We start from the raw sequence: 72089 nt of genomic DNA, 5'->3' as shown, positions 1-72089 counted from the left end.
TTAAGATCAGGAAGAAGACAAGGATGTCCATTTTCACCACTTTTATTCAACATAGTACTGGACATCCTAGCTATAGCAATAGTAATAGAAAAAGAAATAAAAGCCATCAAATTGAAAAGGGAAGAAATAAAACTGTCATTATTCATAGATGTCATGATACTATCTATAGAGTACCTTAAAGATTCCACCAAAACTACTAGAACTAATAAATGAATTCAGTAAAATAGTAGGACATACAATTAATATTCAGAAATCAGTATACATCAATAACAAACAAACTACCAGAAAGAGAAGAAAAAATTCTATCTTCACTTTCATCAAAAAGAATGAATTGCCTAGGAATAAATTTAACCAAGGAGTTAAAAGACCTGTACTTAAAAAACTATAAGACATTGAAGAAAGAAATTGAAGATACAAATAAATGGAAGTATATACTGTGCTCATTGATAGGAAGAATTAATAGAATTAAAATGTACATACTACTAAAAACAATCTATAGATTCAATGCAATCCCTATCAAGATTCAAATTAAATTTTTTACAGAACTAGAACAAATGGTCCTAAAATTTATATGAAACCATAAAAGACCCCAAATAGTCAAAGCAATCTTGAGAAAGAAGAACAAAGTTGGAGTTATCACACTACCTGATATGAAACTATATTTCAAAGCTATATAATTGTAACGGCATGGCACTGGAATAAAACAGACATAAGATGCTCAATATTCCTAATTATTAGGGAAATACAAATTAAAACCACAATGAGATACCACTTCACACCTGTCAGAATGGCTGTTATCGATAAACCAACAAATAACAAGTGTTGACAAAGATGTGGAGAAAAGGGAACCCTGGTGCACTGTTGGTGGGAATGCAGACTGGTGCAGCCACTGTGGAAAAGTGTATGAAGTTTCTTCCAAAAATTAAAAATAGAACTCAAATACAACCTAGCAATTCCACTTCTGGATGTTTATCCCAAAATTCAAAAACAGTAATTCAAAAAGATACACGCACCCCTATGTTCATTGCAGCATTGTTTACGATAGCCAAGATATGACAGGAACATGTGTCCATTGATAGATGAATGGATAAAGAAGAAGTGGTACATATACATAATGGAATATTATTCAGCCACATAAAAGAATAAAATCTTGCCATTTGCAACATGGAGGGACCTAAAGGGTATTATGCTAAATGAAATAAGTCAGACAGATGGATGCCATAGGATTTCACTTATATGTAGAAACTGAAAAGCAAAAGAAAATTAAAACAAAAACAGACTCATAGCTAAGGAGAACAAATTGCTGGTTGCCAGATGTGAGGGAGTTTGGTGGGGAGGTGGATGAAAAAGGTAAAGAGATTAGGAAGTATAAATTATCCCCCCAAAAGCCATGGGGATGTAAAGCACAACTTAGGGAACACAGCCAATAATATTGTAATAATTATCTATGGTGTCAGAAGGGGTGACTTATTGGGGTGATCACTTTGTAAGTTATACAAATGTCTAGTCACTATGTCGTACATTTGCTACTAACAATTGTATATGAATTGTAATCAAAAAATAAAATTTAAAGCAATAGGAAGGTATAGAACTGCTGGAAGGTTAGGGAATCTTTCTCTCTTGCTAACATAACTTCTGACACTTTTGGTCTTAAAGAGGGGTGGACTTGGTTCCAGTTTTGACTGTTATTGGGAGGAGAGAAGAGTCGCCTTGAGAGAATGCAGTAGACACCAGAGATTGGGGCAAGATGTGTCCTGTAGTAATCTAAGCCTCCTCTGAGAGTCCCCTCACATATTGGTCCCCTGGCCAAAATACTGGTCATAATGGTTGGGAATGGTGCTCTGTTTCCTATTTGAATTTCTGAGTACAGGGACATCTTACAGAAACAGACACTGGGGTCCCACTCCTGATTTAGTTGCTCTGGAGTTACACTGAGGAATCAATATTCTTTTAATTGTTCATGCTATTATTGTTGTCCCCACTTTTTCCCCCTTTGCTCATCTCCACCCAGCCCCTACTCTCAGGCAATCCCCATACTGTTGTCCACACCCATGGGTCATGTGGACATGTTCTTTGGCTAACTCCTTCACCATCCATTTGTATTTTGTTCACTAGTTCCATGTATAAGTGATATTATAGGGTATTTACCTTTCACTGACTGGCTTATTTCACTTAGGATAATAGTCTCCAGGTCCATCCATGCTGTCACAAAAGGTACCCTATTTTACAGCTGAGTAGTAGCTTATTTTACAGCTGAGTAATATTCCGTTGTGTAAATGTCCCACAGCTCTTTTTTATCCACTCATCTATTGAGGGACACTTGGGATGTTTTCAAATCTTGGGGTACTGCAAATAATACTATGAACACAGGGGTGCATATTATTTTGAATTGGTATTTTGGGATTCTTAGGATATATTCCCAGAAGTGAAATCACTGGGTCAAAAGGCAGTTTTGTTTTTAGTTTTTAAGAAACCCCATACTGTTTTCCTAGTGGCTGTACCCGTCTTCATTCCTACTAGTGCTGCACTAGGGTTCCCTTTTCTTCCACATCTTCACCAGCACTTGTTCATTGATTTATTGATGGTAACCATTCTGAAAGGTGTGAGATGGTATCTCATTGTGGTTTTAATTTACATCTCTCTGATGACTAGTGATGTTAAGCATTTCTTATGTGTGCAGACCATCTGTATGTCTTCTTTGGAGAAGTATCTATTTAGGTCCTTTGCCCATTTTTTAAAAATTTTATTTTAATTGTTGTTCAAGTACAGTTTTCTTTTACTCCCAGCCCACCCACCCATCCCTCCCCACCTCCCTCTCATTTCCACCCCCCTTAGTTTTTGTCCATGTGTGTGTCCTTTATATTTGTTCCTGTAAATTGGATTGTCTTCCTGGTGTTGAGTTGTGTAAGTTCTTTATATATTTTGGAAATTAAACCCATGTCCAATGTATCATTGGCATATATATTCTCCCATAAAGTGGGTTCCTTTTTCATTTTGATGGTTTCTTTAGCTGTGCAGAAGCTTTTAAATTTGATGTAGTCCCATTTGTTTTTTTCTTTGTTTCCTTTGTCCTAGAAGATATATCAGCAAAAACATGGCTATACAAGATATCTGATATTTTACTGCCTATGTTTTCTTCTAGGATTTTTATGGTTTTTCTACTTACATTTAAGTCTTTTATCCATTTTGAGTTTATTCTCGTGTGTGGTGTAAGTTGGTGATCTAGAAAACAATATTCTTAACTTGTTCCCACATAATTCTGATGTACAGCCAGGTTTGGGAACTACCGCCTTAATCACATTTTTTGTTTTTACATCTGAGGAAACTGAGGCCAGGATGTTTAATGACTTTGCCCAAGTACCACAAAGCTCTTCTGTAGCATAGTTGCGGGTAGAAGGGGACCCTCTTGAACCAGCAGAGTGAAATTCTCAGATACACATGCCTCTTCCCTTTTAACGAACACCCAGCAGAGTATATACTATGTAGGGACAAATGGGACTAAAAGGAACCATCTAAATTTGCAATGGCTTCGTCTCAGATAAGCATGCCTCTCTGTAAAACCTGAGGATGACAGTCCATGTGAGTGCTGGGTTATGATTCAGTGGACCTTGACGTCTGTGCCCTGAGTACCAGCTGGCCTCCACGTGCTTCATGTTCACTTTCTAGGCCCCCTTCCAGTTTTTCCAGAACTGCTGACCCAACCCGTGAAGGCAGATGGTAAGAACTTTTCTGGATAGAGCAGCACTTTTCTGTTTTGTTTTTTTTTTTTAAATCCACACAACCCTGAGAATCAAATGGCTCCTTTTGTTTTCAAAGAAAATTCATATGGAATATGCACTTTTGACGTTAAAATATAAAGTAAAATATACACAGGCTAGCCCTGGCTGGTGGGTTGAGTGCTGGCCTGAGAACTGCAGGATCGCTGGTTCAATTCCCAGCAGGGCACATGCCTGGATTGCAGGCCAGGTCCCGACTTGGGAGCATGCAAGAAGCAGCCGATCAATGTTTCTCTCCCTCTTTCTCCCCCCCTTGCTCTCTATCTAAACAATAAATAAAATCTTTTTAAAAATGTGCATGGTCTACACAGTTGCCAACTGCAATCATCCATTCATCTGGGCCTTCCTTCTGTCTACTGCTGTGTGTTTCACAGGCAGAATGATGGTTCAGCACGTCCAGCTGCAGCCCCTCATTGCAACTGTTTCTGTGGGCACTGGCCCAGAAAAGCCCCAGATGCTGGCACAAGTTTTCTGCCCAGTCACCAGTCCCTTCTCCCTCCAGTCCTTCTCTCAGCTGCCAGAGCATCTTCCTGGACAGCCAATCAGGCCAGTCCTCCTCATAAAAATTTCTGTGGGCTCCAGTTTCCCCTAGTGTGAAACCCACCCCTGTTCCTTCCAACCCTGACCCTCCTGCCTGGAAATGCAGCTGGTCCACCCAGAGCCTTGCCCCACCCACAGCCCTGCCCCAGCAGCTTGGGGCATTTGTGACTCTGTGTCTTTGTATTTTTAATTGCTCTACTCTGAAAAACCTACCTTTTGTGCAAAAAAGACTGGCCTGTCTGGCACAGAAAATATAATGTACAAGATGCTCTTTTCACCCCTGGATTCTGCTCCCAGATCCCCAGCACCTTGTGTCAGGAGTGACTTGATGCTATCAATATTTATCTCTCTCCAACCAGACTGCCATCTATCTGGTAACTGTAGGTTGTGTTGATATCTTCATACCTAGCAAGGCCCTGACTCAAAGAGGTATTAGAGTAGTCAGTGGTTCTGTAACCAGGCAGCATGGGGTCTGGCTGCTTGTCGCCTTTCATGTACCTACTATGAAGATTTGTGAGGAAGAAAACTGGTTTTGTTTTTAACAGGAAATCTGATTTGAGAGGGCTGGAAACATTCTGAGCCAACTTCATTTGCAAAGCACCAAAGACCAGCCACCGTCAGGAAGGTTAAAGTCCGAAACCAAACCCAGAAGTTCCCCATTATGCTTATCTGTCCTTTTGGAGTGTAAGTCAGCTGCACAGATGTCTCCATCCTCTCTGGGGTGCACACTTGTGGGTTTCAGAGTAGCGGTGTTCTCGCAGCAGCTCCGTCTCCCAGAGTCTGGGTTGTGCTGCCAGATCACTCCAGACGACCTCGTAAGGGAAGCTCCGTTTGGGAGGAACTTCCCAGCTCATGCCTCTGTGTCCTGCGTTCAGTGCACTCTCTGTGCGCTGCTCTCTGGGTGAGAGAGTGGAAGCAGTCCAGGACTCGTGTGCCATGCTTACTGGGTCGTGGAGTCTTAGAGGCTAGAGGCTGGGGTCTGGCAAGGCGCGCATCCCAGCATGGGACCCTGCCTCCATGAACCACCGTGTGGGGCCTCAGACCCAAGTGCTTCCAGTATCTGCCAGTCCCACCGGAATGTTAGCAGTGACGACGGGAACCGCCCTTGTAGGGATCCCACAGGGGGGAACCGGAGGAACACACGGGTGGCGGGAGGTCCTGGCCCCCTGGACATGCTGGAACCATCACTGACAGGCCCTTGTGCTGGCATCTACCAGGAAGGTTGGGGGCAGGCACTTCAGCTTCCTGTCTAGGGAAGGAGCTTGGGGCCTACAAGGCCTGTCTGGAGGTGAGGGCTGGGAACAGTCTCTGAGGCCTCTGTGTGGGAGAGGGGCACAGGGCCAGTTGCCCCACCATGCTTCTGAAGCCCAATGGTCAGAGCCTCCTCCTCCAGAGCTCGTTGCACTCCAGGCTGGCCCTGGAGTGCTCAGAGAGGGGCCCCTGGAACGTTTCCAGGGTACTTGGTCCCCGAGGCTCCAGGAACTCCAGCCCCCTTTGGCTGGGAAGGAGGGGAGAGTCCAAGAGAGCATGTTTCCCATGCTTTCCTTTTAAAGACTCTCCTGGAATCCCTGGCATGGCCCACCTGCAACACCCTGGTTGCCAGGGCAACATAGGCTGATTCAGCAGCCACAGTGCAACTGGGGCTCATGAGCTTTCCTTGCAGGTTCCCAATTCCTCCCCCATTTCTGAGGTTGAGGCTGGAGAGGGTGTTCCCCCACCCCCATTATAGTTCTGTTAAAGATTATGTAGTATTTCATTGCCTGCGTAACCAAGGGTTTCTTTATCCCTTCCCCGCTGATGGACTTTGCATTCATCATCTTGGGCTGCCATGACAAAGTATCACAGATGGTGGGACTTAAACAACAGAAATGCTTCTACATTACATGAACTAAAGGGGGGAGTGTGGGTGGGAGAGGGTGTACAGGGTGGAGGGGAATGAAGGGAGGTAATGGGACAACTGTAATAGCATAATCAATAAAAATATATTTAAAAAAAGCAACAAAAACCAGAAATGTGTTGCCTCATAGTAATGGAAGCTAGAAGTCTGAGATAGTAAAGTATCCCCTGGGCTGGTTTCTTCTGAGGCCTCTCTGCTTGGCTTATTGTTGGCTGTCTTTTCCCTGTGTCTTCACATGGTCTTCCCTCTGCACCTGTTTGTGTCCTGATCTCTTCTTATGAGGTCACCAGTCGTACTGGATCAGGGCCCACCCCAGTGATTTTACTTCAACCTAATTACCTCTTTAAAGACTTGGTTTCCAAATACAGTCACATTCTGAGGAACAAGGGGGTTAAGACTTCAACATGAGCATTTGGAGAGGACAACTCAGCCCATAACAGACCGTTAGATGGTTCTGTTTCTGTGACAATAAATTATGCTGCAGCGAATGTCCTTTTGTATTTCTCCGTGTGCACACGGGACAGTAGGGTAGACACAGGGAAGCAGAACTGCAGGATTCTGTGTAGAGACATGGGCTTCAGCTTACCCAGGCGATGCTGTTCTCTCTGAGGTTATAGGGATGGTCCCCTGGCCCTGCAATGTACAGGTATGTATATTTACAAAAGCCCAGTCCTTTCTATGGATTATTATTTTATTTTTGTTTAACTTTGCAGTGTGGGCACATCCCCATGTTGTTACATCTTCCATCCCTTTTTTACCTGCTTCAGCGAGCACACCAAGGAATGAAAACCAGGGAGGCCATAAGGGGAGCTGGTTTGAACATGGTCTAGTACTTTATTCAATTTTTTAAAGGTAGATAAATTGCTAGGTTTAGCTTTTTAAATTATTGCTAGTAAGAAATGACTTTGACATATCTCACAAATCCATCAGAACATGGAGGCTGACTCCTGCTCCTCTGAGCCATTAACTTGCTGCCTGCTAAGTGACTTTCTTTAGCCTCTCAGGGTGTATTTGTATAGGAAATATGGGCCTTTAAAGCAAGACAGCTCTTTTGGTCTGTAATGTTGAATGAGCTGAAAACCTACCAAGCAGCTTCTCTTTATAACAGAATGAGTTCACTGCCTTCTCAGGCTTGCCAGACCTGAATTACCATTAATGAAGATTATTTAACCCAATGTCAATAAAAAAGATTAGGAGAAAGAATCTCAGTAGAGAATACTAATAAAGTACCTAAACATTAATGCTTTCTGGGACCTTTAAAAATCTGCCATTGAATTCTGGTCAAGACAGAGGCACAGGTAGGCACACTTTGCCTCCTCGCACAACCATAAGGATTACAATTAACCTCAAAACCAAAAGCACCCAGAACTGCCAGAAGATCAAACTGTGTGGAAGTCTGACAACCAAGGATTTAAACAAGGCATAGACAGGTAGGAGGGGAGACGGGGAGCTGGGGTGGAGATGTAGTGTAGCAGCAGCGAGGCAGTGGTGGTGAGGCTACAGTGACAGTGGCTGCCAGAACAAGTGGTCCCACATTTACATGTCATGGATAAAAATTGGGGGGGATACCTTGGGAGCCATCATTCCCAGCCCCAGGCCAGACTGTGCAGCCCAGGGTTGCAGTGCTGGAAAAATAAAACCTCACAACTTCTGTCTGTAAAAACCAGTGGGAGTTGGGGCAGTAGAAGAAACTGCTGGTCTCTCAGGAGAGTCCATTTAAAGGGTCTGCACAGTCCTAGAATGTAAACAGGCCTACCTACTCTGGGAACCACCACTCAGGCAGCAGCTAGAGGGGCGCCAGTTGCATATGGCTAGAGGGTGAAGTGACTGGAAATGGGGCAAGGGTCAAGCAAGCCTTCATCAGCCAAGCAGCAGCACAGTCCCCTGTCTTCACCCTTCCCCATATAGAGAGCCACAAAGCAGTGAAGCAGTTTGACCTGCCCTGGCAAATACCTAAGTCTCTGCCCCATACAACTTAACAGGTGTGCCAAGACAGGGAGTCAAAGCAGCTCAACCTAATACACAGGAACAAACACAGGGAGGCTGCCAAATCAAAGAGACAAAGAAACATGGCCCAGATGAAAGAACAGAACAAAACCCCAGAAAAAGAACTAAATGAAACAGAGATAGCCAACCTATCAGATGCAGAGTTCAAAACACTGGTGATAAGGATACTCAGAGAATTCACCGAGTATAGCAAAAGCATAAGAGAAGAAATGAAGGCTACGCTAAGTAAAATAAAGAAAAATCCACAGGGAACCAACAGGGAAGGGAAGGAAGCTGGGGTTCAAGTCAATGATTTGGAACATAAGGAAGAAATAAATATCAACTAGAACAGAATGAAGAAACAAGAATTCAAAAAAAAAAAATGAGCAGAGAATAAGAACACTCTAGACATCTCCAAACATGCCAACATGTGGATCATAGGGGTGTCAGAAGGAGAAGAGGAAGAGGTAGAAATTGAAAACTTATTTGAAAAAATAATGAAAGAAAACTTCCCTAATTTGGTGAAGTAAATAGACACACAACTCCAGGAAGCACAGAGAATCCCAAACAAGTTGGATCCAAAGGGGACCACACCAAGACACACCATAATAAAATGTCAAAGGTTAAGATAAAGAATCTTCAAAGTAGCAAGAGAAGAGCAGAGAATGACCTACAAAGGATTTCCCACAAGACTATTAGCTGATTTCTCACAAGAAACCTTGCAGGCAAGAAGTATTCAAAGTGATGAAAAGCAAGGACCTACAACCTAGATTACTCTGCCCAGCAAAGCTATCATTTAGAATGGGAGGGCAGATAAAGTGTTTCCCAGACAAGATAAAGCTAAAGGAGTTCATCATCATCACCAAGCCCTTATTACATGAAATGTTAAAGGGACTTATCTAAGAAAAAGTAGGTCAAAACAATGAACATTAAAGGGACAACAAACTCACGACTATCAACAACTGAACATAAAAACAAAAACAAACCAAGCAAATAACCAGAACAGAATAATAGAAATGGAGATCGCATGGAGAGTGATCAGCTGAAAGGGGGCTGGGGAGAATGGGGAAAAGGTAGCAGAATTAAGAAACATAATCTTTAGGTACAAAATAGACAGGGGGAGGTTAATAATAATATAGGAAATACAGAAGTCAAAGAACGTATATGCACGACCCATGCACATGAATAAAGGCAGGGGGATTGCTGGAGGAAATGGGGGTGCCGGATGGAGGAGGGCAAAGGGGGGGAAATTGGGACAACTGTAAACAGCATAATCAATAAAATATACTTAAAATAAAATCTTTTAAAACATCTGTCATTCACTAGCATATGTTGCATTAGTAGAACTCGTGAACAAAGTATTTAAATTAAAATAAATTTAAGTTTTGATCAATATTAAATAAAGCTGAAGTTGAAATGTCAAACCTGGCCAACATTATTCTGGTGTTTGAAAAACTTGCAAAAATTTGAAATAATCATTTGCAAACTGGATTCTAATTATACATAAAAAACAAAAACAAACAAAACAATAAGCACAGGAGAGTTCTGAAGAGAATTATGTATGTTATGTATGTACACATAGTAAACGCATGTATAACAAACTCACTACAGCCATTTGGACTTCAGTCCTGGTGAGAGAAAAGTGTGAGAAACATTTCGAGAAGAAAGCACAATTTAAACTCCAATGTGCTACCTTTTTAAATGTTGAATCGCTGTTTCTATGACTGGAACAGTGAGGGCAGTCGAATTACAAGAAAGTGCTGAGGGGAGCTTTGCAACTGAGCAGGTTTTAGTGCAAGGTCTCTAGCCTTGTCTTTGTTTTTGCTGAGTTGCGTGGGAACCCCTTGCCTCTGTGACTTCTTGGTTAATGTTTCCCACCATTAGAGCATTAAGTCTCATGACTTATTTAAAGTCTACGTTTTGCAGTATCTCTTGAAGTAGATTTAAAAGAAAATAAAGAATCAGTCATAAGACAGTAGAAGTGACCTTTTTTAATTATAAGTGATAAATCATGTATCACAGTCCAGAGTTCTAAAATTTGCCATTTGAATGTGGTTTTCTGAATTGGTGTAAGGTAGTGACATCTTGTGGACACTTCAGGTAACTGCAGGTAACTCGTATTGCATTACAAAGACAACCATTCATTCATTTGTTCTTCTAACCCTCCTTTCTCCCTCCATCCGTCCGTCCCTCCCTCCGTCCCTCCCTCCGTCCCTCCCTCCATCCCTCCCTTCGTCCCTCCCTTCCTCCCTCTCTCCCTTCCTTCCCACTCTGAATACCTTGCATTTGCCACTTTAATCTCTCTGGTGTTCCTTTTAAATAGTAAACGATGGTCTGTTGGAATAAAGGTAGATTTTGGTGACTGTGTTACTTTTGGGTCAAATACTGCCCTGTCATCTCCCCACCTCTGAAAAACTAAAATAGGTGGGAATGTATGGATGTAAAGGAACATAGATTTGGAGACAAAAAAGCTTTAATGCTTATTTCTGTTTCTTACTTGCTGTGTGACTGTGGACAAAGTGAACCAACTGTCTGAGTACAATTTTCCTCTCAGGTAGAACAATAGCAATACATACTGGTCAGAATTATAGAGGTTAAAAAGAAGTTAAACCATAATTGAGCTATTAAGCTGATAGATTTCTGAAATGATAGTATAGTAGAAACAATTATGTCATTGTGATATGAGGCCATATAAACTCTTTAGTTATCAATTCTGTCATCTGTAAAATGTATGTATTATACAAGCTGACTAGCAAGGTTGCTTCTCATTTTAACATTTTATGTTTGATATTTTCCTTCACACTCTTATGAACCTCTTTATATCTAGCAGTGAGCTCTCAGCCAGCGATTGTGCCAGTGTAAGCTCACTATGTTTTGGCTTACAACTGTGAGCAACTATTTTGTTTCCTGGGTAATGAGTTCTGAGTGATTACTTTCTAAAAGAAAGTGCAGACAGGCATTTTATATGTTATCTTTTTCACTGGCAGTTCAATGTCATGACTGGGGTAGTTAGGCAAGTTCCGAATTTAGGAAGAAAAAGGTAAACATTTTGGCAAATATTTAAAGCTCCCCCGTGTGTCCGACAGGCACAGTGAATACTGTTTACACACGCAAGTCATCCTCCCTCTTCTGGCCCAGGATGCACAGGGTGAGTCACACAAGTAAGTTAATCTTTCCTTCTAGGTCTCCCTTCTCAGTTCATTCACTTCTCCACAAAATAATGCACTCCGATAAAACTCACAAGCTGAGTTAATGTCTCACTGTCATAGGAAAAAAATATTAAAGAGCAACATGTCTTTTAGATAAATTTATTCTTCCCTTCTTACTTTCTTGTGATTAGTTTTCTAAACATTACAATAGTTTCAGCCTGTCATGAAAAGAGGTGGCATTCTGTTTTATCCCACATTTTATTTGTAATTCACAGTTCATTAATCTCATTCCCAGTTTTTCCTCTGCTTCTCAAAGGAAAAGGCAAAGTTAGTGGAGCCAGACATTGCTGTCCACTTTCAGGGTCGAGTCCAGAGGCCTGAAGAAGCTGAGTGGCGCTCCTTTGGACACACACTGAGTGAGCGATGGCTTCGGTCCTGGAACCCTGGGCTGCCCCCTGCAGCTCAGGTCTGGTATGTCCAAACTGTGTAACCATTTCAAGAGATACATCTAAAACTCTTATTGCTATTAGTTTATTGCTCTAAAACTCTTATTGCTATTGCTTGAATAAATTGTAGTTAGAATTTGGTTTTAAAGCCTTGTTAATCCCTGAATGAGGGATGACCCATTTAGAAAGACTGAAAGGTCAACAGATGGTTTGGGTTGTGTCTTCCAAGAAGCAGACCCTGAGCTTGGGATTTAATTTTAAGTAACAGCGTTTTTTGGGGGGAAAGTGATGCCAAGAAGAATTTAGAGTGGGGGTAATGGGACAGGGAGGTGATGGAAACTAAAACAAGGTATATTAATTAGTAGACTACCTCAGTGGGCAATGGGGGCTCAGTCTGCTGAGGATCCCTGGGAGACAGGTTACAGTGCAACCCAGAGTTGTCCCACCTGAAAGAAGAGGAGCTGGACCAACTCTAATTTGTCTTTGAGACAACTCCGCAGCACCACTGTGTCCTGCAAGCAGGTCCCAGGCAGAGTGATGGTGAGAAGCTGCTGCATGCCCCAGAAGGGTGAGAGCTGAGGTGTGCAGGAAGGCACTGACCGTGTTCCCTTCACAGATACTCCTGCTCCTCTATGTCTATGATGATGGTGAGTCACCTGTCTAGCATAAGCAATATGCTGAGGAGGAGACACAAAATAAATGGAAAGACCTTGCAAATAGATTTAAATATAGGGAAAATTTTACCCTTTGCAACCGTATGGAGGGACCTGGAGAACATTATGCTAAGTGAAATAAGACAGTCAGAGAAAGACAAATACCATATGAGTTCACTCATATGTGGAATCTAGTGAACAAACTGAACTAACAAACAAAACAGAGACAGACTCAGGTGGAGAAAGATGACAGCTAGTGGCAGTGGGGAGGTTAGGGGGTGGAGGGATTGAGCAAAAAAGAAAAAGGACTCATGGATACAGATAACAGTGTGGTGGTTGCTGGGGGAAGGGAGAAACAAGGGGACTAAATGGAAAATATAATAAAGATTATGTACTAGAAAACAAAGACAGAGTCTATACCAATGAGAGTAGGCTAATCGAAAATACATGCACACCTGAAACAATACACTGTAAGACAGCTTATTGTCAAGAGTTAAAATGAGTAAGAGCTCAGAGGAGCAACAATTGGAAAGCCTTGCTAAGGAAGAACTCCAAGGGCTGACAGGAGTCAGGGAGGGAGAGTGAGGACTGAAGGTGGGATTGAATGAAAATATAGGGAAGTGTGCACACCTTTTTCATCTGTCTTCTAGAAAATGGGAAGTCGAAAGTACCTCCCCCTTTATATCAAATTAATATATGCATATAACTTAAAAGACGTAGTTTAAAGGCTCATGATGAATATAAATAGAAGTAGATCTAGTACTGTTTTTAAAGTAAGTGATAAAATATAGGCTTATGTATACAGAGCTACATAGATACTACTATGGCTAATAAACAGATTGGTGAGGTACAGTTAAAGCCCTGTTTAAATTTTATAGCCTTAAATGTATGTATTCATGTAGAACAAAACTTGAAAATAAACAAGCTAAGCATTCATCTCAAGAATTTAGACTAAGAAAAGATAAATTAAATTTTCTCAAAACAGAAAGAAGGACTTAGTAAAGGTAAGAGAAAAGAATTGATGAAGTAGAACGCAATAAAGAAAGAAGATCAGTAAAGCTAAAATTGGTTCTTGGAAGGGACTAATACAATTCAAGAACTCCAGGATATGCTGATTAAAGGTAAATAGGTAGAAAACACAAATAACTAATACCAGGAATAGTAAGGAGACATCACTATGGAGCCTGCTGCAAACATTAAAAGATTATAAATATATTATAAGCCTCTGTAAACAGTGTTTGGTAAGTTATATGAAATTAATACATTTGTTAAAGCTGTCAGAGGTGACTGACCAAAACTGACATAAGAAGAAATAGAAAAATTAGAATAGTATTATAAATATTAAGTAAATTGGATCTATAATTGTGTTATGACCTTCCCATAAAGTAAACTTCAGGCTCAGAAGTCTCACTGATGAATCCTCCCAAACATTTAAGAGAAAATTAATGCTAAACTTTTACAACAATTTCAGAGAATAGGAAAAACAACCAAAAATAAAAAATAAAAAGATACCCTTAATGCTTAAAGAAATTTAATGCTATAACATAATAAACATTATAAGGAAAACTACAGTTAAATCTACTCAAAAACCTAAACAAAATATTAACTAAATGAATTGAGCAATATGTATAGAGATAACAAATGTTGCTTAGATTGCTTTATTTGGGGAATGCCAACTTGGTATAGTATTCAAAAGCCAATCAGTATAATTAACATGCTTACAAAATAAAGAAAAATAATGATGATTTTAACAGATGTATTCAAACCAATTGGAAACATTTATTTTTTTCTTCATTATTTTAAAATGTCTTGGCAATACCACACAAATTCAAAGGATCATAAGATATGATCAACAAATTTGACATCAAGAACAAATGAAAAATTTTCTAGGAATATACAACCTTGCAAGACTAAATCATGAAAAAATAGAAATTCTGAGCAGACTGGTGACTACTAAGGAGATTGAACTAGTAATCAGAAACCTCCCAACAATGAAAGTCCAGGAGTATATACTTTCACTGGTGAATTCTACCAAACATTTAAAGAAAAATTAATACCAATATTTCAAAAACTATTAAAAATACAACCAAAAACAGAAGAGGAGGAAACACTTCCAAATGCATTTATAAGGGCAACATTGTCCTGATACCAAAACCAGAAAAGGAAGCTATAAGAAAAGAAAATTAGAGGCTAATATTCCTTATGAGCATAAATGCAAAGATCCTCAACAAAATTTTAGCAAGCGAAATTCAACAATAAATTAAAGTGATGATATACTATGATCAAGTGAAATTCATTCTAGGGAGGCAAGTATACAACATCTGCAAAACAACACACCACATTAAAAAAAAATAAAATCAGCCCTGGCTGGCATATCTCAGTGGATTGAGCGCGGGCTGTAAACCAAAGCATCAAAGGTTTGATTCCCAGTCAGGGCACGTGCCTGGGTTGCAGGCCATGGCCCCCAGCAACCACACATTGATGTTTCTCTCTTTCTCTCTCTCTTTCTCCCTCCCTTCCCTCTCTAAAAATAAATAAAACTAAAAAAGATTTTATTAAGAAAAATAAAATCATGTCATATCAAATTCAGAAAAAGCATTTGACAAAATTCAACATCCATTTATGATAAAAACTCTCAGTATAGTGGAAATAGAGGGAACATACCTTAATATAATAAAGGCCATATGTAACAAACCCACAGATAACATCATACTCAATGGTGAAAATTTAAAGGATTTTCCTTAAGATCAGAAACAAGACAGGGATTTCCACTTTCACCACTTTATTCAACATAGTATTGGAAGTTGTAGCCATAGCAATCAGACAAGGAAAAAAAAGGCATTTGAGTTAGAAAAGAAGAAAAACTGTCATTATTTGTGGGTAACCTGATACTATTGAGATCTCTAAAGATTACAGCAAAAACTATTAGAAATAATAAATTCAGTTATGTAGCAGCATACAAAATATTCAGAAATCAGTTGCAGTTTATACAGTTCATCAATAACAACCTATCAGAAAGAGAAATTAAGAAAATGATCCCATTTTCAATTACATCAAAAAGAATAAAAGACCTAGGAGTTAACCTAACCAAGGATGTAAAAGACCTGTACATGGAAAACTATAAGACACTGAAGAAATAAGTTGAAGAAGAGACAAATAAATGGAGGCATATACCACATTCCTGGATAGGAAGAATTAACATCATTAAAATGTCCATACTACCCAAAGCAATCTATAGATTTAATGCAATTCCTATCAAGATTCCAATGATGTATTTCACAGAACTAGAATTAATATTTCAAAATTTATATGGAACCACTAAAGGCCCTGCATAGCAACAGTGGTCCTGAGAAAGAAGAACAAAGTTGGAGAAATCACATGACCTGATATCAAACATTACTACAAGGATACAATAATCAAAACAGCCTGGTACTGGCATAAAAACAGACACATAGATCAATGGAAGAGAATAGAGAGCACAGAAATAAACCTATGCCTACATGGTCATTTAATCTATGTATAAAAATTGTCATAAAGATAGTCAACATCACTAATCATCAGAGAAATGCACATGAAAACCACAATGAAAATATCACCTTATACCTATCAGAATGGTCATCATCAGTAAGTCAACAAACAAATGTTGGCAAGGATGTGGAGAAAAGAGAAACCTTATATGTTGTTGGTAGGATTTCAAATTGGTGCAGCCTTATGGAAAACAGTATGGAGGTTTCCTAACAAAAATAGAACTACCTAATGACCCAGCAATCCTACTTCTGGGTATATATCTGAAGACATTCAAAACACTAATATGGAAAGGTGTATGTGTCCTTATTTCACTGCAGCTTTATCTACAATAACCATGTATGGAAGCAACCTAAGTGCCCATCAATAGATGAATGGATAAAGAAGTGGTACACATATGCAATGAAATATTATTTGGCTATAAAAAAGAACGAACTCTTACCATTTGTGAGAACATGGGTGGACTTAGAGGGTATTATGCTAAGTGAAATAAGTCAGACAGAGAAAGACAAATGCCATATGATTTCACTTATAGGTAGAATCTAAAAAACAAAGTAGATAAACTCATAGGTACAGAGAACAGAAGTAATGGTTGTCAGATGGGAGGGGTGTATGGGACTGGGTGAAAAAATGAGGGGATTAAATACAAATGGACAGTTACAGAGTAGTCACAGGGATGTAAAGTACAGCATAGGGAATATAATCAATAACGTAATAACTCTGTATTGTGTCAGATAGGTGCTGGATTTATTGGAAGATCATTTTATAAGTTATATAAATGTCCAACCACTATGTTGTACACATAAAACTAATGTAATTTTGAATGTCAACTATAATGGAATAAAAAATAAAACTAAAATAATATTAATAAGTTTGGGAATCTAACACATAGCTTGGGGACTATAGCTAATAATACTGTATCATATGCTTGAATGTTGCTAAGACAGCAGATCTTAAATGTTCTCATTGCAGAAAAAGAAATGTAACTATGTGACTCGATGGAGGTATTAACTAATACTGTGGTGGTAATCATTTTGTAATTTATAAATGAATCAAATCAACAATTTGACACAAACTTATATAATGTTACATGTCAATTATAATACATCTTAATAAAGTTGAGCAAAAGAGTAGGACCATTTTCCAAATAAAATAATAAAAAAAAGTATATCTCCATAAAAAATGTCTTGTAAAAAAAAATCTCACAGGAGATAGTTGCTTGGCCAGCAAGGGTGTGGTGAGCTGAATAATTGCCACCTTCCCCGCCATATCCCCCAAAAGTTGTTCATATTCTAACCCCCAGAAAGGTAAATGTGTTACTTGGCAAAGGGAGATTACGGTTGTAAATGGAATTAAGGTTGCTGATCAATTGACCTTCGATAGGGAGATTATCCAGATCTGGGTAAACCTAATGTAATCACAAATGATTGCCATATATAGAGAGGGCCACTGGCTATTGTTGGCTTTAAGGACAGAAGGGGCCAAGTGCTAACTGAAACCATCTGGACAGTATGTGTGACTGAATTCAGTTAAGGCCTCTGTATAAACTTTTAAGATTCTGTGGTACAGACACTATGGAAAACAGTATGGAGGTTTCTCAAAAAATTAAAATGAAACTGCCTTATGACTCAGTGATTCCACTTCTGGGAATATATCCAAAGAAATACAAAACACTAATTTGAAAAAACATTTGTGCCCATATGTTCATTGCAATGTTATTACAGTAGTCAAGATCTGGAAACAGTCCAAGTGCCCATCAGTAGGTGAGTGGATAAAAAAACTGTGGTATGTTTACCCGTGGACTATTACTCAGCCATAAAAAAGAATGCCATCTTACTATTTGTGATACCATGGATGGACCTACAGTGAAATCCGTCAGAGAAGGACAAACACCAGGTGCTTTCACTTATATGTGGAATCTAAAGAACAACATAAACAGCCAGACAAAACAGAAACAGACTCATAGGTACAGAGAACAGACTGATGGTTGCCATAGGGGTGGGGGTTGGGGGATTGGCTGTAAAAGGTTAAGGGATTGAGAAGTACAGATTGGCAGTTACAAAGTGGTCACAGTGAAGTAAGTATAGCTAGGAAATATAATCAATAATATTGTAATAACTATGTGTGGTGCCAGGTGGGCAGAAAACATTTCAGGGAACACTTTGTACAGTATATGACTGTCTAACCACTATGCAGTACACCTGAAACTGATACAAAATGATATTGCATGTAAACTATAATAGAAGAAGATATTAAAAATTAAAAAATGAGATTCTGGCATGTGGGCACAGAGATAAACTATTGTGGCCACTCAAGATGAACCTCATATGTAAGTTCCCTTGCTTATTGAACCTGCCATATACCGTATATGGCCTCTTCCTTCAGTCTCTCCTTGCTTTCTGTGTATCAGGGCCAGTTTCAGATTTCTCCCAGGAAGCTGCTAAGGTTATGAATGAACACTGTCTTGGAACACTGCAGGCACCTCATAACTAATCCCCCTGCTTCCTTGCACCCTTGCACCTTGTCCTGCCCTACTCCATTCTCAAAACTGCTGGAGCGATGCCACCTAAACATAAGCTGGATCATGTTCTACCTCAAGTGGCTTTCCTTTCCCAACAGCTGCTGTATTCCAGCAAACAGAAAGGAGCCCAGGGCATAGTGGTTTGTTAGTGCATCTGTGAATGAAGTAGACCTCCAAAGCAAGTATCACCAAAATGGAGAAAGTAAAAAAATCACCAGAGTCATATGATTAAGAAATAGTTACTCATAACCTTTTAATAAATATTCTTCCAGATAATACTCTAGGCATATATAGATATGTGACAAGCTAATATTTTAGAATCATTATTGTTCATTTTCCTTTTTATTTTATGAGTTCATGAACTTGGTCCGGGTTGGCCCTAGATATTTCCCTGCATTGGGAGAATAAAGGATTTTATCTATCTATCTATCTATCTATCTATTTTTGTCGAGGGAATAAAGGATTTGAAAAAAGTTTAGACTAGGCTTAACAGACTTTTATAGAGCATACCATCCAAAAGCAACAGAATACACATTTTCAAGTGCATATGGAACATTGTCCAGGATAAATCATAAGACAATAAAATAAGTTTTAGTAAATTTAAGAAAGATTGAAAGCATATCAAGTATCTTTGTTGACCACAGTGGTATGACACTAAAAATAAATTACAGGAAGAAAATGGGAAAATTTGAAAATATGTGGAAATTAAACCACATCATCTTGAACAACCAATGGGTCAAAGAAGGAATCAAAAAGAAAATCAAAAGATATTGAGACAAGTGAAAATGGAAATAGAACATGCCAAAACTCATGGGATGCAGCAAAAGCCGTTCTAAGAGAAAGTTTGTAGTGATAAATACTTACATCAAGAAACAAGAAACACCTCAAATAAATAATATAACTTGACACCTCAAAGAACTAAAAAGAGTATAGCAAACTAAGCCCAAGCTAGTAGAAGGAAGGTAATAAAGATCGTAATGGGAATAAAAGAAATAAAGACTAAGAAGACAATAGAAAAGATCAATAAAACTAAAAGCTGGGTTTTTGAAAAGGCAAAAAAAAAAAAAGCTGAACTCTTAGCCAGATTTACCAAGAGAGGACTCAACTATATTAAGTCAGAAAGGAAAGGAGAAGCATTACAAATAATACTGCAGAAACACAAAGGCTCATACGAGGTTTCTATGAATAGTTACATGTCAACAAATTGGACAACCTAGAAAAAATGGGTAAATTCCTAGAAACATACAACCTATCTATTGAATCATGAAAATATAGAAAATTTTTCTATAGAAAAAATAGAAAACAGATCAATTAATAGTTAGGATATTAAATAAACTATCAAAAACCTAACGAACAAAAAGTTCAGGACCAGATGGCCTCACTGGTGAATTCTACCAACATTTAAAGGAAAATTAATACCAATTCTTCTTAAACTCTTCCAAAAAATAGAAGAGTAAGGAGTACTTCCAAACTCATTTTTATAAGGCCAGTATTAGCTTGATACCAAAACCAGACAAAGACACTACAAGAAAATTACAGGACAACATTCTTGATGAACACATGCAAAAATCCTCAACAAAACTTTACAAAACTTAATTCAACAATACATTAAAGGAATCATATACTAATACGAAGTTGCATTTATTCCAAGGATACAAGGATGGTTTAACATCCGCAAATTCATCAATATGCCATATCATATTAACAAAATGAAAGATAACACAGTCATCTCAATAGACGCAAAAAGAATTGATAAACTTTAACAGTCATTCATGATTAAAAAACCCTCTGAACAAACTGGGTATATATAGATCATACCTAAAAATAATAAAGGCCATATATTGAATAACAAGACTATGGTTAACATTATAACACTGAAAATCTGAAAACTTTTTCTCTTATATCAGGAACAAGAATAAAATGCCCACTCTCACTACTTTTATTCAACAGAATATTGGAAGTCCTAGACAGAGCAATTAAGGAAGATGTAAAATGCATCTAAATGAGAAAAGAAGAAGTAAAATTGTCACCATTTTCAGATGACACATTATACATTGAAAACCCTAAAATCTCCACTAAAAAATGTTAGAACTAATCAATAAATTCAGTAAAGTTGCATGGTACAAAATCAATATACGAAAATCAGTTGTGTTACTATATACTAATAATACATTATCAGAAAGAGAAATTAAGAAAACAATCCCATTTACAATTTCATCAAAAGGATAAAGTATTTACAAATAAATTTTACCAATAGGATAAAAGACTTACACACTGAAAACTGTAAGACATTAGTGAAAGAAATTGAAGACACAAAAAATGGAAATATATTCTGTGCTCCTCATGCATTAGAAGATTTAATAATGATAAATGTCTGTGCAATACAAAATGATCTGCAGATTAAGTGCAATCACTATAAAAAATTCAATGGTGTTTTTCACAGAATAAGAACAAATAATCCTAAAGTTTGTATGGAGCCACAAGAGACCCAAAAATAGTCAAAGAAATCTTGAGTGAGAGCAAAGCTGTAGGCATCACACTTCCTGATTTCAAACTATATTTCAAAGTTATAGTAATTAAAACAGTATGGTATGGGCATAAACAGATACAGAGATAGAATAGAGAGCCCACAAATAAACCCAGATATATATAGTCAACTGGTTTACAAAAAAGGATCCAAGAATATCCAATGAGGAGAGGATAAACTCTTCAAAAATGGTATTGGGAAACCTGGATAGCCATACACAAAAAATATAACTGGACCACTATCTTACACCATACGTAAAACTCAATTCAAAATTCACTTAAGGACTGAATGTAAGACCTGACACCATGAAACTCCTAGAAGAAAACATGGGGGTAAGATTCTTGACATTGGTCTTGTCAATGATTTTTTAAAAAAAATTTGACACCAATAGCAACAGCAACTAAAGTAGAATAAACAAGTGGGACTACATCAAACTAAAAAGCTTCTGTACAGAAAACTACAGAATGAAAAGACAAACTATGGAATGGGAGAAAATATTTTTAAATCATATATCTGACAAGAGATTAATATCTAAAGTATATAAAGAACTCATAACAACTCAATAGAAAAACAAACAATCCAATTAAAAATGAGCAGAGGATCTGAACAGATATTTCTCCAAAAAAGACATATAAATGGCCAACAGGTTTATGAAAAGGTGCTCAACCTCATTCATCATTAGGGAAATGCAAAACCATGATGAGATATCACCTCATACCTGTTAGAATAGCTGTTATAAAAAAGACAAGAAATAATCAGGGCTGGTGACTGTGGAGAAAAAGGAACCATTGTACACTTTTGGTGGAAATAAAAATTGGTTCAGCCACTGTGGAAAGCAATATGCAGGCTCTTTAAAAAACTAAAAATAGAGCTACCACATGATTTAGCAATTTCAAATCTAGGTATTTATCCAAAGGAAATGAAATCAGTGTCTCGAAAAGATATCTGCACCTGCATATTTATTTTAGCTTATAATACTTATAATAGCTAAGACATGGAAACAATGTAAGTATCCATCAGTGGATGAATGGATAAAGAAAATGTGATATATGTGAATTTTGCCATGCATAATGTGCACTTTTTTGCCCAAATTTTTGAGGGGAAAAATAAGGATATGCATTATACATGGGTAGTACTAATTGTGTATTTATATACCATAAAATGAAAGATATTTTTCCTGAAAGTTTGGGCCAAAAATGTGGGTGTGCATTATACATGGGAGTGCATTATACACACCAAAATATAGTACATACATACACAAAAATATAGAGTGGGGTTGCATCAGAAAACTTCAGTACATTTACACAATGGAATACTATGCAGTAGAAAGAAAGAAGGAGCTCCTACCCTTCACAACAGCATGGATAGAACTGGAGAGCATTATGCTAAGTGAAATAAGCCAGGTGGTGAAAGACAAATACCATATGATCTCACCTATAAGTGGTACCTAATCAACAAAACAAATGAGCAAAATAGAGCCAGAGACTTGGAAATAAAGAACAAACTGACAGTGAACAGAGGGGAGGGGGAGGGATAGGGGAAAGAGGAAAGAAGGGGAAGGGGGAAACCAAGGAACATGAACAGGGGACTCATACACATGGACAATGAGGGGGGATTGACTGTGAGTGGAGGGGAGAGGGGACAGGGGAGAGTATGGTAAAAAGGCAGGACAACTGTAACTGAACAACAATAAAAAAATACAAAGTGCAGCAAAGGTAGGTTTATAGTTGTTCATATGGAAAATTCAATAATTAATAAATAATAATATAAGAATAAACTCTATCTCACATACTCTCAACTGTGGGATACTCAGTGGGATATTATCTAGCCACAAAAAGAAGGAAATCCTACCATTTGTGGCAACATGGATGGACCTTCAGAGCGTTATGCTCAGTGAAATAAATTCAGACAAAGACAAGCTGTAGATGGCCTCACTTACGTGTGCAATTGAAAATAATGCGAGCTCACACAGAGAACAGATTGGTGGACATCAGGGGCAGTGTGTGGTGAGGCTGATGAAATAGTTCACCTATTTCATCAAAGTGAAACTTTCAGTTATAAAAGAAATAAGTCATGGGATATAATGTATCACACGGAGACTAGAGTTAAAATATTGTATTGTAAATTTGAAAGTTGCTAAGAAAGTAGATCATGAAAGTTCTTATCACAAGAAAAAACTATATGTGGTGATGGGTGTTTTTAAATGTATTGTGGTAATCACTTTGGAATATATACATGTATTGAATCATTATGTTGTATACCTAAAACAAATGTAATATTATATGTCAATTACATCTCAATTAAAAATAAATTAAAAGAAGGAACACAAAGGCAAGAACAAGACAATTCCAAGCTCCTGACATAAAAAATAGGTTATAGAGCTGGACAGTAAACAGTCTATATTTTCTTAAGGAGAATTTTGGAAGAAACTTCCTTCTCTTTAATGTAACCTAGAGTGCTCCCAGCTCATAACAACTCTTGGCACTTGTAGGTAAAAGAAGGGTATATTGTAGGGAAATTTAAAAAGAAGACTGTCTGCTTTTCAGCCCTGGGTGATGGCAGGAAGGAAACTTAAGGGAGGAAAAAGGCAAATAAGACTCTGATTAGTTTGTCCTGATGTCCCTGGATCCAGGCCCTGAGACAGGGAGATGTTTCGTAAGGGAAGGAAACATTGAAGTCAGAAGGAGGCCTTTGTCCTGACTCCTCATTTATGACCCTGGGAAGGGGCCTATCTCAGGAAGTCCTGACCCAGCCTGAATTCAGCAGTACCATCTTGAGGTAAGCGCAGGCTGAGGAAGGCCTGAGGTTTGGCACCCAGGGACCCTGAGTTCCTGTGTGTGGTGAACACTGGACAGAGGTCCAGTGGGCCTGCTTTGGGAGTTTTCTGAGGTGGGGTCTTGTGACTCAGTGGCTTTTATAAGTGGACCTCTGGGCCTGCAGGCTGGATGGGGACTTCAGTGGCAATCTGGGGTCTGAGGCCTGTGAAACTTATGTCATCTTAGGAAGGAGCTCTGACTTTGGGCAAGCTGAGGACGAGACCAGCAGCCACCACAGTTGGTTTAGCGTACTGGGCAACAGTGCCCCAGAGACCTGGACTCAAAAGACCATCAAAGACCTGTCTCATCCCTGCACCATGACACATAGCCCTTGGCTCCCCCACCTGCGCATGACCTGGAGATGAGAAGTAGGCAAAGGGAATATATTAGGATTTGCAGAGAAACAGAACCAATAGGAGATTATCTATTATCTATCTATCTATCTACTTACCTACCTACCTATCTACCTATCATCTATCTATCATCTCAGCCTATTTTGGTTCCATTGATATATGTGATTATGAAGGCTGAGAAGTCCCAAGATCTACAGTTGGTTAGCTGGAAACCCAAGAAAGCCAAGGGTGTCGTTTGTCCCATTCTGAAGGCAGGAGAAGACTGATGCCCTGAGCGAAGCCAGTCAGGCAAGAACTTTGCATCCCATTCAGGCCTTCGTTAGACTGGGTGAAGTCCACCTATGCTGGGGAGGGCAATTGGCTTTGCTCAGTCTGCTGCTTAAAATGCCCTCACAGACATATCCAGGATAGTGTTCGGCCAACTATCTGGGCACCCTGTGGCCCAGCCCAGGCGACATGTAAAATTAGTTGTCAGGGAGCCATCCAGAAACAGAAGTTTTCCTAAAAGAGACAGAGTATTAGCTAAAGGAACTGTTTACATGATCAGATTTGACTAAATTTAATCAAAATTGGAGATTTAATGATATTTTCCCCCATTTTTCCCACTAACTGCTAAGTGGGAGAGTATAAAAAGGAATAGATGAGCTCCAATAAAAAGTTGCATTTTCTCTGCATATTCAGCCACAGATAAAGATATACTATGTGGGATGGAGCTACAGCTGTTCTGTAATCTGTTTTCCCCACATACACCCTAGATAGTTTTCTAGATTAATAAATATGATCTCCCTAAAGATTGGATTTTATGTTTGCTTAGAATTTTATTGTTTATAAATATCAGTTTAAATACCCAGACCCCCACTGATGGATGATGAGGCTGTTTCTGATCTTTCAGTCTTGTAGGAAATGCTGTGACAAACACCAGCAAAGGACCTAAGTTCATGCAGTTCATACCCACAAGGTTTCACATTCCCCAGTGTAACTACAGCTTGCTTTTCCTCCCATGTTATGGAGAAAAATGATTTGGATTCACTCTTCATACATGGGAGTATGGGAATAAAAATCAAGGCGTAACAAGGAACTTGTCATTGGCTGTGGGATGCACAGGGAAGGGGCCCCGTGTGTGCCCAGCCACTTGTCCCTGCCCAGCCGTGACCGAACAGGCAAGCTCATGGAGCACGTAGTGAGCATCCAGGTCACTCAGAAAGTTCCATTCACTGGCCAGGCACAGGGCTCACACTCCCTGCTTGCCGCAGCAGGCTTCCATGGGTTCTCCTAGGCTCAACAGAGAGGAGAGGGTAAAGCTGGGCAGAAAGCATACTTCTGCCTTCCCTTGGGATAATGAAGTGGAGGGGGGAAGAGAAGCTGGGGCCACCTGAAGGACAGCCAGCATCCCTATCTAAACCTCCCAGAGCGTGGCCGCCGTGGGCAAGCTCTGTTTATCAAGAGCCACATGTTCCCGATTGCAGGCTGCTGCACGGCTTCAATTAGACTTTTTGACTGATGGCCAGTTTAATGAGCCTATTTACAGAGGGTCATTCAACATGGCAATTACACCTATAAATCTATTTGCAGCAGGACTCAAATAACCTTCTGCACACAGCCCTGTATAAAACTGCTGTCTGATTAATTAACATTAATTTCCCTGCCGTATGGAACCAGCTGCAGTTGGTGTAAATGCTTCCAGCTCTTCTCTGCAGGCCCTGTGCAAATGGCAGGGGTTCTCTGGATAGGGGGAGAGTTTTAGGGGCTGGAAGGGAGGGGGAGGCCGGGAGTCATATAGTTGCTATCCAAAGAAGCTCTTAGTTTTTCTTTCTTCCCTCTGTTCTTTCTCTGGTTCGGTTTGATTGATGTTTCAGGGCAGTGCCATATATAGGGGGCAAAATTCAATTAATTGGATATGAAATATTTATAACCCTGCTGCATGTGTCTATCAGAGAAGAGCCCTTAATAGATCTTCTCATTAGTATGAGCTGGTGACTCATTTCTCTGCTTTCACAGTCATTCGGAATTAAAATCCAATTAATCTAATATCCCTGTGAATGTTATTAAATTATTGGGAAAACTGCATTGAAGAGATAGGGTGAGGGGAAAAAGCTGGCCTTGTGGGTACTCATTTCCTCTCTGCAAATCACACAATGCCGGTGGGACCAGCCCCCCTCCCTTTGGGCTCTTCTAGTTCTTGGGTTGTGTCTACACTTGGCAAATAAAGCCCAGGATTATGAATCAAGGGCTCTCAGCTGCCAACGCCGACACTGCCAAGGCTCATAACACAGCAACAACGAAAGCCGAAAAGCAGATTCTGAAACTGCCAAAGTATTTGCAAGATTGTAATTAAGTGAAAAAGGTAAGATTTGCACTGTTTTAAGCAGCTCTGAATGAGTCTCTCTGAGGTAGAAGCAGTATTAGCGATGAAGACTGAATGGGAAACTCCCAGACTTCATGCAGATCTGGAATGCTGTGGTTTTATGAATTCTTAATCTGTGTGCCCTGTAAAAAAAGTAGTAATCACGATTTATAGAAATGGTGACTGGAGTCCCTTCCTTATATTCGGAAAAAGAGGGACCACTGCTATCATTAACAAATGTTCATGTCACTGGGAATTTTGTTTGTCCAATGGTTTATGGAAGCACTTAAAATTTTTGCATTTTGGGGGAAAGGGGGACAGGAAAAAGATGTTACAATAATGGCAAGCAATATCCTGCAGTCCAGCTAGTTGGCTGATATGGAATTTTGGTGCATTATTTGGAAATTGCTAACTCTAAACTTCAGTTATGACTGTGACACAATGATTCTAGAAACCATTGAAAAGCCTTCTGATTCCTCCCTCCTTGCTGCATCCAGTGCTGCAGTTGGGCAAACATGGACTGAGTTTCCACTGCATGCCAGGCACTCTGACAACTGCCAGGGGTTACAGTGCTAGGTGTTAAGTATACATATTTAAACAGAAATGTTCCCAAAAGCATGTGGTGAGTAAGACTCAATTCCCAACTTTAAGAAGCTTCTAAATATTAAAACAGATAATTTAAAATGCAATGGGTTGAAAGACTTCGCTGCAGGAGCACAGCAGGGACACCTGGAGGTCAGGGAGAGCTTCCTGGAGGAGGTGTGTTTCTGCATTGGCTTAGGCTGTTCCCCTATGACATCCTCCCTCATCCTTCTACCTTATGTTCTTTTTTTTTTAAGTACCATTTCTTTTAGGATGCTTTCCTAACTAGTGCAGTCCTATTTTGAACTTGTCCATTACTTATTGTCTTTTTCTATCATCAGCTATTGCATCTATTTTAATGGGTTTCTATATGTATCTTGTGCCTGCTACATTGTAAATTGTTTTAGAGATAGGACTATTTCTTACATTTTCTATTACATCTCCTCTGCAGCAAGCACTCTGCTAAGAACATAGCACTCAATAAAATTTGAACAAAAGGTTACTTAGTATTAACTTCTGAAGCAAATACTTTTTCAATTGTAATGTGGTTTATTCCATGGTTTTCCATTTTCTCTCTTGGTTCTTAGCTCTCAAAAGTGGCTTCTCTGATTGTAAACCTTGCTAGTGGGAGTGTAAATTCATACAGCCTCTAGGGAGGGAAATTAAGCCATATCTACTTTTCAGTCTACAAATGCATTTACCCTTTTGATCTTTGATCCAGCAATTGCATTTTTTGGAATTACTCTATAGAAAAATCTGTACATATGTGAAATTCTATGTATACGAAATTATTGATTGCATTAATGCTTGTGGTAGTAAAGGGTTAGAAACAAACCAGACATCTGTCATTAAGGGATTATCTGGTACATCATACAATAAAATATTATACAGTTATTTTTAAAAAGAATGAGAATGTTCTCTCTGCACTAATAAAAATACAAGTTTCAGAACAGGATATATTATAAATTACCTTTTGTGTTAAAGAGGGAAGAAAAACAAATAAGTTGGTTATATAGGTATCAAGAAACTCTTTTGAAAGAAACTAGTAATAATACTTTCCTCTGAGGAAAAAAAATGTGGAATTAGGCAGAGGTTACAGATGATAAATGCATTTTTCATTCTGTTTTAGTATTTTATGATTTTATATAAAGTTAGTAAAGTTGATATTTTAGAGGTATACAGTTCTATGAATTTCAATAGATGTGACCCTCAGGTATCCACTACCACATTCAGGATGCAGATTAATTTCATTGCCCCCAAGTCCCCTTTGAAGTCATACCTTCCTGCTTTCAACACCTGGCAACACCTGATCTGTTCTTCATCACTGTAGCTTTGTCTTTTCAATAATGTCTTATACGTGGAATACGTATGTAATCTCCTGAGACTGACTTTTTTTACTAGCATGATTCCTTTGAAATCCATTCAAGTCATTGTATCAATTATTTATCCCTTATTATCACTGAGTGGTATTCCACGATATGAATGTTCTGTAGTTTGTTTACACATTCACTGTTTTTCCTTTTTGGTGGTTGTGATAGAACTTCTATAAACATTCGTGTATGTGTTTTTGCATAAAACTGTTTTCATGTCTGTAAGGTAAACACCCACCCAGAAATTAAATTGCTGGGTTGTATAGCAAGTGTATGGGTAGCTTTGTAAGAAACTGCTGAGTTGTTTCCAAAGTGGCTGCATCTTCCTCTGTTCCTTCTACAGTGTATGAGTGTTCTGGCTGCTTCATATCCTAAAGAACACTTGGTATTGTCAGTATTTTAAATTATAGTCATTTAAATAGGTTTCGGTAGTTCATGATGGTTTTAATGTGAATTTCCCTGATGGCCTACAGTGTACTGATTTGTCATTCTTATACCCCTTTTTTGTGATGTATTTGTTTACAGCCTGTTGACATTTATATATAGCTTCTGAACAACATGAATGTATTCCTTATTTGAAAATTAAATTTTATTTTTATTTTTTTTTTCTGAAGATTTTCTTTTTTTATTTATTTTTAGAGAGGGAGGGGAGGGAGATAGAGAGAAACATCAATGTGCGGTTGCTGGGGGTCATGGCCTGCAACCCAGGCATGTGCCCTGACTGGGAATTGAACCTGCAACACTTTGGTTCACAGCCGCACTCAATCCACTGAGCTATACCAGCCAGTGAAAATTAAATTTTAAAAATGGCTGCCTTGTCCCCAAGGTCCCAAGCCTTATTTCCCTCTTCAGGAAGGTGTTCTAGGCATGGTATGTTGTTTCATCATGGTCTGGCTTTCTCCACTTTGAAGCTGAGAATGCTAACTCTGGCTCTACAGACTCGGGGAAGTCCCTCATGGAAGAGGTAAGTGAAAAGGAGGTAACCCAATCTTCCCATGGTCCCACAGCGGTTGCTTGAAGAGCTAATACTAGAACTGAAATCCAGGGCTCTCAGACGTTCTCAGGGCAAAAGGCCTGGCAAAGTCCTTACTCACTACTGGTGGTAGTGTCAAAGCATGTCACTGGAACTTTTATCTCCATACATGTAGCTATTAGCTTGTATGTACATTTCTGGGTGTTAAATTCATAGTCAGCAAAAGTTTATGTAAACAAATGTACCTACCATTTCACGCCGTCACTAGCAATTTGCAAGTACTTTGGACCATCCCGAGGACCCTCACTGAGGCCATTATTGTATGTTCCTGGTGAGAGCCTGGAGTCCTGTTAGTTGTGAGTCTACTTGGCAAGAAAATCTGTCACCATCACTTAGATGAGAAATAATGAAGACACAACCTCCCAGTGGACCAACATTAGCTTACTTCAAGTCAACAAACATTCTGTGCTCTTACTTTATGCCAGGCCTGCATCGGGAATATCAAGATAACCTCTGTTTTCAAGAACTCATCTATAATCGAATGCCATTCCATATAGTGACAACCTGGGAAGTACAGAGAAGGCATGCATCCTCACCTTACAGAGGGAAAAAACTGAGGAGGCCCGGAGAGGTGAGGCAATAATAGGTGGAGATTTAGGACTACAGCTCAGGTCTACACGACTCTAAAGCCCATGCTCTTTCCAACATACCAGTGATTTATTTTGATTTTTTTTGCTTACTTATAAATATACAGTTTTATTTCCCATATTCAGGGAAAGCCTAGACATTTGGCTTTAAGCCACTAAAATACAGGATACCTAAAAAAAATAGAAGTGTAAATATTCCCATCCTCTTAGACTAAATTTTAGTGAACTAAATCTTAATATCTTTAAATTAAAAAACCACAAGCCTATCACATCAAGACCATAAATCAAATCAATGCTAAATGGCTCAGCAGCTTCCCTTAGGGAGTGTGTCCCAATGGCCAAGAAGCACTGCTGCCTTCCCTGTGGATGCTTCTAGCTGGGAAAGTGTCTGTAGCTAATCTGCTTTATAGAAAGAATGTAAGCCAACATTTTAATAACCTACAGTGGAACTTACACAAGGAGGCACTAAGTCCTAGATGCCACAAGAACTTGATTAAATGGGCCACTGGTAAAATGTTGCGGCACAGGCGAGAAGTCTCAGGAAGCATCGGACACTAGGCCGAGCTGGAAGGCCCCGCCCTCCAGGTGAGCAGCCTCGAGCTCGGTTTGCACCCATCCCCCCAGACACAGCCAGCGCTTCTAGAAGCAAAGGATTTGCTCAGTCCAGTCATGTCACTCACTTTTCACTAGCATCTGAGTTCACTCTGTTGCAAAGCATGCCAACAGTAGGCTTTTTTTAAAAAAAGAATTCTAATAGCTCCAATATCACAACAGGTTAACGGAGTCTACAGGTTTTGTGGTTTCTCTCAAACATCCCTACCAATAACAAAGAACGGTGTAGTCACACCAAAAAAAAAAAAAAAGGCCTAGGCAAGAAGGAGAAACATTGTGATAGCCCACAAGCTTGGTAAATTTTCAATGTGGTCCAGATTTTAAGTCAAGAACTTCAGTGAAAATCCCCTCTTCCTGCCACAAGCACAACCACAACAAAGGCACAACCAAGCCATTTGACAGAGGTCAGCTTCCACCACTTGCCTGCTTATGGAATGAAGCAAGATTTCTCTCTCTCTTTCAATTATTTAACGGAATCATTCAAGATGTAGCAGTACTTTTAGGCATTTGTAAAAAGTAAACGCATTTGTAAGTCTATCCACACTTAGGGAAAAACGGGGCGGGGGGGGGGGTTGTTACAAATTTCTCGTGTTATCACCAGTTTGGAATGGCATGGAATTGGTTGTGTGAGTGATGGTGTGTGTTGGGGAAAGAGTACCAACAATTGTATCTGCATAGCGAGGAAAAACAAATGATTTTTTCCATTGAACTGACTATTAAATCCATACCCCAACATAATTCATCATTGCTATGGATTTCTTTTCTCTTAGTGAGTCATCATTTGTGTTGACAGGAGTGGTTGCTTAAGTAGTTACTTAAATTTTATGTGTTTTCACTATATTTCACTATATTTGTGCTATTTCATGGAAGACATCAGACTGAAAGCAACTCCTCCATTTAAGGAGAAAAACAGGTATTTGGTTTTACACTTGGGGCTGCAGGGCTTTCCTTTACCCCCTGGAGAAGACAGAATGGCATGGTCTGAAATGAGTACCTCTACCGCAAGTAAGATCAAACGCCACTTTACATCTAGAATATTGGCCTCTATTTAGTGGAAAAGGATTAGGCAGATATTTCTAAATCGAAATGGACAGTCAGTTGGGTGCTTGGTCTTCAGGGCAAATGCTTATTGAAGCCGAGGACTGATTCAAAGTTAATTTAGTAAACATAACTCTACTCAAGCATAGTAACAAGAAAAATAATTAATAAAATCTTCTGGCTTGTGTTTTCATGATTTCCTTAATGTTGTATAACTAACGCTCTCTGTGCTTTTCCTCTTTTGTGGACCCTGCCACTAATAATCACACTAAATTCATTTAAAAGCTGATGTCCATGGTAAATGGGCATTTTCCCTGAAGTGAGCAGAAGGGTTCACTTTTCCACATTTTTGCTTGGGCCACGTGTGTGCTGGCAGCCTCCCATCCCACTGAGAACAGTTTGCTCCACTCTCAGTAGATTGGGGTTTGTCACCCAGTGACCTGAAAGAAGGACATCTTCATTCAGAGACATCACTAGGGAGAGTTTCTCAAACATCTGTGGTGAGTACACTGTAAGAACCACTCGTTTCCTCAGAAAAAAAATTAGATGGAAGAAAAAAGGCAGTATGACCTTAAATACCACTTTTATAATAGATACTAAGTCTTGAACCTGACAAAAGTGTTTAGGAGAAAAGGTGTTAAGACTGCAAGAAAATTCTGAGATATTTAATGTAATTTTGATTACTTGATAACTGTTGTGCCTGATGTGGCAGAGAAAGCCAGCAGGCTAGTATGGCTTCTGGGTGACATCCAGTCCAGGAGGCCGGCGTGCGGGAGCACCTTCTGAGCAACCTAGAGGCGTTCCTCTGATGCGTCCCATGAAAACATGTTTTTATACCCACTGGGGCTTCCGGTTCATCTTGCTGAGACAGGTGAGGGCTGCCTTTCTCCTGACTTTGAAAGTCCTATGAGTAGGTACAGTTTTCTCCTTTGCCAGCTCAGCCCCTTGTAACCTTTCTTCTTTGAGATGACTTGGGCCCTTCTGGGTGTCTGTCCTGCCCTTCTGCCCACAAGAACTGCCTGGGGAGTTGACGGGTCTGCCTCGGCTCCTTCTGCCCTGCTCTTACGGTCTGCAGCCCTCTCAGCTGCAACGGGGGTTTCCTTTCCGCTCCCAGTCGGGGTTGGTTAGGCCTTTCACCCACAACTAAGCCACTACACAGGGAGAAAGCAGGCTTGTCTGTAGTTTAACAACACTCCAAAGAAATAGCCCATAATTTTAAAGTGCCCCTGGTGATCTGCGTTTTATGTTATTTACAAGCCTTAATTGACATTGTCGTGAAATTTTAGATTTAAAAATTACTTTTATGGTACGTTTGATGTAAAGATTAATAAAACAAACTATCACTTTAAATACAATATACCAGTCTGTAATGTATAAATGTAGGGTCATGTTAAATATGTTTTTCTTCATAACTTGCTCTCTCACACATTATGCATACATGCTTTTTCCATGGTATTAAGTGTATTAGTTATCTGTTACTCTGCAATGAATTAGACCTGAACATAGTGGCTTCAAACAGTGAGCATTTGTTGTCTAGTTCCCGAGGGCCTCTGCCAGGGGTCTGGCCCAGGGTCTCTCACGGGGTCGCAGTCAGGCTGTCAGCTCAGCTGTAGTCACCTGAGGGTTGACTGGGGCTCGAGGGTTTCACTCACGGGTCTCAGGCTGTTGTCGTCAGGGTATCTTCACAGGGCTGAGTGTGTGATCTGAGAGAGCAAAGCTGCTCTGCCTTGTGTAGCTTAATCTCCAAAGTGACACACCATCACTCCCAGCATATTCTATTGGTCACGCAGACCCGTTCTGGTGCAGTGTGGGGAGGGACTACCCTGGGAGGTGGGGGTCAAGGGTGGCCTTCCTGAAGTCTATCACTTTTTGTGTTTTATTTTTGATGACTTTGGCTCACAGATCTCCCTCACTCCCCACTCCTTAGTAATCAGAGCTTGCAGGGCTGGACCACCAGCTGCCATTCCAGCTTCTCCCTCTCCTCCCGCTTCCAACCCTGAGTCATGGGTTTCCAGAATGACTTGTGCTCTTACTCATCGGCCTCTGCCCATTCTGCATCCACGCCTTCTCCTTTTCCTGTCTAATTTCAGTCCAGGTATCAGCTCCTCTTCAAAACCTCTCCAGAATCCTGGGCCTGGATTAGACAGCCCTCTTAAGTGTTCTCATGGCACCCCTTTCTTCCTCTGCCAGATACTGGAACATACAATCTTGTAATTATGTGTTGATATGCCTGTTTCTGCTTCCACACTGTCAGTTTCTTAAACATGGGGCCTGACATCTTATTAATGGATTTAGAAGAGTGCTGGTACATACTCTGCGGTCAACAAGTTTTGTTGAATAAACATACTATGAAATCACCTAGGGCTCCATGGTCCATGAGATCTTACCTAAGACTCCTTTCTCCCCCTGTGTTCCTACCACCACCATTAGCATCATCTCCACTACAGTTTTGTTGCTGTTTATCCCCCCAGCAGGCTTCAACCTATCCAGAGCTCTGCTGTGTGAGCTCTTCCAGATCCAGAGCATGCCAGCCAGCATGGCAATTGAGTTTTGTTTTCATTATGCAGGCTTCCTGGGAAGTTTCAAATTAATTTTAATCCTCTCCTCACTTTTAAGGCCTCTAAAAAGGGCTGTGTTCCCACCTTCTTTGGTAAACTGGGACCTATCCCATTTCACCAGGACAGCTTTCAGCCTGGCGAGGGCTGCGTGCCCCTCCATCCCTGTGCCTCTCTGTGCCAGGCCAGCGGGCTTGCAGACTTCCACGCTGAGGGTGGCTCCCCACCTGTGCAGTGGGAAAGCACACTCAGTCCACTGCAGCCAGGTCAACACCCAGTAAGGTCTGACGGACTTTAGCTTTCAAAATTCACTTCACGATGTGCATTGTTATTTGTTTCCTTCACCCTTACTGAAAGTAGACACTGTGAAAACAAATATTCAGCTGAGCTTGTTATTATTATTATTATTTTTTTTTACAGTTTGGAGTGTTTGGTCTGAAGCTCACCATGGTACTGAGAAATATGTTTTGCACACTTTTTCTCCTTTCCTGGTGTGGATTTCCATGATATTGCCTAGAACCCCTTAGAGATTATTCACAGGCCTGCTCAGATAATGAATATCAATAAATGGAAGCTACTCCAATAGTCGCTACCACTTATTTAGTGCCTACTTGTTCTAGGCTTGGTGTTCAGCATTCTCACATACTTGGTCTTGTTGAAACCTCAACACAACCCTCTGCAGCAGGTATGAATACCCCCATTTTGATGGCTTCAGAGAGGAAATAGTTTACCCAAGGTCATGGAGCTGGCACTCAGTGGTGCTGAGATCGGGCCTCTCATCTTCTAAGGCTCACTCTCAGTCCCAGGGCTCTCCCTCTTCTCAGCTTCTTCCACCCATCAATCTGCATGAGTGCGTTGGTTGCCTGAAGATAATTTTCCCACTGAGATCGAAGGGGTTAGTGGTTTGAGAAGTTCTGGCAAATGAATGTGATGAGATACTGTGCCCATCTGCTGCTGGGCATTTAAGGCAAGAGGTGAGCAAAGCAGGTTGGCTGTGTTGGGCTTAGGGCCAAGCCTTCAAAGCTGGGCCCTGAGAAGAGCATCTGTGCTGTGGGTGTAGCGATGGCACTGCCAGAGACACGGCCTAGGGACGAGGGAGCGACTCTCCTCCAGGCTCCCTCCCCTGCAGGAGCCACTCTACCGCCCGATCCATTGGGCCTCTTCCTCTGTATTTTTCCAACAGTATTTCTGGTACGCAGGAACTATTAGGTGCTAGGCAGGGATCAACGTTCTACTGGCTGATGCTGCTGACTAGAAACTGCAGGTGCCTCCGTTTCCCCAATCAGCAGCCTTTTTTAAGAATAAGAAGAGACTCGGTGATCTCTCCAGGTAACCATTGCCAGATTCCCGCTGTCAGATGCACACACATAAGAGTCCTAGATTAATCTCAGGCTGCACCTCCTGTGTGGCTGTGGAGCCATCAGGCTGGCTGTGAAACGCCTTATTTTATTTTCTGCCTAACATCAGGCTGCAAATGAAAATACCTTTTCAGCCCTAGTATTACTACCCCTATGGATGGCACCTTTAATGTGCGCTATTCATTGTTATAATGGCTGCACCTGTGTAGCACACACACATTGGAGCTGCAGCAGCTGTGGACTGTAAATTGCTAAACATTATTTTCTGTTTCTCCCCGAAAGCTTGTGTGTGTGTGTCTCCCTGTGTTTGTTTCATCTGTAAGGACGCTGGTCCAAAGACTCTAAACCTTTTTTTTTTTGAAACATAAGGTAAATGCATGCTATATACATGTTTCAGAGAAAGTCAGATACCCCAGCTCACACTCAGTAATAAGACTTTAGAGAGCTTCTTTGGAGTGTGTGGTCTGTGGAGAGGTCCCCCTCTCCCTGCTGCTGGGAGCAGTGGTCTTTATGAGGCTGGCACGCAGGCTCTGCCGTGATTAATGCATTTGTTCCCTGCTATTCAGCCCCTGGGCGTCTGCAGGACAGTGAATCCATTCAGCACTTGTAGGCCCAGATTATCACCAGCACCAAAGACCTTTCTGCACCAGGGACTTCCCAGTTCAAAACAAGATTTCTAAGAACACTCTTTTCAAATAAAATCTGTTTTCCCTTTTCCTTCTCATGCTTTTCTGTGCAGTCACTCAAGTACCCCTCTCCCCCATGTGGTGCTGGGTCCACTGAAAGACTGCTACCCAGCCTTTAAGGTTGTGCCTTTACAGTCAGCACTGCAGAGAGTGATTTGAGATTTAGGTGGAGGCAGGCGGTGGCTTAGTCCCCCTCTCTGTATGGCACACTCCTACCGTTCCCCAGGGGTCTCTTGGGACACCCAGTCTGATCCCTGGCCTCGCCCCCTCCTGGTGGTACATGATGTAATTACTCAGAGGGTGTCTGGTGGGCGACAAAAAGAACTATCTGCCAACTGGTCAGAGATGTTTACCATCCCTCCTTTCCACGCACGTACCTTATTCACAAGGATGCCGAGGAACATGTTACGCCTCCAGCCAAAGGATGAGCCTAGAAGAAACTGAGGTGGCGATTCAGCACAGAGTTGCCACTTTTGGATGGGATGGCAGGGCTCCTGGCCATCTGGCATCACGGTTAGGGCACCGAGGACAGTCCACCACCAACCGTTGGGATAAGCTGCAGTGGGTGAGATTGGGCCTCCCCACAGGTTTTTCCCTGTATAAATAGGGCACCCCAGACACAGGTGTCCAGGTCGTAAATCACCATCAACCCCGTCCTCACAGTGAGGAGAGTTTCTCGGAGAAGTGGCGCCCCCTCTGCTAGGTTCTGAGTGAGGCCGGACGTGGGGCTGACAGCGGAAGGCGTCAGGTTTAGAGGCCCGAGAAGGGCCAGCATGAGGGTCCTCAGCCAAGGACTAAGCTTCCTACACTTGTGGATTCTTCCTGTCAGAGACGTAAACAACACCAGAAAGACGACCTCCAGCTTTTTATTGGGTGTGCTGGTGTGGTTCCTTTGTTGCTATTTATTTTTCTTCAGAGGGACAAATACCTAGCTGTTTCAATAAATGAGTGCATCCATCTTAGTTGTCATATTTATGGAAGACGGCGCTGCTCGTGAGAATTGACTGACGGGAGGGGGCACGCTAAACAGGGACAGGGACTTGTTTTTTTTTACAACTGATCGGATTGTGGGTATTATTATTGTATTTCTATGCTTAAAATGTTACTAATGACTTAAAAATACTAAAATATATTGAGAAAGTAAAATTCTCAATATAAATTCTCAATAAGACATTTAGCTAGGCAAATATGAACCTATCTCTGAAAGCATGATAAGCATTAATAATAAAAAAAAAGTAAAGAGGAAATCTGGTTGAAAATCTATCCACCTCTCTTCGAGCCCTGTAAGAGTTAAGAAATCTGAGAATGAAATGTAAAAAACCTGGTAATCTGTCAGTGTGATTGATTATTCCTGCTTTGAAGAATCTGCTTAATTGGTGAAATGTGCTTTCTGTTCTGTTATGAATATGATTAGGCTGTTCATAGCATAGTGACTTGATTTTTTTTTTGTTTAGTATATCAATGTTGTGCAGGCCTGATGACAGAAAAGAAAGAAAACCAAAGCAAAATGCTTTTTTACTGACCTATGGAAATGAGTTTATGGATAGGCTGGATGTCGAGGTTGCAGTGACTGCTTATTGCATTTTTGTCCAGAAGGTGGCAACATTTCCTTAAGAATTTGTAAGGAAACAGCAGCTTCAGAAAATGACAAAGTATCTCAGGACATTGTGTTTTGTTCTCTTTTCAAAGGCACAGCACAAAATGCATGGCCCATCACACCCACCCTATTCTTGCCAGGATAGAGAGAAGAGTAGTGAATATTGTTTCTCTCTCAAATTTAAATTGTCACGATGGTCAGGCTGAAATGAGTTTATATAGCTGACACCTCTAAATGATTCATTTTCGTACTCTACCCCATGCCCCACAAAGAGGGTGTTTTTTGGAAAGGGGTTTCTGTGTGAAGAGCCCCTTAGGTTTATAGCAGTTCAATAGAGGGCCACTCACTACCATGAACATTTCTTACTTTCTGAAAACCCCAGTGAACCTCAAAATAATTCTTCTCAATGATGGCTCTTTGCTCCATTTAACAGCTTGCTTGTCTCTTAATGCTTGTTCGTGCTGTAGAGATTCAGGAGCAAGATGGAAGAGAGTAGGGAAAAAAAAACACTACTTTCAGCAGAGGTAGTAAAATAAAGTAACAAACTAGATTGTCCGGACACAAACATTCAGAATCCTGCATGCAGTTCACCTTCACAGGTAAGCGGGGGAAGATAACACATTGTTTCAGGAGCTGGAAATGCTGCTTTGCTCTTCTCCACCTCGCTCTACCCTGTCTCCCCCTTTCTCAGGAGTTTAGTATTTGGAAAGTACAATGGTTGTCAACACACACACATGCACACCAGTGGGTCTGGTTTAATGCAACTTTGAAAACTGTTATTACTTTTGTTTTTTGACCAGCAATATTTATATGTGATATACTTCTTTCCTGACTAGGAAAGAAAGTTGGAGTTAAATATTCTTTTAGCTACGGAAATTACTCCAAATTTTAAGAAAAGTATAAGATTAACATTAAAAAATATATTTGGAGTGCTTCTTCGTGTTATGTGACCTCATGACCTTGCGTTTTATGTTAGAAGGAAGCACAGTGCATCCATTCCCAGGAAATACCTTTTTAGCCAGCCTTACCTGAATGTTCTCAATCTCATCTCTCTCTCTCTCTCTCTCTCTCTCTCTCTCTCTCTCTCTCTCTCACACACACACACACACACTTTCCAATAGAATGTATAGTCCAGATCCTGACCTCTGCTCTGGCTCAAGTATCTTTAGTGTAATCCATAATTCCCCTGGACAAAGAATAGGAAGTGGCTTTTCCAACTTATTCCGATGGCTCCATCTGCTCCTCATGCTACAGACTACGCTTTCTTCCTGCAGCCACTTCTCTCTTGGACCTTTGGAGAAGACTTCTCATCCTGAGGATATTCTTTCTTCATGCCCTCCCCTACAGATCCCTGAGTCTTCTTCCTCTCTCTGGTCATGCCTCCCCACATGGCCAGCTAGTTCTTTCCCGCTTTGTTCCTGGGTGGAGGGGAGAGCTCTTCTGATCGGCCCCTGAGTGGGTACATGTGTGAGATGACCAGACATGCATGAAGGGGGAGGAGACCCAATATCCTGCCACATATGCTCATTGACTTGAAAAATGTGTAAAGATAAAAATTTATAAATTTTGTATACATACACACGCATACACCCACAGTACAAAACAGTATAGTTAAAGAATGAAATTTTATGTGCTTGAAATCAATGACATTAACTTTTCCCAGGCTCAGAATCTGCCATCTACACATTCAGATGATTTAGACTTTCCCTGGAGCTACTGGACCCAAATGGCAAATTTGCTCATGCTACACTTCTCTGCCCCAAGAAAATGACCTCTTTATTGTTCTTACCTTGTCACAAGGCCCTGCCTGCTAGGGGGAGGGGAGGTGACCTCGCCTGTAATAAAATTCCATTAGCCTCTGCCTCTTTGTTCTTTCAGATTTTTCATCCCTGGCTCTGCTGTGTCCCAAGGTGGCATATGACATCCTGACAGTGAGGCCATCTGTATCCCTTCTGTCTTCCGAGACAAAGTGGCTGGCCTTTCCTGTTCCGGGTTTGGTAAATGCTGAGGCATGGCTGCTTGCTCCCAGCATTTACGGGGCTGATGTGCCAGCACCTACCACTGGGCCCTTTGCCCCTTTTCTTAAAGCCCCCCACAACTTGTGCGGGCCCTGTCTGCATCCTGCCCCTAGGTACAACCATCCTCTAGAGTTCCCATGCCCTCCTCTGAGTAGGGGGACATCGGGAGACCCACAGTGCTGGATGGCTCTCCCATACCTTTCTGTATATTTCAAAAACTCTACCCACCCTAAGGATAAGAAGTGGGCCATGAGAATCTTGATGTTGGAATTCGATTTCCTGGCCTCTCTCAACTCCTTCCACGACCCTCTCTTAGAAAAGGCCACCTCCAGACTTTTCTTAAAGGCCCAGAATCTTTCATCTATAAGTCTTCCTCTAGGGCATACCCTCTTTCTACTTTGGGGCAACCAGTATAATGGCCTCATAATCATAAGCAGAAGAGGAAACTTGACTATATTGTGTGTGTGAGGGGGGAATCCAAGCTCCTTCACAGTTGGTTCCTGACATACTAAAGGAACTTAGCAAATTTCCTTTCTCTCTCTACAAAATTTGTTTTTCAAATGATTGTTTCTCAATTTTGAACACTGAAAGCTAAATACAAACACTTTATTTCTCTTTGAATTTCTGTTAGAATAATCAGTGCTTTCCATCCTTTCCCTTCTCTTCAATAGATACTTCAAATGAGAGAAGGTATGTATACAGAAATATAGAAAAGTACATTAATATCTATTGCCCCTCCACACTAATCTCACTGGTACCTGTAAAAGAGACCATTGACCCCCACCCCAAGCTCTGGGCAGAGGACATGATATTTCTCATACCTGACAGTCTTGCTGGTACAAACACCTCAGCTGATTTGCATGGGGTGGATGGTACTGAGGGGTAACTTGTGGCAAAATATAAATTTGGGTTTGCATTTATTGACTATGAAAATTGCTGCCTAACTTACTCTGATTCCCTTACAAATAGTGTCCTATAGTCATTTCCACTGGGTAAGTTATAAAATAGTTTGGGATATGTAAGTGTGTGCGCGTGTGTGTGTGTGGTGGAGGATGTTTGGTGTGGCAGAGGAAGTGTGTAAACCAGTCCCATGTCTATATCCATTCAATCTTTAACTTTCTGATGAAAATTAGGAAGACATGTTGACAAGTGCCTGCCAGGAACCAAATTCAGCTCAGCATTTCAGTTCTTGCAATTTTGGTTGCAATTTTGGCTGACATTTAAAATACACACACACACACACACACACACACACACACACACACAGTTTTTGGTCACTCTAGAGATAAGATAGTCTCCTAAAAAATAAAAAAAGCTGCTACTCCTCTTTACTTCTAGGGAAATTCCGCTGGGTGGCATCAGGAGAACCACAGGCCCATTGAACCTTCCAGGAGCTCTTGGCCTCCCGATTTCCTCCTGGTATTTTGTGGAGACTAAATCAGGGAGAGGACCTTCCCCACTAATAATCCTAAAAGTCATTGACTGATGAAGAAGTCTCAGATCTCATGAAAACTGCCTGTCACATCAGCCCAGATTGTCTGTGGTATATGGGAAAACAACTCCAAGATATACTGGTTCAGGATCATGCCTGCACTTCCACCATCAGCGCAAGCAGTTGTTTGTTAGGACTGAGGTCCCAATTTAGTTCATTACTGTTAGTTAGTAGGAGATTATAAACTTGAATTTCAATGGAATGTGTGAGGCTCAGCCTTAGTCAATATTTACACATAATGATAGTTCTCATCAAGACATAAGGACTTAGATAGTTATGAAATGATTATAAATCACAACCCATCTAGAAACAGGATTTTAATTATCATCAACAGTGGTGACAACAAACATTTATTGAGGAGCTACCCTGTGCTGTAATTGAATTAATGAATTTGTTAATCATTGCTTCCTGTTCCCATAAGTATTTGCTTAAGTTTGATCTCAGTCAAATCACACAGGCACCAGACTGAGGTACCTTGTCATTAAAGAAGATTAACTATTTTCTTACAGTAGTATGAGGTTTTACTTGTGTTTGACAATGTAACTCAAGCTTCCTCAGCAATACCAGACTGACAGGGCACAGTCAGAAGTCTCTGTCTGCAGTGGTGAATGGTAGTAGGTGTGGACTCTTCTGGAACTTCCGGCAGTTGGGTCGCTGGCCCCCAGTTCCCTGGCAGAATTTCTGAGTGTTGTGCATGTCTGCCTCTCCTGTCCTCTTGCTCCAATAGTAATGCCCGGCCATTTGTGCACTGTATGTCCGTTGCATGGCTCTAAGAAGACCCTGAGTAAACATGATTTCTTCTGTCTTGCTTGGTTCTTAGGGCCCCTTCAATCTGGCTCCAGACAATAACACAGTTCTGTGAGTGACCTTCCTAGCCTCTTCCTCCTTGGCACCCCCTGCTGGCATCAATCTGGTCATCCCTTTGACCACTGATGAGGTGACCTCTTTGCGTGTATCTGGTTGGATTTTAGGCTCAAAGGTAGGATGGTCTTGTGTTTGCAGATTTCTGTGATGCTTTTGTTACTATGACTTTTTTTGTTTTCCTTATTCCATTTAATCTACTCCTACTGCCAACCCCTATGCACCTCTACCCAGAATCACTTGAGGGCTGGGTGGGAAGGCACACGGGGGTACTGCCTGGAGACACCCATGGCTGTTTCTCAGCTCTCACACTTAGCCACTGTCCTTGGAGCTGGTGCATCTTAACTGTGGCTCCTAGGACTTCTTGGTCAGAGGAGTCGATCCTACCCAGTTCCTAGGCCAAGAAGTCAAGGGCAACTCTAATCTCCTGCTTGGTTACGAGAACAGTGGGATAGAATAATTTTCTGAGATTTCAATTTTGTTTCTTTCTCAAGGTCACCTCCACCCTTCCCTCTCTTGCCCTCTCTTGCCCTCTCTTGCCTCAAAAGTAGAAGCTCTTCCTGATTTCTGTAAAAGCCAGAGCTTAGGTGATATTAGGTATCCCTGGAGAAGAAAGAGTAGCTGGGAGTGCTATTGAGAGCAATGAGAGGGAGGTGAGAGATCTTGCACTTGGGATGGGGAGGAGGTTGGCTGTTGATGGATTTCATCAGAAGTAGGGAGCAAGGAGCCCCAGGAGCTGCCATCCAGCTTGGAGGGAATGTCTGCCTGATGCACTCAGAGGCAGAGGGCTTCCAGTTTGCCAAAGGCATTCTGAGCCTCATGAATGGAGCAGAAGCAAGTGGACTGTTGTATCCCCAAGAGCTGGGAGCATGGAGCCCCTGGTGCTAGTCCTTGTCCCACAGTGTCTCATGAGCAGTGGGGCCTGAGATGTAGTACTACTTAAGTTAGGACCTTGGTGTGGACCTGGGGGTGGGGAGCTCCCATATGACTGAAATTGACTTTTCCACTCTTCAGGGGGCTGGAGCATGGCATTTGACTTAGGTTGACTTAAAGAAAAATGAGAAAATGAGATATTTCCTGCACTCTCTGTCCTGGTCATTGGCCATTGGCTGTACTCTCCCGGGTCTTCTTTGTACCTCTCAGAAGGGCCCAACAGAAATCAAACCACTGCCACTTCACCTCCACAGGTTTGATTTCATGTTGGGAGCATGCCCAGTGGAGAACCTTGTGGGACTCTCATGACATAAGAATTACTAAATACTCACATCTGCGCTCTCAATTCTTACCATAGAATAATTTTTTATTGCAATGCAAAGTCTAGCTTAGACAAAAGAAGCAGGTTAAACTTGTTATGGTGATAGATTTACTTAGTGGTTTAGCAGTCTGGGAATAGAAAAAGTAGGACAGAGAACAAGAAGCAGAACAAGTGGGTGAACAATGGTTTGGATTGTGAAATCAAATTGATTTTCCATTTGATGGCTGGTTTGGGAGTAAACCTTTATTCATTATTCATTAGTACCTACTGATTTTGTGCTGCATTCCAATGGCTGCCCATACAGCCTTGGACTAAGTAGAAATTGCTGCAGTGAGAACTAGGTCTTTGTGTTACCTTCAGCTATCACCTCTGATTTGGGAACTTAAACACCATGGAGCAGCTCTCTATTTTCTACCTGAAGGTTTTCTGCACATAACAGGTGGTTGTCATGGAAAGTACAGCGGCCTGGAGACTCGTGCTTTGGGACTCTTTAACACTGCAGTGTAAATGTGGAAATCCTAGTGGCACGGTGTGAGTTTACTGAGGAGGAGGCTTCCTGTCCACTTGTTTCTTTATTGAGAAAGTTTAGAAGATATGATGGAGAACAACACACATGTTCTGTAGAACACACATTCATGCACTGTGCCTTCCTCTGTGTTAGTTACCCTTTTAGGAGGGTGAGGAATTCACTGGCCATCCCTTGCTCACTTACCGGTAATAGTAATGATCAAACTTGTAATAATAATTTATAAATAATACATTAACATAGCCCTGGCCCGGTAGCTTACTTGAAGTGTTGTTGTGTGCACTAAAGGGTTGCAGGTTCCATCCCCCGTCAGGGTGCACACCTAGGTTGTGGGTTTGATCCCAGGCTGGGGCAGGGATGGGAAGCAACAGATTGATGTTTCTCTCTCTCTCTCTCTCTCTCTCTCTCTCTTTCCCTTCCTCTCTCTCTAAAATCAATAAACATATCCTTGGGTGAAGATTAAAAATAATATAACAACATAATGATAAGTAATCTTACTCCCTGATGATCCACTAAACACATTTATATGTTTGATTTTTTTCCCCTTTCTACTAATTAGTCTTTTTAGAAATGAAAGATACAAATTTGCTTCTTCTGCACTGTGCTTTGGCCATGAGAATTAACGAGCCTCAGTCTAGTGAATGAAACAAACAACACTAACAAAACGCTGTTCTGAATGCAGAGAAAACAAGCAATTACATTTTAAGGGTAGGAAAAAGACACTGGCATGAATCAAGTGGTCTGTATGTGCTATGCATTTCACATATGCTATTTCGGTTGATCTTCACAACGACCTTCCCCACTTCCTTTCACTGAGACAGGTATTCGTGTAACCATTTGAACGATAAAGAAACTGAGTCTTAGAGAAGTTAACATTGTTTAGGGACTCACACATACAATTCCATTTTTTATAATGTGGATTCCTAGACTTTGAAATTAAAACGGAGAGCAGAGCTGCTGCAGAAAGGGAAGGGCTGAGAAATCTAGAACTACAGGGTTGAACAGAATTAGTGAAGAAATGAAACCTACAAAGTAACCGGCCACTTATCTGATGTCAGGAGACAGAGATCTGACAGGTCATCCCAGAACACAGGCTAAATTGTTGGGTTTAGATTAAAGTATTTGAGAAATTCACAAGAGGGTTAAAGTATAATCACTTTTTATTGCCTTTTTAAGTCATAAAAAAGATTAACACGTGCTAAACTGAACTGAAATTACAGGGGCAAAGCTAACAAGAAGTAATTTTGCTTTTGACAGATTCCCTTCCTTATTCCTCCATCGCTCCAGATGGAGGATAATGTAAACTTTATATCATAGGAATAAATGCCTATTGATTGATTAAACATTGATGATAGCACTCTGTCTCCATCTGTATACAAAAGTGGCTGTTTTCAAAATTAACCCTTTTATAGGTCTGACACATGCTATCAAAATGCATCCTGAATTTCGGAAGCCAGGCTGCCCACAGCTGTGCAATTATGGAAACTAGGCTGTTTTCCAGACGTCAGTTGCAGGCAGTGGTAAAAAGCTACTTTCGTAGTTTAGTTTAGATACAACACACATCGGAATACTGTTACTGACTTCCTTTCTTTGGGTGGGAAGGATGATTCATAATTATTTGGGACTTTCCTTTTACTTCACAATAAACAGATTTTCCCCTGAGGGTAAGTTTATCATAAAAGAGTTTCCCGTATAATAAAAATAAATAATCTTTCACTTAAGATTTTTATTTCTTATCTAGGCAGTCTTTTTAGCCTGATGAGAAGTACATGCATCCTCCTCCTTGAAGTCAGAGCAGAAACTAAATGTGGGATTTGTATCAATTTTTTTTTTTATCCCTACAGCAGGCTTTCTGTAATGCACAGTTCTTCATTTGGTGTGTGCTTCTGGAGCATGAGAATGGCTGTTGGTTTAGACCTGCAGTTCATCCCCTCCATCCTGGACAGTGGTTTTAGGATTTAACTAATTGCCAGGGCTGGTCCAGCTGGACACCAGTCTCAAAGGGCTAGTGATGTAATCCAAAATATTGTTTTTGTTTGTTCAGCAACATTTTATTGGGCAACTACCATGAGTAAGGCATTGCTATGCTCTGTGGAGGACACACAATATATGAGATGCAATTGCTGTCTTTAGAATTTGGTAGAGAAAATAAAATGTACATACATAGACCTAAATATAGGGTAGTTAATAATTGCTATGAGAGAGAGTAGAGGGGGGAGGGGTGTTCAGAGAGCAGAGACATTTAATGCAAGGCCACATATTATGAATCCATCATACATGAATCCTCCTTGAACATTTTCCTTACTACCTCTTTTTAAAATCAGGGCTCCCTTTTGCTCATGCATGGAGCATCAGATGACATTAGTTACTTTATCCTCAAAAAAAACAAAACAAAACAAAACAAATGCTTTGAGTTCAATCCCTTTTACTCTTGCAATGAAATTTTTTAACAGAATCTAACATACATCTAGGGCTGACTAATTACAGATTCCTCAGGCCAGCATACAGATCTTCAGTAGCCATGAATTGAAAGTAGATTAGTGGGAAAGAGGCACCTTGAGGTTAGCAAGAAGTATGATTTAATAGGTAGAATAAAATAGTGGATGCTATTTCCAATCTGTCACTTGCTCATTGGGTAGTCACTTAACTGCTCTATATTTTAGTTTTCATAGCAATAAAATGCAGATAATAAGATTTCAGCAGCCATTATAGAAAATTAATGGTAGAACGGGTCTTTTGCATCCTAGTATTTAAAAAAGTATCATTTGATCAATGTTCAGGTATAATAGAGTGATAAGTTAAAATACTCTTAAAGTAACAGGAAAATTTTACAAATGTATAAAAATACTTTTAAAATTGTGGAACTTGAGTTTAGTCATTGCTCCATTATTTAATATACCCTATCTTTTTCTTTCTCGAAGCATTTCGTTTTCGTTGAAAGTTCATATTGTCATAAGATCTGTTTTAGTTCTCTCTGGACATCCACCCCCTATTGGCGTCAGTCCCTGCTGACCTTTGATGTCACCTGAACTCAGATTTGACTTTAAGGCAGGAGAGGAGGCCCTCCTGTCCCACAGCCCCGCAGCCCTTGAGATGAGGGAATCTCTTGCTGAAGGTGACCTGCTTTAGCGCTGCTGGGGGGGTACTCCTGAGCTGAAACCAGGTTTCATAACAGTCCTCTGACTTAGAAATGGGATTTGTAAAGCACTCCTCCCCAACCCCGTCCGTGGTTTTGTCACAGAGCAAACCTATGGCCCATTCAAGTAGGCAGTGAGAAGAAGAAAAATCTACTAAGAAATGCCTACAAGTTGTACCTCAGTGGTTCCGACCTACATTTGCTTGTCCAATGCATGGTTTCACTTCAAGTTAAGGAACAGATTCTCATGGCAAACTGCTTGGATACTGTATTTCCCAAGGACTGAAAGAACCAGACATGCAAGATGGCATTGATTTCCCTTGATGATCCCCACACAACTTCAGTCTCAGCAGATAACCCTAGCTTCTGGGTTTCATTATGAAAATGGAGGCTAGCAGGCAGTCCCACCCCTGGGGGCCAGGCTAGAGGGGCCTGGTGCTACAGAGAGCATTCTGGGCTCTGCCAACTGGGCTTCCCCTTGCAGGGCAATGGGGGTATGGAGTCTCGGGGGCATGCCCACCCAGAGCCCACTCCTCACTTTCTAAGTACTCCACCCCTGTGCTGTAAGGGATCAGGACCCCGGAATTCCTTGCATAGGTTGCCATATGCCTGCTTCCATGGCCTGTGAGCATGTCTTCCCCACACCCTTCCCCCTAAAGGTGGATGAACCCCCCATGTGTGCATGTCTAGGTTGAAGGGGTGGCCAAGGAGTGGCTGTTTGCAGAGGGATGTGGACAGAGGCTCGGGCATGCACGCGTGGTCTCCACACTGTACTAGTCAGGTCCCTTGTGGTATGTCATGGGGCCAATGGCAGGAAGAGAGGAGAGCTGGGTCATGGGCTGGTGGTGGCTCCCCTGTGCCTCTGTGTTTCAGCATGAAACTCTGAGGAGTACAAAATCCTAAATTAGATCTTGGCTTCCCAAGTTTAAAAGGAGGTATATCTACCAATATAGGTGGTACATTTTTTAAAAATTTCTATCAACTATAGGTATCCTATCTGTGGAACATATTTTATTTAACTGTTTTTTGGCTTGGGTTATAATTTTGAAAAAGTTACAAGTGAGCATCTGCTTGTACTCTTGTCCTGGGCTCACAAAATGCTGGGGGTGGGATTCAACCATATATGAACTTCCTCAGCCTCCTGTCTGAACCCAGGGTCCCTTCCCTCTCTTCTTATGTTCCTCCAGGGTGTTCCTTCTGTCTCGCCACCCCTGAAAGCCAAGCTCACTTTGTACTTCTGTGATCTCATTGTGTTTTTTGAATGCTTCTATCACTATGCTTACTATATTGTATTGAAAAGATACATTTTTTTGTATGCTTTTTGTATGCTTGTCTAACCTGGTATGCTTAGCACCTTGCTCAGAAGGTTCAAGCCTACCTCGTGGTTCCAACTCCTCCTATCATTTCTCTCGGATATTTCCCTCTATTTCTCTCAGATAATTTCCCTGTTTCATTAATAGTTCTCTCCTATTCTTAAGAAACAAATACAGACAAAAAAATTCATCAACTCCACCCTCCTCCCTGAACTGTGCAGTGCTGTCCTTCCCTTACCAGTCAAACTTTGGGCAAATCGATTCTCCACGGTTTTGTCTAGCATCTTTGCCTCACACTTATTATCAAACCTTTATAATCTGGTTTCTACTTTCATCACACCATAATCCAATGGGCACTTTTACATTAAGTAGCTGACTAGACTGTTCTGGTGTATCTGATTCAGTTCATCATGCAACTGCACACTTGTATCTTGATGCTTTGGCTTTAATTATACCATATCGTGCAGATTCTTCTGCTTCTTCCATGACCATTTCTCTTCTTGGCCTCCCTTGAAAATTGATGAGCTCCAGGACTCCATTCTAAGTTCATTATTCTCCTGAATCTAGAGACTCTCTGCCACATGCACTGTGTGTCTCTCGTGTGGTGAGAACATACATCCCTATTCTTCCAGCTTTAATGTCTACTTTCAACCTTGAACTCCTCTTCTTATATCAAATCTATTGCTAAATCCCAATAACTCAACATCATGAATGCTCCTCAGATCTGAATTATATTTTCCATTCCCATTACCACGGCCAGAGGTTTGCCAATATTTCTCTTAAATTGGGCTAGTACTTCTTATCAGGGTCCCTTCCTTCAATCTTGCCCCAACATCTTCTTTCTTTAATTTTCTACCAGAATAATTTATCTGAACCACAAATCTGATCAAGTCATTCCTCCTCTTTAAAAATCATTGCTAGTCACAGAATAAGTGCTAAATTCCTTAATATATCATAAACAGTCCTTCCTCATCTGCCTTCTCCATCCCTCGCATTAAAGGCATATTCCAGTAACTTTAGGTTATGTTGCCTTTTCATGCCTGCCCTGCCTCTAAACCTCTTGCCTCACACTAATAGGTTTTATTCCCCATGTTCTCTCTCCTACTCCTCCTTCTAAACTGACATCCTAAGTCACCTCCTCCAGCAAGTTTCCCCAACTCTATCACCCCTAAAAGCTTAGCTTGGTTCCATACTTCTGTGATCTCATTACAGTTTTGAATGCCTCCATCATTATACTTTTGAGAAGATCTATTTCTGGGTAATTCTTTTCAAGAACTTAGTGTATGTCTAACTTATCTTGGTATCTTTAGCATGTCAGCACAGAAGGTATTTGATATGTGCTTAGTATCATTGTTCCAATCTCCATGGTGTCATCACATTCAAACCCATTGGTATACAGAGAAGTGCAGGTCCTTGTCAGCAAAGGAGAGCTGTTCCTCCTCCATTCTCTCTCATCTAGCAACTCTAATTGGCACAAAAGTACCCAGTTCTCCAGCCATGAAAACGTCAGAACACTGGCTGGCCATTCCGTTGCGTGGGCAGGGACCCACCATCTGACCTCAAAGGGGTGTTTATGTACAGACGGACGGATGACTGACAGACTGAAGGGCTGTCAGATTTCAGTTTTCAGGAGTATAACGTATTCAAAGATCGTGGGTAAATGAGAAAACCGGCAGCTATCTTTCTCCCTGTGCAGGTGGTGTGGTGGTACCTGTGCTGTGCCTGGTGAGGGATGTTGGCATTGTTCCTGCATCTTGCATCCTGCATCTTGGTGTGTCACAAAGGTCACTCAGCAATGCATGAGATTTGGGGGAGCTTATATCTGAGGGTGACAGTGTGTTAATGCCTTAAGTTCCTTAAAACCTGAATTAAATGCATCTTTTTTTTTGTTGACACTATTACAGATGTCCCCATTTCCCCCCACTCCTTGCCCACCTCCACCCATCCTTCGCCCCCTTTCCTCTGGCCATCACCACACTGTTGTCTGTATCTATGAGTTAGGCATATATGAGGCTAATCTCTTCACTTTTTTTATGTGCCTGCATATTTGCTCTACGGACCCAAACTGGAATCCCTTGAGTAGCTACTTCTCGTAGTCTTCTACTACAGTTGAGATAAGTGCAAGGGTCCAAAAAGAAACAAGGGTTTCTTGTACTTAGAGTGAAATCCAAACTCCTTCACATGGCCAATAAAGGCCTGAAAATCTCTATCCAGGACCCTTTCCTTCCTTGTTTCTCCACCCTAGTCCACTCCTCCATCACTGTATTTTTTTCATCATCATTCCTTCCATCAAATCGAGGTGGGGCTTGTGAAGGAAGTGACCAATTGCATAGGTGGAGCAACACTGCCAGTTCTGACCTTGGCTTTGAAAGGACTGGCAGCTTTCACCTCTTCCCTTTGGGACCTCAGCTGCCATGCTGGAGGAAGCCCGAGCAGCCACGTGTGAAGGAGAAGCAAGGCCCCTGGCTGCAGCCCTGCCTGGGCTCCCACTTGATAGCCAGCACTGACTCCCCTCCCATGTGAGTGAGCCACCATATAAGCAGTCTCTAGCTCCAGTTGTGTTGCCACAAATGGCAGCACCTAGAGCAGTAATGAATTGTCCTGATGAACCCTGCCCCAGTTGTAAAACCACGAGCAAATGCATTGTTTTGTCTTTTGAATGTCATTTCTTGAGAAACAGTTTGGGGGTGGGTTGTCATTAAGCAGTAGAATCTGAAGGGTCCTCAAACCTTCCAAGCTCTTTTCCGCCTCTGGGCCCCTGCACAGCTCCTTTCTCTGCATGGAATGACTATTCCCTTCCTGTCCGCTCTGACACGTGGCTTGCTTTCATCTTTGTCCCCTCCTCACAGAGTTTGACTCGAAAAACCAAACTGGTATTCTGTGTGAACCTCTGACTTGTCACTTACTGTTTGGCATTGGTCAGTTACTTAAACTCTCAGAGCCTCAGTTATCTTTTTCTTTAAAATGGGGATATTTGCCTTGGCCAGGTAGCTCAGTTGGTTAAATCATCATCCCTACAGGCCAAGGTTGTGGGTTTGATCCCTGATCAGGGCACATAATACTGAACCAATGAATAAATAGGTGGAACAACAGAAAATATTTCTGTCTCTCTAAAATTAATAAAAATTTAAAAAAATTAAAAAGTGGGGGTATTGGTGATACCTCCTAGGCTTTGGATGACATTAAATGAAATAATGTACATCAAGTACTTTGTGCAATGCCTTGCACATAATAGGCACCTAAGAAATAATGTGTGGTTGGTCTCAGCCTGAGAGAGACTCAGCACCAGCATCTTTAGTTTCTAGCTCTTAAGGAAATACTTATGCACTTACTTATATTGGGAGGAAAGAGAGGTGGGTGGCTCTTAAAACATTAATTACTCCAGGATGAAGACAGCAAAGCATCATTCATAGTGATGGTCTTCTGGCCCTCAAGTGGCTCTGGGACTGGAGATGAAAATGGCTTGTCTTATTAAGAGGCGCAGGTCTGGTGTGGGGTTATAATTCTACCCTGATAGCCTGGTCATCTCTTTCTATTTGCACGGTTCTTGTCCTACACTGAACAGGAGAGCCCAGGGAAGATAATGATCCTCATTTGTTTCAGTTAGGGTCTCAACATGCTCTGAAATGTTCTTCATTAGGTCGGTAAGCTGTATTTATTTTCATTACTCTTGTTCTTGCAGAACTGTTTGTAGCTGCCTTTTTTTCTGGACATTTCTCCCTGCGGTGCTCTTTTACTGTGTGAGAAATGCATCTTCTTATTTTTCCTATGCCATTCCTTCTATTTTTATAAAACTTATGGTTCCCCTCCATACACATGCCCCCTAGGACCATGGCAGGCCTTAAGAAGGTTGGGCCAGAACACTGGGAGTTTCCTCTTACCTTCAAGACCCCCTCTGCACAGTGTCTGCCCACCTTGCAGTGCACGGACCTGGCCGTCATCTTCCCTTCACTGTACACACAGATTGTTGCAGTGCAGAGTTGAAGCTTTAAATGGCTCCGTGCTGTGGGGATGAACACCTAGTCTACCACAGCTGAGTTAGAGAGAAAACATCTGGGAGGGAAAATGCTGGTTTTCCCTTCTTAGAGCAATCAGACAACTAATAAACAAAAAGACATGTTTTCCAATTTCTAGGTATCTGAGTACTCTCTGAGGACAGAAGCATCCACTTGATATGCATGAAAGCCAAGGGCACAGCTGCCGAGGAGGAAGACGTCTGGGACTCAGACAGTGCTGTGCTCAGGCCGGGAAAGTTGAGACCCTCTCAGGACCTGGCTGGGAACAGTGACATTAGTATTTCCCTTCTCTCTGTGCTCCCCTCAGTCACCAAAGGCCCCGCTGAGAGCGGCTGCATCACAGAAAACTGCTGATGAGGAAACAAAACTCTCCTTCAAGGTGCCACTGTGAAAATAGAAACATATTTGGTATTTACTACAGCCCTTGCTCCCACGTGGTCTTCCCACAGTAACAAATGTAATTTTGCTGGTAACTGTTTTGGTAAATGAGTCATATTGTAGCAATCTTCATGAATCAAAGATAATTATATTTTTACTCAGCTAGCACTGGTTAAGAAAACTCTCTCATTCTTCAATTAGCTGTCTTTTCACTCTGGTATTTATTTGGAGGGTCTTCTGCATAATTTTAACCTAGCTCCTTGTTCCGTTTTCTCTGTCAGTTAATGCCTTTTTGATTTTCATGCCTCCCCATGTGTTCTTATATATTTCTTGGTCTTTGTTCTTTTTACATTTGTAGAAAACCACTGCAGTGGATTAAACTGGGCTTGCCTGGAGCGGGCAGAGATAATAGTCTTCCATAGTCCAGAGAGTTATGTATAAACCACGACACCAGTTTTTTATTCTGCAAAGAAAAAGTTACGGTTCACATCTCATCTGTCTTCTAATTTCAGTCTTCTTCAGAATGACCATAGAGTTGACGTTGAATTATTACTACTAATTATAGCTACTTTTTTGTGCATATGAACCAGAAGCTGTCAAACACTTTATGCATTTAGCTCCTGACAGGTGACAGTGACTCCACGAAGGAGCCACTCGTTGTCTTCTCCACTTTACAGAGGAGCAGACTTAGGCTTCAGAGGTAGAAAAATTTGCCCAAGGTCATACAGCTGCGGCAGAACTATTAGAACCTGTCTTTAATTCTAGCCGCTGTTACGCACTGCCTACCCCAGGGCCTTCCCTTACTTGTCCAGTATAGTACCCTGGGCCTTCCAAGTCATGTCACTGTTCTTGCCCTGTTTCTGATGCATGTAGAATGCCAGACTGTAGAACACTGAAGTCACCTGTGATTTGATCAGGTCTTGAAAGGAAGCTGAGGTGGACCAGACCTTCCTGGCCTCCACTTCCTCGCCCCCACTTGCTTTTCCTGAAGATGCCTGGGCCTTTGCAAAGCTGGACTGCAGGTCAGTTCACCTCTGAGGCTTCACGCTTACATTTGTGCTCTGATCTCCTTGGCCCTTGACTCTTTATAAGCCACCTACGGCAGGCCTTGTCCTTTCGAGATTCTGATTTCTTGTGCCCAGGCATCAGGTGGTTCTAATGTGTAGCCCAGGCAGCACTTCTCAAAGCTGAACATGCAGGGTAATCACCTGGATTTTGATTCAGCAGGACTGGGTGGGGCTGGAGAGTTTGCATTTTTAACCAGCTCCTGGGACTGTGAGGCCTGAGAGATCAGATTCAGTTCACCTGGAGTGTGGCCCAGCCAGGGGCATTTTTAAAAAAATCCTCAAATGATTATAATGGGCAGCTAATGTTGGAGCCTCTCATGTGGGACTTACCTGCTCTCTCTCTGTCAGAACTTGTTCTCAGGTGTCTTCTGTTTCCAGGTCAAAATCTGGAACCTGAGTTAGGAAGGTTTTCCTGATATCCTGTCTTCTTTAGACTCCCCCCTTTCCCCCCACTGACACAGCTCCCTATCTCAGGCCGCCCTTCTGCCAGACCTTGATCGCTGCCTGGACCCAAAAGGCTCAGCTATTTACCTGGCAGGTGACTTTGGGCAACTACATCTACCACCCTGGGCCTGTTCTTCAGTGTTAGTAAGAGTTAAACCAAACACTCATGAAGAGCTGTGATTCTCCAAGACACAGAGTTATACCAGAGGAGCATCTAACTTCTCTAGGGGAAGGTTTGTGATTGATGGGGCTTTGGGAAGCAGGTGCATGAGGCTGGTGGGGCTCATTGAGTGGGTTGGAGGAGGAGGTGGTGGCTGCTGGCTGGCCTCCTTCCTGATGGGGATCCTTCACCCCATCACCCAGCCAGCATGGAGATGGACCATGAAAGGCCTCAGGCTCAAACCCAGTCCCTGGCTAATCACTTGGGCCTCAAGGAATATCCACCATGGAACATTACCACCAAAAATACCAGTCAGCCCTTCAGCCATTTTCCAAAGTGGTATTAGCTCGGGACTGTCCGCAAAGAACTCTTGACTCCACCTGGGAGCAGCCCAGCTGCATCAGCTCCTCCCTGTGAAAGTAGGGAGCCGGGTGGATGCGACTGCACGGCTGTCCAGGGAATTCTCCAGTGTCTTTCATGTCTGTGATATCTGCGAGAAACAGGAAACTGTTTTCCCATCTCATTCACATAATAGATAAGATGAGAAATTAGCTGCTAGATGAGCAACCTGGGGGCTGTTCATTTTGTCACAATAAGTGAGACTCGGCCGCTGCTGGGGCTGCCTGCAAGCATGAGCCTGGATGTACGTGCGCAGGCGGCGCTGTCTCCCTTGAGAGCCCCCAGCTTCACTCCCACAAGCTGTTTCCCTCTGTGTTTTCTCCCCAACCCCAGTGAAGGTTGCTTCAGCCCACAGACATCCGAGTCTGTGGAGTTTTGTGGCCACATAAAGCCTTAGGTCTGCACAGCCTAGGGACCCTTCTCCCAAGCCCCTGATATAAATCTTGAACCTCGGGCGTGGTCCATGCACCAGCAGCATCCCCATCACCTGGGTGCTTGTCAGAAATGCAGTCTCTATGGCTCCACCCAACGTACTGAGTCAGAGGTAGCATTTTAATAAGATTCCCAGGCGATTCATCCCGCTGTGCATTCAGGTTTGAAGAGTACTGGTCTCAAGAGCTAAGTAAGATGCGTTTCCTAAACCCAGAGATAGGTGCCATGTATTTTGCCTGACATTCAGGACTTCCAGTGCTGTGGCGTGCCCCACCCCTCCCCCACTTCAAGGCGTTCTCTAGAATCAACAGAGGTCACTGCTCTGGGCTTTCCCCAGTCAGGTGGATGGCAAGGAATGGGCTGAGTGTGCAGACATGACAAAGGCACTGTTAATGTTACAGAACAGACACGGAGGGGGGTGAATGATATACTATTACCAAAAGGACCCCCCCTTTTTCTCTGGGGGTTTCCCACCCGCGTACTAGGTTCGCTTTGCCTGAGCCAGAGGAAAGATACCTCTCAATGCCAGAGACTGGTGAAAAGGAATTATTTACTTGCCCCAGCAAGAGTCCTTTCACCCCTTTTCTTCTGGGCAAAGTCTCTCCTGCTGCCTAAGCCACGTGGTGAAAGGGAGCACCCCAAAGCCTCCTGATCCCAACTCCTCTGCCAAAGCTGGGTGATGATTCCTGTCATGGCTGCCACACCTGGGTTTAAATCCCTGTGCTAATCTTCCTCTGCAGCCCCATTTCCCACTCCTCCCACAATCAGTTACACCTGCCAGTATTCCCTATTCTTCCAGCTTTACTGAGCTGCCATAGTAAGTCTGGGCAGGCATGGCCCTGTGGCGTGGAGCCAATCATCTCCAAGCTCTCCTGCAGGCACTGTAACCAGGGGGAGTTGCTTCCCAGTTACATACTGGGTGGAAGTCACTTCCATCCCCCTGGCTCAAAGCACAGCCACAGCTATTTAACATATCTATGAAAGCAGTGAAAGGTTATAGATATGTTAAATGACCATGTGGGAGGTTAGCTACAAAGCTGTTGCTATATAAAACAACTCTCCAAGGCCCTGCTTCATGCATCCCATCCCCCAGCTCAGGCTGCTGGGGGTGAGGACATCATATATATATTTTTCTCTAATATTTTCTGAATACTCTGAGTTCTGGACCCCATTACAAATCCCTCTTTGGGGTCCCCCTCTTGGCTGCACCCTGTTACATTAATAATGCCCAGTCTGACTTATGAAGGAAGGGGCTCTCATCCTCACACACAGAAGGAGGGACAGGGATGTGGCTTCAGGTGGTACTTTTCCTCAACTGCCTTCTTGGCACTGTGCCTAATGCTGTCAGAAACTGATGCAAGTGTGTGGGAGTGTAGGTGGGCGATGGAGACCATGAGCAGAACTTGGCTTAATGTGACATTCAAGTTAGAGGTCAGGGTTTCTTGCTGCATCTGTGTATTAGAGATCAATGTACTAGTTTGCTGGGGCTGTCATAACAAAGTACCACCAAATGGGTGGCTGACACACCAGAAACTCACTGTTTCACAGCTCTGGAGGCTGGGAGTCTGAGAGCAAGGTGTCTGCAGCGTTGGTTCTTTCTGGAGATTCTGGGGGAGAATATGGCCCATGCCTTGCACACGGACCTCTGCCTTCATCTTCACACGGCGTTCTCCCTGTGTGCATGGGTCTGTGTCCAAATACCCCTATTTATAAGGATACCAGTCATATCAGATCAGGGCCCACACTAATGACCTCATTACTACTTGATTTCCTCTGCAAAGACCCTAATTCCAAATAAATCACATTCTGAGGAACTGGGAGTGAGGTTTCCATGTATTTTTTTGGAAGGGGGTGGTGGTACAATTCGGTTTATAGCAGACATGCATTTAAGGATTTCATGTAAATTGTACTTTACGTGGGTGGCAGAGGGGCACTTTTCTTGCTCACTCCTACTCCCCTTGCGGGAGCGTTGGGGAGAAAGGAGGTGGGCCCGGTCAAGGGGACAGGGTCAGCAGTGCAGCTGCAAGAAAGTGTCACCAAAGCAGAGCTTTTTGTTGTTGTTGTTGTTTAATGTTTAGAAAACTACAAAAAGGGAAATCAATTATGGGGCCTACCTGAATTTTATTTCCTCACCCAAAACCAAATTACTCAGCAAACTTATCGCTTGCTAGTGCAGGCTTTGGTATTAAAGAAAACAATCAGGCACGCAGGATTAATCTCTGACAGCTGCCTTATCTTTCACTTGCACCTTTGTTATTTTCTGATGAGCTTCTCCTTTTTTGCTGCCACGTTGTACCATACCTCACTGGTTCCTTTCATTTTATCATCAGGCAAGAGCGGAGGACCTTTCAGTTTATTAAAAAACCTTTATTTGTGAAGAACAAAGAGGGGGGGAAAAGGCAAACAATGAGGTCAGACAATCTCCTTCCTGCCAGGAGCCACTCACCTGTTATTTAGAGTGTTATCAGTTAGGGGAGACTTGCATTGTGGAAAATGAGGCCCTGACAGGCTATTCGGTTACACACACACACACGCACACGCACACACACACACACCCCAAATCAGACTGATGTGCATCAGCCTCCACAAAAGATCCTTGACTAGCAAAGCTGCAAGATTTTCTTTTGTTTCTAAGTTCTAAAAAAAAAAATGCCTAACAAGCGTGCCCTTCCCTCCCCTTCGAGGCTGGGTTCACTTTCTCCTTTGATGCAGCCAAGGCTTCCTATAAAGGATAAAGCCCTGGGCCTTTTCGTGGCCACTTGACAATGTCCTGTGTGGGCTGAGGACAACTTGGTTGGCTGTCTGGGGACCTTGTGTATCTCCTATGCATCTCCCTTGCTGTTTATTAATTTGGGGATCAATGGGAAGGCAGCAGTTTTTGGAACAGGCTGAATTCTGATTTCTCTTCGGATAGGTAGTTGTGTGCATGTAGTTATTTGTTACATGGCTGTGTCAATTGGAAAGAACACCGCAAATCCCCTACTCTCTTTGTGCCTCAGTTTCTTCCTGTCTGAAATGGAGGTGTTTCAACAAGATGAGTTGTAAGACTCCTGCAATTTCTAATCCTCTGGATCCTGGACCCATTTTATAGCAGAACTACTTCCAGGTAGGGGCATGTTTAAGTTGGATTGCTGTATGTGCCACCCATTAGCAGCATGTGACCTTGAGCAAGTCCCTTGACTGTCTTTGAGGGTTGGACGAGATGCTCCATAAGTTCTCATGTGGATCTGCGAATCTGTGAAGTGAGTATTCTCCATCACACTGAACAAATCAAAGATGCTCAGGGTTCAGATGATGCGTACTGCATATGTCCTCCATCCTGCAAGCAAAGTATATGTGTTTTTTACTGCTGCATAATAGATGAGTTTAGTCACAGTTGCTGTGGGTCAGAAGCCCAGCTAGGGCTTGCTTAGCTGGGTCCTCTGCTCAGGGTTTCACAAGCCAAAATCAAGGTGCCAACTGTGGCTGCATTCTCATCTGGGGCTGGGCCCTCTTCCCTGCTCAGCGGTTGTTGACAGAATTCACTTCCCTGCGATTTAAGACTGAGCTCCTGGGTCTCTTGCTGGATCTTGGGCAGAGGGATGCTCTCAGCTCCCAGAGGCTGCCTGCAGTTCCTTGTCCTGTGACCCCCTTAGGCAGTTCACATCGTGGCCAGGAGGAGAATGTCTTCCTGATGCTTCTTTTTAATGGCTCCTGATTAGCTTAGGCCTACCACAATAGCCCTTCTGTCACTCATGATAGCCACATTTCCCCAGACCCCACCCTTGCACAAGGGGAGGGGATGATAGGGACATGCATCCAGGAGGTGGGCATCGTGGGGGCCATCCTAGAATTCCACCTACTGTAAATACCTCTAAGTTCTCTACTAACTTCTCTCTAGGGTCCTTCACCCCTGTAACCAATCTTACATTTTTTTCTCTTTATTTGGCAGTAGGGGCAGATCCAATTTGGGTGGGGACAGAACACTTAACTTTTCTGTTTACTCTACTCACTCCTCTGAGAAATGGGAAATAAATGTGGTTTGCCTAACAGGTACTTGAAAGATCTTGAGAGTATTATCACCCTCCAGGAGGAGAGGAAGTAAGCCTGGGGCAGTGTGTGGAAGAAACAGCACCTGGCATAGGTGGGGACATTGGGGATCTCCAACTCAATGCTGGCGATCTGCTTCCCTGTGCTTAATAGGTCTTAGTGACCTTGAACCCTCCTGACTCCTCATTTTTTTCTGCTTTAAATTTCCTGTGTAACTGATCTTAATTTAGAAGGCCAAATTGGGCCTTCTAGTTTTTGACCTTGTTTCCTGTTATTTTGCTTCTACTTCAATCCAGATCCTAATCTCTAAGGTTCTGACCTCCCTGGTAACCTTACCCGGATTCTGAATCCCTCCCCTGTTAGTATTTGAGTCTCTCTGAGTCTGAGTTGGACCCTGACTGTGACATAATTAGCTTTGGCAACTCAGTGATAGGAGCCCAATTTCTTCCTCTAACGAAGATACTTGTGAGCCTGGACGTCTTTCTGATTGGCCGTGTTGGGCTCTGACGTGTACCCTTGTTCTTCTGTCTCTTCTTCCCTGCCTTCCTTGCCCTGTTCCTCCAAGGTTCTGAAGAATCTTTAGGAAGTGAGTTAGAAACGACATGGAAAGATGCCAGCTTCTCAGCCTAACATGCTTCTGTAAACTCTTGTGAACTTGCTCACGGCCTCTGGGTCAAGATCAAGAGTTCTGTCCTTTTCTCTGGAGACTGGTGTCCTGGCCTACAGAGAGGGTGGGCCTCGGGATCTAATGACAGAGGTCTTTTCCAGCCCCAAGAGAACCAGCCACTCTGTATCTCTGTCTTTAGCTGTGTATGCATGCGTCTACACACACATACTCGGGCAATCAAAATTCTAATGAGACACCCCTTGAAGTACAACAGGATGGAAATCATTAAAAACAACATCAACTTCCCCCTCCCCAAAGGGAAAATGGTCAGGGTTGGTGAGGATGTGAAGAAAGTAGAGCTCTTGTGCCTTGCTGGTGGGAATGTAAAATTGTGCAGTTTCTTATAAGATTAAACTTGGAATTGCCATGTGATCCAACAATTCCACTTCTGGGTGTGTAGCCAAAGGAACTGGAGGTAAGGACTCAAACAAATGCTTGCACTTAAATGTTCACAGCAGCTTAGTGGAACGTCCACTGACAGATTAGTGGATAAACATACAAGGGAATACTATTCAGCTTTGAAAAGGACATTCTGACACTTGCTACAACATAGGTAAAACCTGAGGATGTTATGAACAGTGAAATAAGCCAGGACAAATACTCTTTGATTTCATGGATGTGAGGCACCTAGATAATGAAATTCACAGAGAGAAGGTGGAACGGCGGCTGCCAGGGGTGAGGGGAAGGGGGGATGGGGAGTTAGTGTTTAATGAGACAGAGTTCCCGTTTGGAAAGATGAAAAACTTCTGGAGATGGATGCTGGTGATGGTCACACAACATTTTCAGTGTATCCAAGGCCACTGAATTGTACACTTAAAAGTGGTCAAAGTGATACATTTTTTATTTATGTTTTAGTACAATAAAAATAAACAACACAGGCTTGTTTATGTGTGTGCTGTGAAAGCTCAAAATGTGCAGGTTATACAGTACAGGACAGAGATGTGGAACCCTTCTGGAAAGATGCCATATTTTAATTCATGACAACCAGTCAAAAGGAGAAAAGTCACTGGGAGAACCTGAAAGTATGTAAGTTCCTTTCAGCTAGGTGGCACCATATGCAGCTGTATTTATTTCACATTTAATATTCAAATACAAAAGCAGCATGCTAACTGAGAGCATAATGCCCTGTGTTTTCGTAATAAACTTTGTGAACATGGGAAAAGTTTATTTTTAATGCCAAGAATTGCCTAACCTGATTTTCTATCACAGAAGATGTTTAAAGGGGTATAAAAACGACACTGAAAGGAGAGATAAAATAAACTGGCCTCGTTCACTCGGAGATGGAAAGGAAAGGCTGATGTCAGCTGGGTGGTGTAGATGGAGGCGCTGGCTGGGAGGCAGAGCCGGGCTTGGTCCTACATGAATCAGTTTTATGACTCTTCAGCAAGTCACTTAACTTTTGGGGGCCTTAGTTCCCATACACATTTTCTTTTACTTTAGAGAAGTAAGAGGGATTGATTGGGCCAGAGCCATTTGCATCAGAGCCGTGGGCGTTAACTGATCCTCTACTTTGGGTAAGGACGTCTACTTGGGTTTCAAGCTTCGCCAGGGAGTGATAGGAAGACTTGGTCCTCGCCTTGCTAGAGCACAGTCTGATATTCACCCTCTCTCGTCTCGGAGCTCGCGTTCTGGTCTTTGGCTTTGTCACCTCTGTTTTTGTCATGTTTGCTGGTATCACCTACTTCCCTTCTTTTGGCACTCATCACATTTTGCTTGCAAGCCAGCACCTATGCACTTCTTTCACCACCTTCACTAGACTCTGATACCCCAAATGGTGAGGGGTCATATCTTGTACCATCTTTGTACCTTTGTTGGATCAGGACTCGGCAGGTCCAATCTGCCAGGACCAGGCTGTGGGGAGTGTGCGGGCCAGCAGGTGGGGCGCACTGTGCAGGGACATGGAGGCAGGTGGCATGTGGAAGCACAGGCAGGTGGTGGGCGTTGGGAAGGGGCCGGGCTGGGTGCATGGGGTGAAGCACAGGAATCGTGGGGCTGGTCATGTGCATCAATGTGGGCAGGAGTTAGCTCCCCAGAGGACTGGCAACAGATGGGAGGGCTGCCTGGGCAGGGCCGGGCAGGAGTGAGGCAAGGACCAGGCTGGGAGAATAGGGCATGGTGTAGATATTTAGGGAAGAGATCCAGACATGGAGGTGTCAGATATAAAACTGGGTGCAGGGTGGGGACATGATTACAGGGGAAATGCAGGGGCGAGAATAAAACAGGGTTTGCTATTTAAGTCATCCTCTCATTCAATAAATAGCAGCTGTGTACTTATTATATTCCAGGCATGTTGCTAGACTAGGGAGGTGGTGGTGGGTGAGGCAATAAGACAAGGAAGATCCCTGACTTCAGAGACCCCCTTTTCGGGGAAGGGAAGACATATAACAGACAAGTGACTAAATCAGTAACTAAGAAATTATCAGATATATCAAAACATGGAATTGTGTACCTAAAATATATACAATATCTATTTGTCAATTATATCCCCAAAAAGCTGGGCAGGGGGAAGGAAAACAATCTGATAGTGCTGAGTGCTAATAAGTATTTAACACTAGATGAAGAGCTGGACCGTCAGAGGTGGCTGAGTAAGGCCTCACTGGAGAACCACTCTCTATGTTGTGACAGGAAGGATGGGACATGGCCCTCTGTGTGAAGCTCTGAGGTCTGGGCAGCGACAACAATGAGGGCCGAGGCCCAGAGGCCAGGGAGGAATCGAAAGAAGACACGTTGTGGCCCAAGGGCCAGGCTGGTGGGGGGGCTTCAAGATGAAGCTGAAGAAGGAGGCAATAGCCAGCTCTTATAGAGTCTGTAGGATGTGACAGGATATTTGAATTTTATTCTAAGAAAAATAGAAAGCCCTTGAAGATTTTAGGAAGGAGAGTGTCTTTTGGTATAGTGAGTTGTTCTAGAGAAATCTAAATTTATTTTTCACAATTCCAGAGACTGGAAGTTCGAGAATATGGTGTCACCATGGTTGGGTTCTGGCGAGGACCCTCTCCTGGCTTGTAGGTAGCTGCTGCTGACTGTGAACTCACATTGGGGAGAGAACTCTGGTCTCTTTTCCTTTCCTTCTAAGGACGTTAACCCATTATGTGAACCCTACCCTGATGACCTGATCTGCAGGCAATCACCTCCTAAGAGCCCCACCTCCAAATACTATCCCATGTTGGGCAGGGCTTCAATACGGGAATCTGGAGGAGGCACAATTGACATATAACTGGGCGACCTGATGTGTGGAACTATCTGTTGGGCTGTTGTTTGTGGACTCAGTTGCGGGGGGGCGGGGCTCAGTGGGATGAGAGGCGATGTTAAGTATCTAAGATACTAAGTTATTTAAGTTTTTAGAGTACATTCACTTTACTAAGAATAGGAAAATTTTCCAGAGTCTGGATTTGGGCAAATTCGATCTGGAAACAAGTGGGGTCAGTTGTGAATACAGGTAGCAAACAGGTAATTACAGTGAGTGACTGCAAGACCTGTTGGGTTGTATGTCTGTGTGTCTGTGTGTCCATGGGCTTCTGCGAGGGTCTGGGATGGAAAGGGAGGGGAAAGGCAGGAAGGAGGGAGAGAGAAAAGCACTATCTGACTTCCAGATCTTGATAGTTAAATTACAGCCATCATAGAAAAGGAGCAGGGCAACTCAAATCTCAACACAGAGCCCGAGTGCAATGTAACATGTGCACAGAAAAGTGCACACAGCTTATGAGTACGATTTAGTGCGTTTTCACAAGGTGAGCACACCTGGGAAACCAGTACTCAGATCTATAAGCAGAACCATCCCAGCCCCCTTCACACTCCCTTCTCTTGCCGGGGGAGCCCTCCCCCAAGAGTCTCCACTGCCCTCTCTTCTGACGGCCTAGATTAGTTTTGCCTGTTTTTGTACTTAAATGGAATTGCTGGATGCTATTTTAAAGTTGTTTCCAAAGCTATTTTGAAGCTTTTTCCAAATGACACACTAACTCAGAAAGCAGGAAACCAACAGTAAATAAATACATGCTGTTGAAATCCACAGTCGTTCACCTATACAGAAGGCTCCTGATTTCAGTGTCTTTAAACTAAGGGAGGAGCCCAGCATGTGATCTCAAACTCACAAAGTATGTTGGGCCTTTAGACTCTCACCGTGTGCACTACTCTGTTGGAAATCTTCCCATTCAGCTGTAAGGAGCAGGAGCGTGTGTTTGGGGGCCTGGCTAGACTGGTCGCCTTTGATATATTGTACTGCCGAATTTCGCACTTTGCCTTTGCAAAGCAAAGTATAAGAAGATAATAAATGAATGCTAATCAATTTTTATTTTCTATGGATCTTATTTAATCTTCACAACGATATTTTGTAAACAACGCAAGTATTATTATTACAATTTTGAGGATGAGGGAACCTAGGCTCAGGAGAGGTTACATAATTTACTCAAGATCACAGAGCTGGAAAATGCCAAAGTTGTTTTCCTGCTTTAAAATTCATATGCCTCTAGCTAGACCAAGGATTCTCAGCAACACTTCTTTCATTTCCCTTTACCATGTATGATTTTTAAAATGCAGAAAATAAGAGTGTTTCATTCATTTGTTTAACAAAGGAGGCACCTCATGTAATCAAGGCTCTCTCCTGTGTCAAGGGCAGTGTCTGGGCACTGGGAAAACAACAGTGAACAGATTCAGACATAGTTCCTATCCTTGTGGAACTTAAAGGTTAGTGGAGGAAACATACAGATAGAACAATTGCCAAACAAATATGAAGTATAATTGTCAAAAGTGCAAAGAAGGCATGAGATATGGGTGCTAGGAGGAACTTTCTCCAAGCCCAAGCACACACATACACATGCACACACATCACACACACATGCACACACTTACACAGGAGAAAGCTTCCTAGAGAATAAATGCTTCTGAGTTGAGTTCTGAAGGATCAGTGGAAGTTAGGGTGAAACAGCAAGGATATTCCAGGTTAAAGAGATCATATGCAAAGGCCCTGAGGTAGGAAGGAACATTGTATACTTGAAGGGATGAAAGAAAAACAGTGTGGCTACAGTGCAGAGAGGAAGGCTGGGCCCACTGGGAAATGCTAGGGAGAGACCAACACACAGAGCTTTGTGAGTCTGGAAAAAAGTCTGAAGCATGTTTTACAATGAGTTTTTACAGAGTGGCAAGAAAAAAGGAACAGATATTTTCAGCTTCCTTCATCATTTCATATTCTACAGAATGCTTTGCTGCTAAGTGTGAAGTCCCTTGGAATTAACATTGTTTGTTTCCTTTTGGGAAATGTGTTCATCCCTCAGTGCTCTACAGAACCAAATGAAAAATAAACATGCAAACCAAATTAGGCTGCCTAGAGACCACTGATAATAGGAGCCAATTGAAACCAAGTTGAGATGCTGAGTTCATGTCAGGTTAACATCTCTGTGAACCTACTGATAATTTATCATATTTAATTTATTTTTAAAAAGCTCACCATGTCCATTAATCAAAGAGGCTTGCATTGCACAGTGAGGGAGGCAGCATTACCATCCCCAGTGGACCCAGCATGCTGTTATAAAAGGTTTGATCCCTTGAATGTGGACCATGATGGTTCAAACCACATAATTTTAGGGCAGCTATTTTCTGCTGATTTCACACTATAGTTTTGCTTTCAATGCACAGATCCACCAGCAATCCCAGAATTATGTGTCTTTACATTAACAACTCTTGGCCTGTGGGTGGCAGACCCCCCATGAAGACTTAAAATTGCTGCAAGGGATCTGAGACACCATATGCATACCATGTGTTTTGCACAGACTGAATACAAATAAGATATAAACTGGACATAGATGATTTTGCAAATTTATTATATATTTTTGCCTATTTAGTGTTAATCAACAGAGGGTAGAAGAATAACTACTCTGCTGGAGGTGGTCTTTGCAAGTTGTCAACATTTAGAAGGAGGCTTCATACTTAGAAAGGATGTGAAGCCCTCGACTGACTAAGGAGTTGGCATATTGAGATTTGACATAAGCATCTACATTAGTGAGCATCTACATAAGTTTTATCATCCACATGAGAGCTACAGGATTCTGGTATGAGCATACAGCCGTAGTAGGCAGTGATAGATGCAAAAAAATCATTTATAGAGATCCAGTAAGGGAAATGCTTAAGGAACTTAATCATTGCTAAAGTCTACCTATGAAAGTTTTGTAAAGAACATGCACATGTCCATGACTAAGCTCCCTGTCTTTGTGTGTGGGTGCATGTGTGTGTGTGGGATTGGCTGTGAGGCTGAAATTGGGCAACTTCAGAAGTGCACCCAGAGGTAGGTTGAAATCAACTTCTAGACTCCTTTTTCCGCCAGTCAGCTCCAGCATCCCAGGTGGGCAGCTCAGGATGTGTGCCATCTTCCTCCTACAAGGTGGGGAGGATCAGTAGCTTGTGATGCCATTGGTTCCCAAACACTAATCAGAAGGGTGCTTTAAATTTACACCTCTCTAATCACACATATTTTGCATAAACCATTGCCTTTTGTAAGAAAGACCGATTTTTCCCATCCTCCTTGCTTGGCAAAGCAGAACCCCAATATTTTATTCCCATTTTCAAGAGACAAATGAAGGTCTCAGGGCCATGAGGACACTGCCTTCTGCTCAGGGAGCACCCATACCATGGTGACCTCAGGGGTAACTTAATAGAGGTGAGGGAGGCCATGAGGATGGCAGCTAACACTTGAGTGTTCTGTTCATGCCCAGCTTTTTCCGTGCTTGGTCTCAGGTAATGCTCACATCCCAGGTAGTGCTCATATCCCAGCAAGGGTGGGACAGTAGTCCTCAATGAACTGAGGTTTTACTTCCTGCAGTCAACCTCAGTCTGAAAATATTAAATGGAATATTCCAGAAAATAAACAATTGTGCAGCATTTTGAGTACCTGTGATGAAATCTCACTTTATCTTGCTCCATCCCACTCCAGATGTGAATCATCCCTTTGTCCAGCATCTCCACACTATAGATGGTCCCCGACCAGTTAGTCTTGGTATCAGATGGACTGTCACAGTATTGCAGTACTTATGTTCAAGTCACCCTTATTTCACTCCATAATGGCCCCAAAGCACAAGAGTAGATGCTGGCAATTTGGCATACCAAAGGTAAGTACAGTACAAGATATTTTGAGAGAAAGACCAAATTCACATGACTTTTATCATAAGATATTGTTATGATTGTTCTATTTTATTATTAGTATTGTTGTTAATCTCTTACTGTTTCTTATTTATAAATCCAACTTTATAAATGTGAAGGCACGCATGCATAGGAAAACATCGTATATACAGAGTTTGGTACTGTCGATGGTTTGGGCAACCACTGGGGGTCTTGGAATGTACTCTCTGTGGGTAAGGGGGCCTAATGTGCCATCGTCTTCCCATTTTACAGTTGAGGAGCCTGAAGCTCGAAGGGCCACACAATTTGCACAAGGTTATACAACCAGAAGGGAGAGTAGGAACCCGAACCCAGGTCTGCCTGACCCTGGACTGGGCTGTTTCCTGAACACCTGCTCCCTCTCAGTCGTGTTCAGTCTGCTTCCAGCAGAGCTCACCTCCTCCGGGGCTTCCCCATGCTAAGAGGGCAGGCACTCTACCCTCGAGGTGGAAACTCTCTTTAAAGGCCCTGTGTAACTGTGTCAGCTTAGGCACAAGGAGGCATTGGGACATCCTTTTCTCAAATGCCCCTCCTTGCCAAGCTTACTTGCCCCACTGGCCAGAGCATGGCCTTAAAACCCTGGCTTGGTCACTAGCATCAAAAATAATTTCAATTCCCATTAATTTTAATGTGTGTGTACATATGTCACCCAGTCTTTTTTCCCCCTGGGTGATTTTCAACACTCTGTCATAAAAACAAACAAAAACAGGGAAGGACAAGCCCAAACAGGTGGGGCATCACCAGGGTACTGATGAAATGAGGCTTCCTTATTGGCAATCTTAGTGCTTCCTGCTTCGGGATAAATTTATTTCCCCTTTTTTCATTTTTTTTTCCTGTGGTGTGTGGAAATGGAGACTTATCTCTTTACATACCTGAAGACTATTATTATGCCACTTCCCTGCCTTTTCTTCCCTGGATACAAAAATCCACTTAACCTTCCCTCTGAGGTCTAGTTTTTACCACTCTGATCAATGTCAGGGAAGCTCTGTTGATTCCGGTAAATCTGGCAGATGAGAGTGTGGAGACATTTGGTGGCCATACTTGGGCCTGTCACTGCTGTTTTTCTAGGTCCTTTCATTCCTGCCTCCTTAATTTCCTTTCAAATGGTCTTAAAAGTTTGAAATAGGTCAGAAAAATCCCCAGCAGGGATGTTGCTCATTTCTGGCCTTAAGCACGGTGATACTGACAAGGCCTCAGAAGGCCACAAAGGTAAATGCCCTGCAGCCATGCTGGTTTGGGGGCAGCAGGAACTAGGGTGGGGCCATCTGTGTCTCCTTCTGAGGATATTCACAGAACAGGCAACTTCCCCTGTAAATACGGACCTTTGCCTGAGGTGAAGATCTGCCTCTGGTATCAATTCCCATCAAGGCAAGTGTTGTGTTATAGTGAGGACTAGTAATGTAAAATTCTGATCTCACTTAAGGTTTGGCATGTTGAATCAAGGCCATCACATGTCACATGTGACTACTTAGCTGATTATCTGTGTGAATACCTGTACTTAATTGTTTTGAACTTGTTTATTCATCTACAACATGGAGATAAAAATCCCCAGTACAAGGATGTAGGAGTATGAAATGACAGAAAACAATTATTGACCCACTGGAGTGGCCATGTTCTCTCAGCACAGAGCAAGAAGATGGATCTGCAAACTTAGCCTTGCCTCTGGCTTCATGGAGCAGTCAGTCCGTCTAGAGAGAATAATGCCTAACCAGCCCCTGGTCTGAGGCAGACATTTCCCATGTGCTCCTAGAAACAGGCATTGCTGTTTCAAAGTTAAACCAATAATCAACTCTGCAAAATGAAAATGAATTAGAATTCCCAAAGGAGCAACATCGTCAAAAAGTTGTAAATCTGAGTGTAGTAAACATATTCAGTGTTATTTTCCCTGTTGGGCTGACTGAAATAAAAAGTTATAAAATGTTCTTATCTCTTGTTTTTAGTATTTTGATGAGTACGATTTTATTCTGGAGAGATGTAGAAAATGTTTTGAGTAAAGTTAAACCATTAAACACACATGCCTGTACACATAACACACACACATTGCATACTTCTTACTAATAGGAGAAGCAAAAATCACATGACGAGATGTGCCCGCACCTGCAAGGAGTGATAGCTTAGCCAGCACCTGCCTGGTTCTATTCCAGAGTTTGAACTCCTCAACCAAGTTGTGTATGTCGGCAAAACAAATGCGTGATGCACTTCTTGTTTTAACTGAATGGAAGGGGCCAGGCCTGAGAAAGGATGCTCAGGGCTTGAAAGCACCTGGGCACTGCTTGCTCCGCTGAAGGCTGGGCCTTTTGGGGTAGATAGAGTTGTCTCTCCTGTTGGAGTCAGGAGCCAGACAGCTGTAAAAGAGGCATTTGATTTAATCTATGATTTATTTCCTACTTCCTGGAGGGTGTGGTTGGGGCTGCTATGCTTTCTCCCAGTCTTATCCCACCAATGACTCTCAAAGGTGGCTCGGGGAATATTTTATTCTCCTGTACTTTATGTGCTGGGCAGAGTTTACATTCTGTAAATTAAGCATCAAAGCTGGCTATTGGACAGCTTCTGCTTTCTGTTTTCCAATTTTTATTTTTGTTGTTGTCTGAAAACCTCTGTTTTAATATTAGCCTTTTTCATTTTAGATAGTTTCATTTTCTTTTTCTGTTTTAAATCCCAGCTCTACCTTAATAAATCTGACCTTGATTTGGGGAAAGCTTTAGTTTTGGGTACTGTAGACAGATTTTTAGAAAAAAATGGTATCTTTTATCAGTCGTGAAGATGTGTGTATATTTTTGTGCACTTCTTACAAAAATATATCATAACTAATACTTTTTGAAAATATAGACCATGTATATATTTTATATCCCACAGGGCAGGTAGATTATAAGAGCATTATGACAAAGAGAAAGTGGTAGTTTCTTCTTGAATTTGAACACTTTAATAAAATAAACAAATGAATGAGTAATCAATAGGTATACCATTTATCTCTATTCAAAAATTAATGAATTGTTTTAGTGACAAGTTCTAAACATACACACACATATATGCTTAATGAACTTTATAAATATTGCACCAATATATTATGAGGTGGGTTTCCATAAATATAAAGCCAAAGCAGTTATCAAAAATTATTTTACTAACTTTGAAAGAAGACTGGCAACACAGAGAAGTGTGTGATTGACTCATTTTACTCCTATTTGGGAATTTATAGGAGTGTTCTTATCCGATAAACTCAAAGCCCAGGGCATGTGTCCCTTGTCATTGCATATGATGCTCTTGTGTGACAGTTAGGCTACAGGCACAAAGCAGGTCAGGTGAATCCAGGGCTGGCCAGTACAGACTACTTTGCTGCCCACTCTGTCCACTAGACAAGGGAAAAAGATGATAAATTCAGCGTTTTTTTTCTCTAGGCAAAGAGAAAATTGACCCTACCAATTGACCATTTCTTGGAGGTTCCCTATTTACTAGGGGAGCACCTGCAATGCTTTACTCTGCCCCCTTTTTACTTGTTCTCTCACGTGACTTGTGAGCTCCCTGGTGGCAAGGGCTCTGTCTTAATCATGTTTTCGTCACCAGCACCAGCCAGTACCTGGCACGTGACTGGTCAACTGAATCATAGTTTTTGAATTAATCCATTCAATAGCATGATTTGTTTTTTTTAACTCAATTTTATTGAGTATGCTATTACAGTTGTCTCATTTCCCCCCTTCATTCCACTCTACCCTGCACACCCTCTCTCACCCACTTTCCCCCTTTAGTTCATGTCCATGTGTCATAAGTTCTTTAGCTTCTACATTTCCCATACTATCCTTGCCCTCCCCCTGTCTATTTTCTACCTACCATCTATCCTACTTATTCCCTGTACCTTTTTTCCCTTTTTCCTCCTCCTACTCCTCTGTTGCTAACCCTCCATGTGATCTCCATTTCTGTGGTTCTATTCCTGTTCTAGTTGTTTGCTTAGTTTGCTTTTGTTTTAGATGTGGTTGTTAGTAACTGTGAGTTTGCTGTCTTTTTACTGTTTATATTTTTTATCTTCTTTTTCTTAGATAAATCCCTTTAACATTTCATATAATAAGGGCTTGGTGATGATGAACTCCTTGAACTTGACCTTATCTGAGAAGCACTTTATCTGCCCTTCCATTCTAAATGAAAGCTTTGCTAGATAGAGCAATCTTGGATGTAAGTCCTTGTCTTTCATGACTTGGAATACTTCTTTCCAGCCCTTTCTTGCCTGCAAGGTCTCTTTTGAGAAATCAGCTGACAGTCTGATGGGAACTCCTTTGCAGGTGACTGTCCCCTTATCTCTTGCTGCTTCTAGAATTCTCTCCTTCATTTTAATCTTGGGTAATGTAATTATGATATGCCTTGGTGTGTTCCTCCTTGGGTCCAACTTCTTTGGGACTCTCTGAGCTTCCTAGACTTCCTGGAAGTCTATTTCCTTTGCCAGATTGGGGAAGTTCTCCCTCATTATTTGTTCAAGTAACTTTTCCACTTCTTGCTCTTCCTCTTCCCCTTCTGGTACCCCTATAATTCAAATGTAGGAATGTTTAAAGATGTCCTGGAGGTTCCTAAGCCTCTCCTCATTTTTTTTGAATTCTTATTTCTTCATTCTTTTCTGTTTGGTTGTTTCTTTCTTCCTTCTGGTCCACTTCATTGATTTGATCCCAGTTTTCTTCCCATCCCTATTGGTTCTCTGTGCATTTTCCTTCATTTCATTTAGTGTAGCCTTCATTTTTTCATCTAATTTGTGACCAAAATTAACCAATTCTGTGAGTATCCTGATCACCAGTGCTTTCAATTGTGCATCTGATAGA

Source organism: Phyllostomus hastatus, unplaced genomic scaffold, assembly GCF_019186645.2.
Source record: "Phyllostomus hastatus isolate PE091 unplaced genomic scaffold, TTU_PhHast_1.1 phas_contig_524, whole genome shotgun sequence".
Taxonomy (NCBI): domain Eukaryota; kingdom Metazoa; phylum Chordata; class Mammalia; order Chiroptera; family Phyllostomidae; genus Phyllostomus; species Phyllostomus hastatus.
The sequence above is the reverse complement of the archived record's forward strand: the minus strand, read 5'-3'. Positions refer to the sequence as shown.